This window comes from Hydractinia symbiolongicarpus, chromosome 9 (genome assembly GCF_029227915.1).
Source record: "Hydractinia symbiolongicarpus strain clone_291-10 chromosome 9, HSymV2.1, whole genome shotgun sequence".
NCBI lineage: Eukaryota > Metazoa > Cnidaria > Hydrozoa > Anthoathecata > Hydractiniidae > Hydractinia > Hydractinia symbiolongicarpus.
The window spans coordinates 26,366,729-26,438,253 of record NC_079883.1 but is presented as its reverse complement, the minus strand read 5'-3'; the positions used below and the strand labels follow the sequence as shown (position 1 = coordinate 26,438,253).

At 33.8% G+C, this 71,525-nt stretch overlaps 8 protein-coding genes across 16 annotated transcripts in view; 5 read left to right on the top strand and 3 right to left on the bottom strand.

Annotated features, from left to right (window-relative positions):
* Positions 1 to 1,402, bottom strand: part of LOC130657474 (amiloride-sensitive amine oxidase [copper-containing]-like) — a 4,110-nt gene extending 2,708 nt beyond the window's left edge. Inside the window, exons 1-2 of the mRNA XM_057460460.1 lie at positions 1,122 to 1,402; positions 188 to 1,047 (exon numbers count right to left, since the gene is read on the bottom strand). Coding sequence (XP_057316443.1) covers positions 188 to 1,047; positions 1,122 to 1,143 — 882 coding nt within the window. The 5' untranslated portion in view covers positions 1,144 to 1,402. The remainder of the gene's footprint in view (positions 1 to 187; positions 1,048 to 1,121) is intronic.
* Positions 1,403 to 20,423: 19,021 nt separating this feature from the next.
* LOC130657886 (52 kDa repressor of the inhibitor of the protein kinase-like) lies at positions 20,424 to 23,959 on the bottom strand. The gene is made up of 5 exons (XM_057460876.1): positions 23,927 to 23,959; positions 21,741 to 23,611; positions 21,070 to 21,302; positions 20,680 to 20,787; positions 20,424 to 20,551 (listed from the first exon to the last, which is right to left on the bottom strand). The coding sequence occupies exons 1-5, from the start codon at positions 23,957 to 23,959 to the stop codon at positions 20,424 to 20,426; spliced, it is 2,373 nt and encodes a 790-aa protein (XP_057316859.1).
* On the bottom strand, positions 23,043 to 28,007 carry LOC130657994 (uncharacterized). Its single transcript, XM_057461016.1, has 2 exons — positions 27,820 to 28,007; positions 23,043 to 24,774 (listed from the first exon to the last, which is right to left on the bottom strand). The coding sequence occupies exon 2, from the start codon at positions 24,738 to 24,740 to the stop codon at positions 24,063 to 24,065; it is 678 nt and encodes a 225-aa protein (XP_057316999.1). The 5' UTR covers positions 24,741 to 24,774; positions 27,820 to 28,007; the 3' UTR covers positions 23,043 to 24,062.
* On the top strand, positions 27,474 to 54,512 carry LOC130657992 (uncharacterized). Of its 9 annotated transcripts, none has more exons than XM_057461011.1 (9): positions 27,474 to 27,909; positions 31,528 to 31,869; positions 31,983 to 32,524; positions 46,640 to 46,676; positions 47,176 to 47,376; positions 48,440 to 48,804; positions 52,109 to 52,378; positions 53,077 to 53,202; positions 53,402 to 54,512. In XM_057461011.1, the coding sequence occupies exons 5-9, from the start codon at positions 47,237 to 47,239 to the stop codon at positions 53,542 to 53,544; spliced, it is 1,044 nt and encodes a 347-aa protein (XP_057316994.1). In that variant the 5' UTR covers positions 27,474 to 27,909; positions 31,528 to 31,869; positions 31,983 to 32,524; positions 46,640 to 46,676; positions 47,176 to 47,236; the 3' UTR covers positions 53,545 to 54,512. The 9 variants fall into 9 exon arrangements, with proteins under 9 accessions (XP_057316994.1, XP_057316995.1, XP_057316993.1 ...); XM_057461012.1 differs by having other exon boundaries at positions 31,528 to 32,111; positions 32,245 to 32,524; XM_057461010.1 differs by having other exon boundaries at positions 31,528 to 32,524.
* On the top strand, positions 28,057 to 31,706 carry LOC130657885 (52 kDa repressor of the inhibitor of the protein kinase-like). Its single transcript, XM_057460875.1, has 5 exons — positions 28,057 to 28,123; positions 28,238 to 30,086; positions 30,526 to 30,758; positions 31,041 to 31,114; positions 31,536 to 31,706. The coding sequence occupies exons 1-5, from the start codon at positions 28,057 to 28,059 to the stop codon at positions 31,704 to 31,706; spliced, it is 2,394 nt and encodes a 797-aa protein (XP_057316858.1).
* Positions 54,513 to 55,918: 1,406 nt separating the features above from the next.
* On the top strand, positions 55,919 to 56,530 carry LOC130657884 (receptor-transporting protein 4-like). Its single transcript, XM_057460874.1, has one exon. It carries the CDS (start codon positions 55,919 to 55,921, stop codon positions 56,528 to 56,530), a length of 612 nt encoding a protein of 203 aa, XP_057316857.1.
* A 3,170-nt stretch (positions 56,531 to 59,700) lies between these two features.
* LOC130657883 (uncharacterized) lies at positions 59,701 to 66,210 on the top strand. The gene is made up of 3 exons (XM_057460873.1): positions 59,701 to 59,860; positions 61,404 to 61,461; positions 65,859 to 66,210. Exons 1-3 carry the CDS (start codon positions 59,701 to 59,703, stop codon positions 66,064 to 66,066), a joined length of 426 nt encoding a protein of 141 aa, XP_057316856.1. The 3' UTR covers positions 66,067 to 66,210.
* Positions 66,211 to 66,423: 213 nt separating this feature from the next.
* LOC130656955 (plasminogen-like) lies at positions 66,424 to 71,246 on the top strand. The gene is made up of 4 exons (XM_057459898.1): positions 66,424 to 66,753; positions 67,466 to 67,726; positions 68,549 to 68,676; positions 69,137 to 71,246. Exons 1-3 carry the CDS (start codon positions 66,468 to 66,470, stop codon positions 68,638 to 68,640), a joined length of 639 nt encoding a protein of 212 aa, XP_057315881.1. The 5' UTR covers positions 66,424 to 66,467; the 3' UTR covers positions 68,641 to 68,676; positions 69,137 to 71,246.
* The last annotated feature ends 279 nt before the right edge of the window (positions 71,247 to 71,525 follow it).

Sequence of the window (71,525 nt, the reverse complement as noted above, 5' to 3'; positions counted from 1 at the left end):
TGGTTAAACAGTATACTTTAAAATTTCCTCAAGGTTAGAATAAATTTTATCATTATCTTAAGTGACATGATAAAGACGCCTTCTTAAAGCTAACCTGTGCCACAACTATGATTAATCAGTTAAAAATAAAATGGCCCGTAAGAGTGGACTGAAACTGGAAGATCAAGGATATTGTAAAAACACAAACCTGGATTACACGCCATTTGTTTTCATCCTTACTTGTCAGGTTTAATCGAAATGTTATGACATCAAGAAATTGTAAATGAGGAGGGAACTGTAGGTTGAACTGAAATAACAGATCGCCGAAGAATTCGTTTTTTCTTTGCTCGGTAGCTCCAGAAAGAGCTATTGACAATCCGTTTTCAAAACCAATTTCTGCTGTCGCGTATCCTTTAAGGGTTTCAAAGGTGGCTTTAAACAGTGGCCACATTATGCTGGCATGATCAAAACCGAGTTTTTTTATGGTTGGATTGTTATTTAATATAGCTTCATCCGGTTTCGTTTCTGATGGGTTCTGTCTATCGGCAAACTTAGCAAGATAATGATGATTTGGTGTCGGCAGCGAACCAACCACATAGTATGACACATTATACGATGTTTGGAGAGATACAATTGCTTCTCTTCGCGGTTTTGGTCCATTATTGTCCAAATATTCCAATGCTTCCTTTTTGTTGGGTAGATAGAGCTCTACAGTGTTAATAAATTGAACCATTTGAATACTATGTCCATCTTGCATTCGTCGTATCACAAAGTTGCGCTCTATGTAACCAACAACCGTGTTGATTTCTTTCAAATTTAATTCACGAAAGATGTCATTTTCATCATTGGCATGTGGTTCAATTTTTATTGTTTTATCTTTACATGTGAACTCATTTTTTGAAGCTCGCTTTTTGTCTCTTTCCATACATTCACATTTTTTATCCTTTGTAATTGCATAAGCAACAAAAGCAATTAAAACGATAACAATGATGACAATTAAGACAACGTTAATTGTTTTGTGTATGTTTGATCGATTTTTTGACGCAACCTTCTCTTCTACTTGAAAATCTAAAAAAAAAACACAAGAAAACGACGCTTAAAAAAAGAAAATAAACCACCAGAGAGAGAATAATTAAACTTACTTTCTGTCTCAGCGCCGTTCATGACAATATCTTTTGTAATACCTACAGAACGATAATAATATTTGATTTCTTGAGAAGTAACAAAAAATAATTAAAACCAATATATGTGATAGTCGTACGATAGTATAGTTAGTAGTAGTGTTAAGTAGCATTAAGGATATATGAATAAGCTTCTGTTAGAACTGTTACTTTTTCATTTTCATCTTCTTTCCACCTTTCTCTTGTCAAACAATGCATTTACCTCTCGATAACATAAAATCCGTAGGAATAATAGCAGTTTAAAATCTTTTTTTTTCAATTATTTACTTATTATATATTATATTATATTATATTATATTATATTATATTATATTATATTATATTATATACTTATTATATATTATATTATATACCTGAAAATTGATTGGTGATTGAGGTCAAGCGCATGCGCAACTCCACTACTCTTTACAGAATATTGAATACACATAAGCAAGGTTAGTATTATTAAGGGCTAGGAATATGCAAAAAAACATAAAAAAACGAAAAAAGCTTAACAGAGTAGCCAAAGTGTTTAAAATAAGTTAAAGTGCTAGAAAAATGTCTACAAAATTTATAACGAACAAAAATCATGAAAGTTTTAAAACCATAAACTTTATTCATGTTTAATTAGCGACTTTATTCGCATCCACATATCTTTGAACGTGCCATTAGATTTAAATCTGTATGTTTAATAAGCGTTATAAAGCTTAATATGATTATGTGGCAATTTTAACTGTCAAGTAGACAAAAGAATGCTTTAAACCAATGTTATGAACTTTTAACATCACTTATTAAAAATGTCTTCAAAGATATGTGGTTGCTATCTTCTCTGATATAAATACATAAATAATAAATACAACAAGACCAATACCTTTCGTCAACAGTTAGACTTTGAATATGTTTAGTGGAAGTACTCTCGCTGTTATAATAAAAATGTTTAAAGGGGCTGCAAACCGGTTAAAGTGCTCACATTCCGCAAATCCCGTGCACATATTAAAAATCTGGCAAATGCGTTTTGCGCAATGAACAGACCAGCGCACTTTGCCCGCTATAGTATATTACGGAAGTATATTACAAAGAAATATTTCAGCAAGACTCATTCAGGATGAAAACATAACCAAGGCTGGAGAAGATAAAAATTCTAGATATATCTATATGTTCGAGTCTGTAAATTACATACATACCGGAAAAATAGCCATTTTTGTTTTTGGCCGCCTTCAGCTCGACTTTCGTGTAAGTCACTAAAGTCGAAAACCAACAGCCGTTCCGTAGCCCCTTTAAGAATTTCAAACGGACAGTCTTTTAAAAGATGATCGCAAACGATGGAGATGAATGATAAATGATTTTTAAAAATTGAATCATATAGTATGCGCAAATTCAAATAATAACTTAGCAAACATAAAAAAAATAATAGTAAAAAATCAAAAATAGATAGACAGAACACATCCTTAGGATTTCTATCATCATAAAATTGTAAAATATCAAATCATAGTGCATTCTCAGGCAATACGTTTGACATCAACAAATATTTTGGGGTATTTCTCTCTCATAAACACTTAGTATACCCTTAATAAAAAAGCATGTAAAACAAAAAATTCAATGAATGGATTGGATCCACTTCAATGAACGGAACAAATAAAGTCGCGAATAATCTAGTTTGGTCCAATTTTGTTTGATATTATTCTTTTTTTAAATTTTTCTAATATGTTCGATCTAAAAAACGTGTAAAGCCACTAATTGTTAACCTGTGTAAATTACGTTCATGCATCACATTTCGGTTGTCTTTAGCAAACCGTGTTGTTTATTTGTTTTGATTTTGAATCAATTTTGAAAAGTACTTAATAATAAAAAATATAGAAAAAGAATCGTAACCAGTGCTGTATATACTTCAGACATCAGATTTGCGCTGACCTTCGTTCTTTTGTAAATTCTTAGCACAAAATTTTAATTCAGCAGTTATTTTGTAAAACTTTACACAAATTCATCCGTCATATTGAAGGCAAATTTTTGTGCATTATTAGCTGGATGAAAGGTATATGCAGGTGTTTTAAGTAAAACGCGGCTATTGTTAAAAGAGACTAATTGTTCCCATATGAAATATCTATTTTACATATTACCCGCATAAATGTGTAAAGAAATTAAATTACTATGTGATGAACCCGACAAAAAACGTGGTTGTGCCATAATTTTGAGCAGAATAGGGCTATTACTACAAAGACTAGTCTATAGCTAGTTAAAGAATACACGGATCTGCTGGTCTCAGATTTTTTCCTCGTCTGTATTTCGTTGACATTTGTCTGCCTAGTACCACGAAGCCATAAAATTACCCTGCTGTGCCGCAATCAACACACATTTGCCGAATTTAAATTATCGATTTCATCATCGGCATGAAAACTAGGCATTTCGTAGTAAACTTTGTAAACATGTAAATTTGCTTAGGAACTGGAGGGAGAGAGATTGATAAAGTTGACCCTGCCACCCCCGCAGACAAACCCGGAGTAGCAAAAGTTAAAGCATTAGTAGTGGGGCCAGCAACTGAACGACCTGCGACTGATACGCCATCTTTAAGATTGGCATGTTCCACAAAACCGGCTGTCGGAAATCGCTGGGGGGAAACACGAAAAGATGGCTGACTTGACTATGGACGGTAAGTCCGAGCTTCCTGCTGTGACAGTATTTTTTGTTTTTTAAATTCGTTTTGAATCTTATTCCTCAAAAAAGATTTAACTTCGTGTGCCAAAGTCTTTTTCTTCTTAAATTTAGTTTTTAAGGATTTTTTCTTTGTTCCTGAAGAGGAGCCATGTGATATGAAACTTATGTCTTCTTCAGCGCCTTCAGCTGCAGAATTCGCCTCGTACTCGTCGCAATTCTGTTCAAGGTTTTCCATATTGTATTCTGGTAGGCTTTCTGCCTCCTGAAATTTTTTTGAAACAAGGAATGCGATATTTTCTAATCTAGTCTAATCTTGCTGGTGCACGAGATTTATTCTGGAATTTTGTTGGCTAAACCATTTAATGAATAGTCTGCTAGCTCAAGTAATAATGTCATTTTGTGATTGCAATATGAGCTTTGTCCTGCTGGACAAGTACACACAGCTGATACTACTGTACCATTCACTTTGACAAGACATACTTCAATTTCTCGAAATTTTTTTTTCATGTAGCTGTTGCTGTGAGAATACTATCAACAGATATGTATAGTTCATCATTAAACTTTCTGCCACGCTCCAACGTCTTAATAATTGCCACACCGTGCTGTTTACCACTATTTTGTCGATACATTTCAATTTCTTTTATCGTAAACGGTGGCATTCCCTCTATATTCTCCCCCACGCTTTTACTTAAGTTTTATCGAAGATTAAATCTATATTTTCCTCAATCTTATTAAGCAAAATATCTCTCAAAGCATTGTCTTCCTCCATGTTTATATGAACGCGAATAATGTTTACCAAGATTTGCCTGGTCTTCATGCACGCGATATTTTACAAAATATAAATTCGGGAAAGGTGTATTGAAACAGAATACGCCTATTACAAGCCATCAGCCTGATTTATTAGCTCCCCCCTTCCCCCTCTGAATATTAACAAATTAAGGAAAGATTACAGGCATATGAACTATCATTTTGAACAGATAAACAAAATACGTCCACGGCTTAGCCCGTATGTTGTATATTGGGTGTTTTTTTCTGACACAACTTTTTTTCTTGTACAAACAAACTCATGGAAATACTTGTAGCATAACTTATTTTGCATGCAAATTTGCTTTCCATGTTGTGTGAGACTATATTCATTTTTTTAATTAAAAGTAATAAAAACTGATTACAAAATTCTGCATTCAAAAATGCAAGCTAACGCAAAAAAACAACAAAAAAACAACGAGTTCGCTAAATTATTGAAGGACACAAATCCCTTAGCTGGGTTAGTATGGACGATAAAAGTGTTTTTACGAGGTTTGTTTGTTGCTAATTGAATGATTTTTGTTCGGAGACAACATTATGTATTCTTTGTTCTATAAATATCGTAAAAAAAAACGATAAATAAAAACTGATTGCTCTCATCTCTTTTCCTTGTCTCCTAGTCAGAGTGAAATTTGGAAATTACAGACATTAAAATCCAACGTATTGTGTCCAGCTATCTTCTATTTTCTGTCAGGCGGGATCACAGTCAGGAATTCAAATATTTAATGCCGTGTTTGTGGATTTCATACTAACACCTCGGGTAGTGATATGGCGCGAGTCAACCTCAGGACTTTTCACTTTTTCTCACAATCTCGCCGGAGAAAAAAAAGGCCTGCGAAAGAAGTTGGGCGTGACTTTATTTTTTTTTCGCGGTAATCTGCACAACTACGGTTTTTTTTAATTAATAACCTTCGTGATCTGATGATGAACACGAAGTTGCGTGTTTAACTTCAGGTAAACAATGCCCCACATTTATGTAGAGTGCTTAGTACCGGTATACAACAAGTCGTAAATCAGCCAGTCAAGCTCTCACAGCGATACACAACTTTTGGTGTAATGTATTCTTTTAGAGAATAACTCCCGCAACAAGCCTAAGTAAAAGAACACTGGCTAAAACCTACCCCGTCTTAGCTTAAACAATCGGGTGACATTAAATTAAAGCAGAAAACAACCTATTGTAATCCGATCATCTGCACAACAGAACACCCAACATTTTATATTTTCCGGAATTGCTCTTTATCATGGTAACTTTCCTGCTACTTCAGTTTAACAAAGAAACTCAGACAGCACAAAAACATGTCAAAAGTATAAAGTAGCAGGCATTCTGTTTGAGGTTTCCGATTGCCAAAAATAGGTATTTAACACATTTTTTATTTTTTACATGATTTATATGAACTGGTGCTAATTATTGCCCAAAAATTTGAAAAATATAAGAAACTAAATTATCATGTGACGAAACTTTACAGAATGATTTCCCGTCATGAAATAAAGTTGTGTTGTTATGTTATGTTACGAGGAAAGTCTCAACGAAAACATATTCTCCCAAGTATCAGAATTCTATATAAATTTAAGGTGTAGTTTTGAGTGATAGCTACATCTTAAAAACTCTGTGAGGGATGGAATCAAAAAAATTGACATACAGATTTCTAATAGATAATCTCGGAAACTCAGTAAGAGTTCTTTATAAGACACAGCAGGGGGGTTGGCTTTTCAGAACGGATAAGGTTAATATAAACACAAGTGGGTAGCCTGTGAATAAACGCATAGGTTCACCCGTCTCTTGTATATTGCATTTGCTATTTGCTATTTCGTTAGCCGTAACACGACAACTGAATTAAATGAATGGTTTAAAACATTAAAAATTAAGGTTTGGTCTGGTAGTATTTTTAAACTCGTTTCAAACATGCAATATTAAATTCTGTTATTCCACTTATCAAATAATTGCAGCCGTATTTTTTCCTGTTCATGCGTCAAAACTAAGTGTTTCTGCAGAATACATGAAGCAATCACTAATTTTGAGGGATTCACTACTTTGTACGACAAATGCATGAAATTGAAAAGCTCGATATATATTCCTCGGTGCAGCGATTTTTTTAAAAAAATTTACTTTTATGTGCAGGAAGCACAATGTTTCAACGCTTTTAGAAGTAGCAGAACATAGAAACGAACCGTAAAAAAAAAATAAATAAATAAAAAAAAAGATGCAACGTTCTCAAAAACCATCAAGAAATACTCTCTTTTAAATATTTTTTGCCTGTACACCAGTATTCTGAACGTCAGGTCAATAGCGCTCTCAAACATGTGGAATGAAAAAGTTATTGTTTTGTTGTGGTAAAAATACAAGCTTGTTTTGAAAAGTTACATATGTATTAAGCAGTAAACGAATATTGGAGGAAGAAAATAGTATAGCTATATTTATACATGCTAGAAAATACATTTTCATAACGATTTATTTTTTTGCCTAATTGGCGTACTTTCTCTTGAATTGCTTCAGTGTCATTCAGTTTGATTGTGTAGATTTGCCACATAGTCTTGAGTTTATCTTGTCGCCAGCGTTGCTTATATAAAATATATATCCATGGTGTGAGTAACAGAATTTTAAACTAGGAATGATGCATTGAAGAAGTAATAAATATGATAGCAAAATTGCATTCTGTTAATACCTTTTGTCAATACATCTAAACTTTTTTGTTTTTGAGTAAAGTTGCGTCATCATTGTCGCTCGGTCCCAGACCCTCGATGCAAACAATATGGCAACTCTCACAAGAAAAATTAATTCAAAATTATCCGAAAAATTCCCTTTGATCACACATACTGGATGAAATTTTTAAAAAAATTCAACAGAGATTTGCATATCCGAATTCGTAATTCTGAACCAGGCTATACTTTTTTAATCAATTTTTTTCCACATTTTGCATTTTTTCCGACGGTGAAGACCTACAAGATGATGCTTATTATATGTTGGCTGTTGGTTTTCGACTTGAGTATTGCTGAAATATTTCTTTGTGATATACTTATCCAAAAAAAAATATTGAACCAGCGAGCAAAATGCGCTGGTCTGTTCATTGCGCCAAACGCGTTTGCCGGATTTTTAATATGTGCGCGGGATATACGGAATGTGATCATTTTAACCCGTTCGTAGCCCCTTTAACGCTGCTGCCATATTGAAAAATGATTTGCGTTAGTTGACATACGTTACCTGGGTAACATATGTAAACAAAACCCTATCTGCATGTAAACAATCACTTTTATAGAAGAAAATCTTGTAACGAAACTGGTTACCATTATCGTGCTACTTTAAGCAAAAAAACAACAACACATAAATGAATGAAATTTACGTCCGAACAAGTAATAACAAACGTGAATAGTTAATTGCGGACAGACAAAACTTTTAATTTTTGATTACCCTTTTTTGAAAATAGTCTCTGTTTTGAAAAAAGTCTTCATTGTGAAAAGATCTTTTTCATATTAAGTGCGAACCTACCGAGTGCAATGTCATCAAATATGGAGCTCTTATTTTTAACACTGTTGATATGTATCGTATACATTAGTAAAGGAGAAATACTACGATTGTCTGAATGCAACAAGTTTTATGCTGTCTTTGATGTTGTATTCAACAATTTTCTTTTGATAAATACAACATATTCTTTGGTTAGAAACATCGAGCTGAATAGGTGTTTGATTATATGCATGCAATATCTAAAGTGCAAATCATTCAGCTACATGTTTCATCACTCACAATGCCGAATACATCATTCCACTGTAACTGACACTGGAAGTAACTTACAAAAAGAAAGTGGATGAACACACTATGAAACCAATGAGAATGCAATGAACGTGAGTAGTTTAGACTGCTTTTTAAGAAAATTGTTTTAATTTTATATCTGATCGACAAAACTGATTTACGAAATTTGCATATCCATATTTAAATCTTATTAAAAAAACATGTTGCAACAATACAACCTCGTTTCCAGGGCCTGCTGTTTCTTATTTGTGTCTAAATAGCGAGACGGACATTTTCGTCACACCGACCGGACATAAAAATGCGACAACAGGCACTGGGAACTAGGTTGGAAACAATACTTACCAATCCGCTTGCTATAAGAGGCGAGGATTTTTTTATATTTACTTGTTTTTTTTAAAGCGAAAATGATTTTTAAAACTTCTAGTATTTGCCAGTTATCACCCACATCCCATACCTTAACTCTATGTGGTGCAATACCAAATAAATATAGCAAGTAAAGTACACGAAATTATACGCTTTATGATATTTTCCGCTGTTCTCACTTTTTATTGGGTCTCTTCCTATTGAGAGCTTCTTTTTCTCGTCGATTTTAAAGATATTAAATTGTATGCATATGTCACTTGCTCAGAATGCAACTGATTCTAGTTTGTTCCTATATCTTTAACGTTTAGTCTCCAGTACATTTTAATATGCAATCTGGAATCGAGGTTTATTCACGTTTCACAAAATTGCAACACACAAAAAGTTCTGCCTTGAAAAACATTTTTCCAATGTTTGTTGTGTCTTTCAACAAATCATCAAAACTTTAAATTTGACATAGTTTTATTGTGGCAGTTCTCTGCCTCATTGTTCTTATAAAACAGGTTAAGCGACGTGTAAAATTCCATAGAAACATCAAAGAGGATATTTCCATTCATTTAAAGAGAGATAGAAATAAAATCTTCTATCTTTTTCTTGACCACTGATGAATCGCTATGGCAACAGGTGTGATGCCATAACAAAGATGTTTACCGAACCTAAAAGTACGCACAGCATTTCTGTATAAACACTTACGAGATATTTTTCACGTCAGACATTTCAAAACTGATTGATTAAACTTTAATGATAATAAGAATAGAGAGCACGTAACTATTCACTGGTTAACGTTTTATACCTGTAAGCAGTTCAATTGAATTTTTAATGCATGCATCAAAAACAAACCTCGTTCCCAGAGCAATTTGCTTTAACGATGAGTTAATAGGGGTGAAAGGGTCTTGGCATACGTTGGTCATATGGCTGCTTATAATTTGTAATTATTACATTCTTAATTATTACAAATACATTTATGCACGTTAATTGCTATACTTAAAAATCTGTCATGCACAGGACATTTTTTGTAAACAACAAGAACAAAGATGGTGGATGACTGACCTTAATGATTAGGCAACATAAGATTGTGCATCAGCGTTGGAAAAGCTTATTCGAAAATTTTTAGTTGTATATGGTATAAGCAAGACCTATATTTTATAGGGAAATCCAAAAATGAAATGATCACATACGGAACCAAACAAATATTCTAACAAATGTGGGAAAGAAAAAAAGTTGTAACCTCCAAAAAATCTTTTGTTGGTGAAGGAACTAGAATAAACCTTCTTAAACATTTCCAATGTGTCTGGCTCGTCGGCCTTCCTTGAGGTTTAGTTCATATAATTTTGTTTTTAACCAACTTGTTTGCCCATGACTTCTTTTGGAATTGATTAGCTTGCTTCTTTCAAACTTCTGATGGATCGTCTGGATCCGGCCAAGCAAATACAAAAGTGAAGGTTATAGCTATCGATAAAACAATAGTTGCCAACGCACGATTCTTGTGCAACTCAAATTTGGAAACCGATGCTCCATCGCCGATTGACTCAGCGGGTGTCAAACTCTTTAACAATATTCCACAACCCCTCATGGATCGAAGTCATTTTACATTGTACCATCCTGGTGGCGTAATTTGTGCATTCAGCAGCTTCATCATCAAAACTTTCGTTGCTTCCATAGCCATTTTCAATACTGGATACCCATTGTTTTGATTCAAACCAAACCGTGAATTACAAAATCGCGTCTCTTGTAGATTGTTAACTTGTAAACTTTATCTTTGCTAATAGTTGCCTGGACCAATAATTTGTTGAATATAATTTGTTTTAAGTCTTTCCAGCCAACTAACTAAATAAGTATTACAATGCGTTTTTGTACACTTTTACAAAGGACTCTCTAGAAATTTGTGGAATGATGCAGAATGTTCATGAAGTTCTGACAAGAGTGCATTAAATTTAAACCCACCTTAAAACAAGGTTTCTATAAGACGTATTTACGTATTTAAGATGGTATTCACCTCTTTTAGACGCTTTATGGAGTGTTTAAAATAAAAAAATAAAAACATATCTTTAATAAAAAGACATCTTATTTGCGTACAGGTGCATTAAAATAGACAATTTAGCAGTTAAAAAGACGTCCTTTCGATATCTTTAAAGGTTTCTATTAGATGTCTTCAAAAATATTTTTTAAATGTCTTTAAAGATTGTGTGTGATAAAAAAAACTATACAAATGTGGAAAATGTGTGGACACATGTGATGATACAAGCTTCAAAAGTGAGTTAAAGCCAAATACCCATCTAATAAAAATTAAAACTTTTTGACAGCAGGATTTTGACAACTAAATGCTTTATGAACAATGTGCCCCCATCGGATTTACAGGGCTGTTCATTTTTTAACTTATCCTCAAGTTATGCACATTTCTTGTATAGTTTATTTTCACCAGTCTTATCAATTGGCAACATAGTCGTGTTTCTCACACGCCATTGCTGTTCTCCAGTTTAATTTGGTGCTTTAGTTCTAATTTTCTCTTACATGACAATTAAAAATCATGCTTCCAAGTGATAACTGATCGCAATAATATGCACATATTTTTGTCGATATTTGCTGCTTGGAAACAACTATTACTCGAGCTTAAAACTCTGTCTGTATTTCCTAAAACCGAAATAAAAGATTATAAAAGATGGTTATGGTTTGAAAATTAGATAAATCTTCTATGGAATAGTGATATTTTTCCGTAACATAATCAATTGGGAAGACGTAAAAAATTATCGAACACCCTTTTCTAGTTGCCGTTCGAAAGTTCGCAAAATTTCATATATTTCGCAAGGATTTATTTTTAAACGTTTTTTTGCAATAATGAGATGTGAAAATTCTGCTCGAAACAATATCTGACAAATTATTCCTAGTATAGAGAAAAAAAATATCTACAAATTACCTCTCGAACATTTTATTCAGTCCATACCGATAACTATTTCCTCGTTGGTTCAGACCATGCGTACTGGATTTAAACTTCATTCTCAAGCAATACTTTCTGAAGAAATCGAAAACTATATAGTCGAACTGTTCAAACGCATTACAAAGAGGTCTAAGTTATACGAAGTACAATGCGTTTTCTTACTTTCTCAATTCCGACTGCTAATAACCTTGGTATGTTTTTTTTGAAACTTTAAAGGTTCATACGCTTGAAATATATGAAAAGGCATAGTGGTATAATAATATATAGCAGTATTTAGAGAATCTAATTTGTAGCTTTAACATTATTTTTTTAGATTCTCATACGCATTTTCTTATTCTCTAAAGAATGGGGAAGGATAAAATATACATTAAGGAAAAAGAACAAAAGAACGAGACAATTAATGTCAAATAAAATGACATTTCAGGATCAACATGTTATAATCATTTAAAAAAATAAAAAATAAGGATGAATTATTAGTAGTGTGAAAATATTTCTTAGGTGATTGGATTTTATTGAAACGGAACGTCTGCTTTGGAGCACGTGCAAACGAGTTTGGAACATTTAAAATACAACATGACGCAGTATTGACTGACAAAAAGTTGGTACATGTTGGTGGACCTGGTCTAATCTGCGAAGTAAACACGCCACCAACAAAGTGGGGATGTGACCATGGGACCCCTTATGATGTGGGTAGTGTTGCAGATGTCATTACAGATGATCAAAACAACTGACTTTACCCCATCTTTGGAGTATTATGTTAGTCACGGATTCTTTACTGTACCAGGATACAACGCCAACTCTCCCTACCTCATCTTCAATGCATCAAATCACACTGTTCACAAAGGACAGGAGCTGAGATTGCATTATGGTGAAGCTTGGAATGAAGAATACCTCTCTAATAACAGTGGTGAATCATGTGCAGATATTTATGCGAAATTGTGTGACGAATAATTTTATGCTAATGATGCAATTCTCTTAAGTTTGAACTAAATAGAGATATAACGTTCTTTTTTGTTTGAAACAATTGGTTAAATGCGATGAATTTTCTTTTTAAACTTTTAATGAAGGAAATTACTTTTAAAGAACTTTAACCACGCTCAGACGAGTCTCAATGTCTTATGTTAACTTCGATGTCCCAATTAACCGCGCAGTCGAAGAAGGGGGAAAGTTTTCTTCTGTCCCAGCAGTAGTTATTTTGTTGTTTTATACTTAACTTAACTTTTAAATCCCTTTGTGGAGTATTTAAAACAAAAGCATTATACTTTTAACTTATTAGTTTGTGCTAATAAACGTTCTTCACAGAAAAATAATAAAATTATAGCAGTTATTGTTCTTATTATGTTCTTATTGTTTAGCCATTTCCAGCCCCAATAAAATAAATCTTTTTGAATGATTTATTCTAAATGGGCTCCTAACGAATAGTAAAAACGCAACTTCAGAATTAAATTTCATTTTGTTCGTATTTATGGAAATTTCTATAAGTCCCAAGAATTTTTATTTTTTCTTATATATATTTTATATCTTACATTTATATGCGCTTTTGTAATCAAACGCGCTAAATATTTTAAAGTTATTGTCCATAGGTCAAAAAAAAAACGAACACAACACACCGGACATAATTTTGTGGAAAAAGACAGCGAAATTTTCAAATATCTGAATATAGATTTTGGCACACCTTTTTAACGAAGTTGGTAAAAAACGCTGTAATGGCCTGAGATAAAGTAGCAGAACTTTTGGAAATGCGCAGGGACATCGAAAATGTTTAAATCTGTGGTATTGCTACACTAAATAGCATAAAATTACTTGATGACATTAACTAACACATTGGCGTCAACAAATCTGATAATGAATATACAAATAATAGAATTGGTAATTTGACTGGTGGATGAGATTGTAGCTGTCGTATGGAAGCAGAAAACATAAAAAAAAAACAGTAAACTTACTTTATAGGTATTTTTATTGTTATTATTCATCTTGATAACCGAGTTGAAAAATATTTTATTAATGTCTGTAGGATATGATATATTGTTGTTTAAATAATAATAAAACAAACCAAGTTGAACATGTTAAACCTAAGCATTTTAAATATTGCTTATAAAACTTGGGATTTTGAACTTGGTCCTGATAATTCGACCATCCGGGGAGCCGAAAGGATAATACGGTTGTCAGATGTTTGAAGTGTCTTTACTTTTGTCATAAAAGTTCGTTTTAACCGGACCATATTGTTAAAGGGCTGGTAAAATTGTTCAACTTGATAAAGGATAGTGTTGTTGAAATATTTGTAACGCAAATATATTTTTAGGTATTGGAAGCTCCGAGTTATCGGAATTATTTCAAGTTTAAAAAAGGATAATGAATTCAAAAAAGTAGAAGTCACATTAAAAATTTTTAAGCTTTTTAAAAAATTTCCGAAATTTTTTCAACAAGTTCCACTTTTGTTGGGAACGGTTTCCTGTTCACGTAATGTAAGCAATATAATATGCAGCTCAGAAGCATTTTTGTTCTATTCGTTCTGTTCCGCTGAAAAATTTTCTTTGAGTGGAAAAAAGCCTCTAGGATGTTAGATTGCCGCCATATTTGTTTTTGTTTGCTAGACTTTCGGTGCCGTTTAACTAGAACGGCATTAGGACTAAAGATGGTAGAGTTAGAAGTGTAAAAGAAGAAACACGTGTCTGTTGATTTTATATAGAAGAAAAACCATTCTCGTATTTGTTTATTTTATTACCCCCAAGTCATGGCTGAAATGTTCACATAGGAAACGCCGGGTCAACCCACACGTCAAAAGCCCAGTGGAACGCGTAATAAGAGGCACAAACTGTTTCACACATACGGGTGGAGCACTTTTGTACATGTATGCAGTATGTCTTAACCCTATTCGGTCCGGGGGGGGGGGCGGATTCCGCCCCCCCTGACGGTTTTTTTTTAATAACTCCTGATTGCTTTGTTATATGGCTATGATACTTACTGAGTTTCCACATTTATCTATTAGACACCTGCATGCTAATTTTTTAGGTCCCATACCTTTCAGAGGCTTTTATATTGGCCATTACTCGAAACTACCCCAAAAAATCTCTATGAAATCCTTATAATGGGAAAAATATAATAACTCCTGTTAGGATTATCCTTAGAACTTGAAACTTGCAACACAACTTTGTTTCATCAAGAAGAATCATTTTGAATAATTTGAACACGTGACTAATCCGATTTCCCGATTTTGTCAGATTTTACCCGAAAATCGAAAAAAAACGGATTTTCGGGCAATTTTTGGCAATTTTTTATCCGATCCATGTAAAAACCGGAAGATATGTTAAATAACTTTTACTTAGCTTTCAGAAACTTTAAACAGAATGTAAAAATTCGCTGTAGAACAAAAGTAATTATATTTTAAGCAGATAGTGGCATTTTAAACAATTTTCAAGCTTTTGATGACGTCACAGAAAATGTGCTGACGCAAGCAAATTTTTTTTGGCGCCATTTTGTTCCTTTTATGACGTACTATAAGTGTGCCAAGTTTGATTCAATTTAAACAACCCTATGAAAAGTTATTGAGGGGGGGGCGGAATCCGCCCCCCCCCGGTCATAGTATGTTCGAAAAACCCCGGACCGAATAGGGTTAAATCCTATGAAGACCCCACAAGAATATAGTTTCTCGGGTGTCATGTTTTTCAAAAAATTACTTTACTGCAACTTAAAAATTATACCTGACAGCAGGTTGAGCACTCAGTACAGTTATAGGCGTAATACCCTTTTCAAAAAACTTTATCTCATCTGGAAATGAAAAGAAAATGCAGGAAAGATCCAGTCGTTAAGACCAGACTGAGCAGGGGCGGATCTAGCAAATTTTCTTTGTAGGTCATGATGCGTAGCATCATGACCTACTAAGAAAATTTGAATATACAGCTGAGGGTCTTGGGCGGAGCCGCAGAAGCTTTCGCTAAAACGGGCTTTGCGAACCCTGAAATAGGCTTAAACGGGGACAAAAAACAACCTCGTATGCAGACGTTTTAGACCTTGATAACAGAAACGAAACATTCTCATAAACGCCGCAGCTCCGCATAAACACTTCAAATAGAAAAAGAATGACAACTTAAATGTATTTCGTTAGCATAAATCATTTTTAGACTGTTTCGCCCAATGTCAGGGCTCGTCAGCATGCCTAGGACAAACGAAAAATAGATTGAAAATATAGTTCGTTAAGCCCGACATGGACAGTCATAATGCCGCTCCGGAAACCAGGTACTTTCGGCTGGAGTCAGGCCGAGCCCGGAATAAGGAAAATTTATTTATAGAAAGAAGTTATTGTTAAAGTGGAAGTAAAGAAATGGCTCTGTCAACTGCACGCACAGGAATTAATTATCATTGCAGCTAGCTGTTTTGTCACATCATCGTATGATGATTGTAAAATTTTCAGAGGGTTGAGTGTTATCATTACAGGTTGCTGTTTTGTTACATCATTGTATGATGATTGTAAAATTTGCAGAGGGTTAAGTATTATCATTGCAGCTTGCTGTTTTGTCACATCATCGCAAAAACAAATGTACTGTATATAACTACTGTAAGAAGGTAAATGAAAAAAACTAAAAAGAAGGTAATTGGATTCATAACGTTATCATCACCTTCATCACCACCACGTAAAATTTAAGCATTCGAGAAAGCTTAGAAGGAAAAAGAAGACTTAGTTACTCCTTGACCCAGGTACTGTCAGCGGAGCCTACTGAGCCCGGGGACAATTTTGAATCAATCAGGTTTGTCATCACCAAAAATAGGGAGGGGGGGGGGGAGAGGAGAGGGAGAAATATATTGAGTATGAAACTTATTACAGAAAGTAGTTTCTTAGGTATGTGTTAAAAACAGAGGACACGTGTGTTCAACATAATCTATTCTCAAAAATAATCATATTTACAGTTCTTCTTTCGTACTTGTTTTCGACATGTTCTCCATCGTATAGCGTGTACTCCATTAAAGTGTGTATTCGCTATAACATCTTCCCCTGAAACAGCAAAACAAAAGAGAAGCAACTTGTCCTATACATAACATAAATTTCTAACATAACTACGTGTCTGTCTAAACGTCTGTCGAATTGCTATCTACAGTTTTTATATCATTAATGTCTAAAGCGTTTGGTGTTGCGTACGACGTGAGAAAATTAACGTGTTTTTCGATGTATTTTGTAGTCACATATGTTATCTGCAGAACTGACGTAATCTGTTTTAAAGTTGTACCTCTGTAGTCGCAACATCATTCGTTCAATTCGCGGGGGCGGTGTTGATTTGGGATTGTTCAGTATATTTACTAATGCTTTGTTGTCGCTAGAAAGTGTGAAGTGCTTTCCGTAGAGGTACAAATTGTTTTTTTCACGTGCATAAGTCGCTGCTAAACATTCCCGTTCTATCTGGGAGTAATTCATTTCCGGTTGCGTAAGTGATCTTGAAGAGTAAGATATCACATCTATGTCATTTTTCTTACAATTTTTTTGAAGTAGGATCGCTGAAATTCCCACTGGGCTTGCATCGCAGAACAAGAGTGTTTCTTTGTTTTCCTTAAAGTATGACAGACACGACTTTTCGGATAATGTTGTTTTCAAAGTTACAAACGCTTCTTGGCATTCTGTATTCCACTCAAATTTTACATCTTTTCGCGTTTAAAGTCGGAGAGGATAAGTAATGGTACTGTAGTTCGGAATAAATCTTTTCAAATAATTAATCATCCCCAAAAAGCTTTTTAATGATTTGACGTCTGTAGGTCGGTTGACGTTTAAAAGACCGTTAATTTTTGTCGGACTTGGTCTCATCCCCTCTGCTGAAAACACATAGCCGAAATACTCAAGGTTATGTTGGTCAAACAGGCATTTGTGTAGGTTTAATGTTATTCCCTTATCCGATAGTGTCTTAAACACTTGTGTCAAGATTCTGTCATGTTCTTCTGTCGTTTTTGCGTAAACTAGTATGTCATCGGCAATATTGTCTGCACCGTTTATGTCTGAAAGTATTGATTGGATCGTATGTTGTAGTTCCTCTGAAGCACTATTTGCACCAAATATTAATCGTTTGTACTGCATAATTTTGTCTTGTGTGCGGAACGCTGTTATATATCTGCAAGACTCGTCTAGTTCTAACTGGTGGAATGCTGCGTTAAGGTCTAGTTTAGTAAAGTGTTTGCTGTCCTTAAGTTTTACAAGTAGGTCGTCAACAGTAGGCGTGGGATAACGTGTTCTTACTATCGCTCTGTTTGCGCATCTCATGTCGAGACATATGCGAATACCGTTATTGCCCTTGGGTACGACAACAATTGGGTTGACCCACGGCGTCGGTTGTCCCTTAACTGCCTCTATAATATCTTGTTGCTGTAATTTTTCTATCTCTGCTTTCACTTTCTGTCTTAGTGCAAATGGGATACGTCGTTCCGCCTGTGTGACCGGTGTCACTTTCTCGTCGACATGTAGTTTGACCTTATAATCCGTAAATTTGCCGATCTTATTGCTAAAAAGCTTCTCTTTGTAAACTTCAATCAACGCACGTAATCTAGTAGGTGGTTGAACTTTTTGGGCATGTTTTGTTTTGCTCTCCCTCGTGCTGTTTTTTGTTTCAACGTTAATCTTATATGCTGCATTGTTTGTGTTTCTAGATTTATCTGGTTTCTTTTGAGGAATCACGTCATCCTTCGGCATAATTATTAATTTTAATTCGAGGGCAGTTTTGCCGTTTAACCCTATTCGGTCCGGGGGGGGGGGGGGCGGATTCCGCCTTCTTATAATGGGGAAAATATAATAACTCCTGTTAGGACTATCCTTAGAACTTAAAACTTGCAACACAACTTTATTTCATCAAGAAGAATCATTTTGAATAATTTGAACACGTGACTAATCCGATTTCCCGATTTTGTCGAATTTTACCCGAAAATCGGAAAAAAAACGGATTTTCGGGCAATTTTTGGCAATTTTTTATCCGATCCATGTAAAAACCGGAAGATATGTTAAATAACTTTTATTTAGCTTTCAGAAACTTCAAACAGAATGTAAAAATTCGCTCTAGAACGAAAGTAATTATATTTTAAGCAGATAGTGGCATTTTTGACAATTTTCAAGCTTCTGATGACGTCACAGAAAATGTGCTGACGCAAGCAAAAGTTTATTGGCGCTATTTTGTTCCTTTTATGACGTACTATAAATGTGCCAAGTTTGATTCAATTTGAACAATCCTATGAAAAGTTATTGAGGGGGGGCGGAATCCGCCCCCCCCCCCCCCCCCCCCCGGTCATAGTATGTTCGAAAAACCCCGGACCGAATAGGGTTAAAAGATTTTTGTGGTCAGTGTTAATTACATAAAAGTCTTTTGTTGTAAGGCGGTGCTTATTTTCGATAACGAGGTTAATTTTTCCGAGGACTTTTAATTTGGGTTCGTTCGAGCCGTATGTGATCACCTTGGTGGCTGTCTTTTGTAAGCGAATTTTCCCGCCACAATTTTCGTTCACTTTGTGAAATGTTTTTGTGTTCAAAATATTCAAAGCAGAACCGGTATCTATTAAGAATCGTGTGGGTGTGACCCCTTCTACCTTCACTTTTGTATAAAATCTTTCTATAGAATTTACTGACGCATAATCTTTGATCTCACTATTCTCAACGCAAACCGAAACTTTTGACTCATAGTGTGTATTTGATTTAGAACGGACACTAGCAATACAGTTATTGTTGTTGTTGTTAGCATTCCCCGCGGTAGATAACATAAATAGATGTAAACTGTTCACATTCTCGGCACCAGAGTCAGAGGAATCAGAAGTAGCCGTATTATTGTTCACTAAGCGCCTTCCTCGAGATATCGGACCCCTAGCACTACTTTTGCAGGAACGGGCAAAATGACCGATCTTGTGGCATTTATTACATTCTTTCCCTTCGGCCGGACATGCCTGAGAATGTGGGTAGTCGTTCCCACATCTATAACATGTTTTGTAGTTATCTTTTCGGCTACTGCTATTCCCTCTGCTCGACAAGTTCTTACCTCTGAGTGTTTCCAGTTTCTTTGTAAGTCGGTTAATTTCATCCTGTGGATTCATCGAACATCATCGGCTTGTTGATCTGCATCCTCCAAATGTTTTCCATAAATCAATAAGTCTGCTAAACTAATTGCTGTATTCTTAAATGCGTGTTTACGAATTTTGCTGTTATGAGTAGATAACACAATTTGTTGTTTAAGCTCTTTGTCCAAATTTGTTCCAAAGTCACATTTATTCGCCTGCTGTTTCAACCGTATGTAAAACTGATGAATGTTTTCGTCGGGTTGTTGTTTTAGTCTTCTAAATGCATACACTTCATAATCGATGTTTTTCTTAGGTGAAAAATATCCATCAAATATTGTAATGGCGTTTGCAAACGTTTCATCTGTACCTGGTACTAAAAGATTGTCGTATATGTCATACGCCTCTTCACCAATGTAATTAAGCAATAAGGCTAATTTCTGCTTGTCTTCTTCAACGTTCAGAGCGACGCACAAGTTTAAAAAACGTTTCTTATATTTTTCCCATCGAGTTGAGATTGTAGTAAAATCATCCGTATCAAACTTTGGAAAAGTTGGAAGGTTTAAAGTTGAAATAGCCATAGTTTGTAATACACACGAATTACACCAAGATTAATTTCTTCTGATAATGAAGTAAATTTCTGCTGTTGTTTAGGATCTTTCGTTAAAAATATAATTTCTCGTCGCCTACTAAGAAAATTTGAATATACAGCTGGGGGTCTTGGGGGGCGCTGTATGCCCCCGAAGCGGGGTCTGGGGCGGAGCCCTAGAAGCTTTCGCTAAAACGGGCTTTGCGAACCCTGAAATAGGCTTAAACGGGGACAAAAAACAACCTCGTATGCAGACGTTTTAGACCTTGATAACAGAAACGAAACATTCTCATAAACGCCGCAGCTCCGCATAAACACTTCATATAGAAAAAGAATGACAACTTATTTGAATATACAGCTGGGGGTCTTGGGAGGCGCTGTAAGCCCCCCAAGCGGGGTCTGGGGCGGAGCCCTAGAAGCTTTCGCTAAAACGGGCTTTGCGAACCCTGAAATAGGCTTAAACGGGGACAAAAAACAACCTCGTATGCAGACGTTTTAGACCTTGATAACAGAAACGAAACATTCTCATAAACGCCGCAGCTCCGCATAAACACTTCAAATAGAAAAAGAATGACAACTTAAATGTATTTCGTTAGCATAAATCATTTTTAGACTGTTTCGCCCAATGTCAGGGCTCGTCAGCATGCCTAGGACAAACGAAAAATAGATTGAAAATATAGTTCGTTAAGCCCGACATGGACAGTCATAATGCCGCTCCGGAAACTAGGTACTGTCGGCTGGAGTCAGGCCGAGCCCGGAATAAGGAAAATTTATTTATAGAAAGAAGTTATTGTTAAAGTGGAAGTAAAGAAATGGCTCTGTCAACTGCACGCACAGGAATTAATTATCATTGCAGCTAGCTGTTTTGTCACATCATCGTATGATGATTGTAAAATTTTCAGAGGGTTGAGTATTATCATTACAGCTTGCTGTTTTGTTACATCATCGTATGATGATTGTAAAATTTGCAGAGGGTTAAGTATTATCATTGCAGCTTGCTGTTTTGTCACATCATCGCAAAAACAAATGTACTGTATATAACTACTGTAAGAAGGTAAATGAAAAAAACTAAAAAGAAGGTAATTGGATTCATAACGTTATCAACACCTTCATCACCACCACGTAAAATTTAAGCATTCGAGAAAGCTTAGAAGGAAAAAGAAGACTTAGTTACTCCTTGACCCAGGTACTGTCAGCGGAGCCTACTGAGCCCGTGGACAATTTTGAATCAATCAGGTTTGTCATCACCAAAAATAGGGAGGGGGGGGGGAGAGGAGAGAGAGAAATATATTGAGTATGAAACTTATTACAGAAAGTAGTTTCTTAGGTATGGATTTGTACAAAAAATTATACTTTATTTTAAAATTTATTTATATTTATATATTTATTCAGAAAAGGAAGAAACAATATTATTTATTTTATTACTTGTTAATTTTAACTTTAGATATAAACAATATGAGTATATATTGAGGCTACATAGAAAAATAATTGATTTAAACATTTTACTTAAAATCCAATCTCCTGTTTTTAACAGCAAACTTATTGATGACTGATGAGGTGGATGGTACAAATTCTTTGTGTATATGTAACAAAGCTAAGCCATTCAACCTATCTGCCACCATTGTACTGCGATTGTAGTTCTTAAGCCTTCTCATTGCAAAGAAAGAGCGTTCAAATTCGCAGGATGTCACTGGTAATGTGGCAAGAATTCTTAAGGCTACAGTCAAATTGTCAATATGTAATGATGGAATTGCTTTAAGAGTGGCTGAAATATTATCAGGATAACTATCCTGCATCTCCCAGTACTTATGCCAGAGATCTAGCTCAGCATCAAGAGCTAAAAAGTTTGGCATGTCATCAGAATAAAAGCTACAAAAAGCTGTAAACTTGTCTTTCCATCCCAATAGACCATGTTTACTAACTAAAAACATCATCTTAGATGGAATAATTGACAAGCCCTGATAAGAAGTCACAGTAGATATGTCAAAACGTAACTTCAATTCAGAATTTAAATGGTCCAACATTGGAATAGTTGTTGTCCTTTTAAAATAATCCGAAATGTTTTCAGCAGGAATGTTAGATCTGTTTTTTTGACGTCCACAAGTTCTAGGTTTTGTAGGAGTAACACATACTTTTTGAGCTAGAGATACAGCTTTCTCATACCACATTTCACGGTAGGCATCAACTGCATTTCGTGTAGCCATGGCTGCACTTTTAAGAGCATCAATCATATGAAGTCCCTCAAAAATATCGTTGGATTTGCTCTGAAGCATTTGTGTTACTGGCAGTGTTATATCAAATACAGACCGAGTAATTACCATTGTAATAATAAAATCAAAACTTGTAATTAATTTATATAAGGACAAGGCTTTTGATGATGTGTCAATATTGCATTGCCTTTGAACAAACATCTCCTCAAGAGTGAAAACAAGAGGGACATAAAGTTCTTGGAATGTATCCATACCTTCAACACGTTCAATCCACCTTGTGCGACAAACATCCTTAAGCTTATTTTTTAAGGAATCAGGAGCATACAATTCAATATTTTTCACAAACATGTCTTCCCTTACTTGGGAAAAATTAAAAAAATAGGAAATCTCTTTTATGTTATCAAGCACATTCCTAATTGTTTGGACTGAACAAGAGGCACATATACAGAGGTTGAGGCGATGACTATGACAATGAGTATAAATAGCCTTCCTGTTGATTCTCAAAATATGAGCAGAAAGACCATTAATTCTACCAGCCACAGCACCAGCCCCATCATAACCCTGGCCTCTACAGTCTTGAACATTTAGAACTGGGTCATCACTTAGAGCTTTGAGCATAATGGAAGCAAGAGCACTTCCAGATAAACCTTCCTTACAGTGAAGAAATCGAATGAAATCTTCTTTAATGTCAAAATTGCTATCTACATAGCGTAAAACTAATGATAACTGCTCTTTATTGGATGTATCTGATGCTTCATCAGCTATAATCGTAAAAAACTTGTTTTTCTTAACTTCAGAAACAATATTTTCTGTGATTATATCTGCACAACAATTAATTATTTCATTCTGTGAAGTTTTAGAAATATAAGAAGAATTCTTATTACATTTTAGAAGATGATTTTCAAGGGTTGTGTCTCCACCACGTACTCTGTAATTTAAAAGATCAATAAAATTGCCAGTTGAACCAGTTGAAAAATTTCCAACTTCAGGATGATATTTACTATCATCCCTGTGGCCACGAAGAGGAATACAAACACGACCACATAAAATTATGGTGTCAACAATTGGTGTTAAGAACTTTCGATTATCAGCAACCTGTTTTTGTAGTTGGAATCTATGATTACACTGATTGGTTGAGTTTGTCCTAAAAAATTCTTTACAAATGCACTAAAAGTTAGGCTTAAATGTGTAAACCATTTTTTGATGTTTCATGTTGTTTAAAAAAGTTTTTGGCAGCTGGCCAATGTCGAAAAGGTTGAGAAAGCAATTTCTGTAACTTAGAAGTTTTGTTAGCAACCTTGTGACCAAAAAGGATACATGGCAAACAAAATGCTCCATCCAAAGTTGGTGAATATTTAAGCCATGAAAAGGTCTTTAGCCATTCATGCCGAAAGAAACGCCCACTTTTTTTAGGAAAAATAAAAGATTTATCGGGCACAAAAACATTGGTGATTAGGTTGTGTACACCTTTATCATCTAGACCTGAAACTTTAGAAAGGAAAGAGGCAACGTCATATTGATGTTCAAAATTTAAAACAGTAGCAAAGGAAATATCATTTAAAGCTTTGTCATTGTTATTAAAATCTTCAGCAGATGTGCTATTATTGTTACTATCTTTCTAATCTTCAGTTAGTTTATTGTTAAAGGAAGCTTTATTAGGAAAGAAATTAAACTGTTTATCTTTAATCACAGGTTTTACAAGAGATAATTTCCCTGTTGCCTGTGCATCCGGAAAAAACCTTGTTTGCCTTTTCACAGGAGGAGATAAAACTTTTGTGTCCGCAGCTGAACCTGACTTGCGTTTACGTATCTGCTTAAAAATAATTGGAACGAAATGATTAGGTGCAAAATTTTCTCTGGATGGAAGTAAGCCCTCATAGCAAAACAAAATGTGAATAGCAAAAGCAGAGCTTGGTTGTCTAGGCTCTATTAATTGGTTAAACAACATTTGAGCTTTTTTGCATCCATAATCTGGGTAATAAGAAAATATATTCCTGTTTGTGACAGATGACAGAGCAAGCATAGCAAGAAAGGAACAATATTTTCGATCTACTAAATTTAAAATGGCTACCTCCTTAACTAAGTCTTCTTGTTTTTTGTCTGTGTTAAATGCAGAATTGCAGACAGACATATTGAGAATATCTTCCATAGATTTAAAGAGACTTTCTGGAAGAGCAAGGATAGAAGAAAATAAAGGATGCTTACAGTAAAAGCTAGCATTCATCATTAGCTCCACTGACACACGAATTCGTAAGTCGTCAACCATCACATTTTTCCCAAACAAACACAACGCCATAGAACTGTACAGGCAATTTCCATTGACCTGAGACCTGTAATAAAAATAGGTATTGCTAGCTATTCTAAAACTTTAACTACACATTTTGCCAAACTGCTGCCTAATAAAGGTTTGTTTATGAAATTCAACTTGCTCAATATATAAATAAACTAAGAATGCATCAACAAAAGAAACTGAACAAGCAAGACATATTTGAGATGACCTTTGCACATTTTAAAACAACAAAGATTATTCATAATCTTTTTTAAGACAATATTCAGCTGCATAGTTAGTGGTCATAGTAACAAAAACGCATAGCTATTATAGAAACTAGTATAGAAAGTGTTGCGGAGAGGTTGCCAAGGCAAAGGCATTAAGCACGGCAAAGGCACGGCAAAGGCAGCCAAGGAAAGAGGAAGAGGAATCAGCAAGGCAGGGGTAGGCAAGGCATGGGGAGGCATAGGCAAGGGCATAGTAGGCAGGCACCAGAAAAGGCATGGGAAGGGTAGGCAAAGGCATTAAGCATGGCAAGAAAAGGGCACGGCAATGCACGGCAAAGCAGGCAAGGAAACAGGAAGAGGAATCAGCAAGGCAGGGGTAGGCAAGGCATGGGACGCACAGGCAAGGCCATAGAAGGCAGGCAACAGAAAAGGCATAGGAAGGGTAGGCAATGGCAAGGGGACGGCAAGGCACGGGCAGGCACGTTAATAGAAACTCTCTCCCCCTACAACTCAAAGATATACTCAATGTAAAGTATTACATTTATATAAGGTCAATATACAGTGAATCATCTTAGCAGAATTATGTGCCAATATAATACAACCTGGTTGTTGTAGGTGCAAGATAATTGTTTTTCATGCCCTGTCCAGGATTCGAACCTGGATCTCTCGTTTGCAAGAGTGTCATAGCCATTAGACCAACAGGGCGTAATAATGTTTATATCTTTTTACCTTGTATAACACGTATTGGTGAAAATATAGCAGCCATTGAATCCTGTGAAGAGGAGTTGCTGCCAAGCCAAGCAGTGTTTGACCAACTTGCAGATCTTAAGTGTGAAATAGGATGAATTTGTGAACTTGCTGAAATCCATACAGATCCAAATTCTAAAACTATCATTTTTTCATAAATCTGAGATTAAAAGTTAACTTGGTTCCAATGACAACAACATTAAAAAGTCAAGATATAGAAATAATCAGAGAAGTCCATGAAAAAGGCAATACTTTACCTGATTGTTGTAGGTGCAAGATAATTATGTTTTTCCTAGCCCTGTCCAGGATTTGAACCTGGATCTCTCATTTGCATGAGTGTCATAGCCATTAGACCAACAGGGCATGAATATATATATATATATATATATATATATATATATATATATATATATATATATATATATATATATATATATATATATATATATATATATATATATATATATATATATATATATATATATATATATATATATATATATATATATATATATATATATATATATATATATATATATATATTAGTACATGCAGTATATATGATAAATTATGTGAAGCACACATAACAGTAAGATGTCTCAGGTGTAATATATTTTTTAAATAATAACTTTTTTGCAAAAATACAGTTTATATGTTGTGCCCATCCTAGCGAATTTTTTCAAAATGTTTCTGGCAAAACTTAAAAAGTGAATTTCAATCCAGGGTGAGTGCTTAGTACAGGTAATTTGCACATCCATATAGGTTTAATACCATTTCAAACAAAAGATTAGCTTAAGATAGATAGATAGATGTGCATATTTTACATGGCTAGCCTCACAAATATCGAGGGATATACCCTGTCTATTATTTCCAGGAGGGGCCATGGCTTAGATGGAGAGTCCTAGAGTATTTAATGCTCATTTTGAGCGACGCAGACCCAATTAGGGCCCGTGCTCTACTAGACAACTCCCGGCAACATCCAACGGCCCACACAGTGTGCCATCTTCCCAATTTCCCTCACATGGCTTGGGTTAACCCGGGGCTATGGTAACATTCACTCGCCCATGTTGAATCGCCGTCAAGAGGAATCGAACCCCGGTCTCCCGCACAGAGTACGAGAGCTATAACCACTAATCTACGGCGCCATTAAACTTCTGTTAAATAGAAACACAGGTAACAGCTTGTTGTTAACACAGTGCTGAGTGATTTGTACAGGTATACTGTTTCGCACATACGTTTCGGCAAAATACCCATTTCTAAAAAACTATCCTAACTTCATTTCTTATCCTACGCAGCTAAAACAATTTTACATACTTTGTGGAAAATTGTAACATTTAAAAATAAAAATACAGTTTATAACCTGATTTTAACATCTCTAAGCAAAAAAACCCTGCAATATTTAATGGAAAAAGTTTCTGATAAAGATTAAAAATTAAACACGGCACTATGATTGAGTGTATTATCTCACTCACTGTGTAGTATATGTAGAGCTATAGCTAGCTATAGCCAGAAAATCTATTTCTTTGTAGCTAGCTAGTTTTATATACTAGCCATTATGATATTGTTTGATCTTTTTTATGCTATTAGCTAGCTAGCTCTTCAATTCAAGTAGCTCTAGCTAGCTATTTAAGTTCTATAATTATTCCAGCTCAGTCAGTAGTTTTATGCTAGCTAGCCTTAGGTGTGAGTGAGAATAAGAAAAGGTTCATTACATACCCTATATTCTCTATATTCTATATATATATACTCGTAAGTCGTCAACCATCACATTTTTCCCAAACAAACACAACGCCATAGAACTGTACAGGCAATTTCCATTGACCTGAGACCTGTAATAAAAATAGGTATTGCTAGCTATTCTAAAACTTTAACTACACATTTTGCCAAACTGCTGCCTAATAAAGGTTTGTTTATGAAATTCAACTTGCTCAATATATAAATAAACTAAGAATGCATCAACAAAAGAAACTGAACAAGCAAGACATATTTGAGATGACCTTTGCACATTTTAAAACAACAAAGATTATTCATAATCTTTTTTAAGACAATATTCAGCTGCATAGTTAGTGGTCATAGTAACAAAAACGCATAGCTATTATAGAAACAACAAAAGATAAACATAAACAACTCACTTCAACGTAATTGCGCAACCATCCTTCTTTGCTTTCACATAGGCAGGAAGGTAGTATTCTGCATGGCAATTTCTTTGGATAAAACCAAAAGTAAGTTGTTTTTGTAACACGTCAGTAGATGGCAAAACAGAATTACATTTAAACTTTTTATTTAATTCGGCGTAAATTTGAGGTAGCTCATCAAAATTTTAGTTTTCAAAAACTAACTCCACACGCTCTCTCAAGCTCTTGCAAGCCATGTTGAGAACGGAAAGAATCTTCCGCATGCCTTACTTATATTTATACCAACATGCTAGCAAATTTAGTAGATCGGAAATATTGGCCAGCTGCCAAAAACTTTTTTAAACAACATGAAACATCAAAAAATGGTTTACACATTCAAGCCTAACTTTTAGTGCATTTGTAAAGAATTTTTTAGGACAAACTCAACCAATCAGTGTAATCATAGATTCCAACTACAAAAAACAGGTTGCTGATAATCGAAAGTTCTTAACACCAATTGTTGACACCATAATTTTATGTGGTCGTGTTTGTATTCCTCTTCGTGGCCACAGGGATGATAGTAAATATCATCCTGAAGTTGGAAATTTTTCAACTGGTTCAACTGGCAATTTTATTGATCTTTTAAATTACAGAGTACGTGGTGGAGACACAACCCTTGAAAATCATCTTCTAAAATGTAATAAGAATTCTTCTTATATTTCTAAAACTTCACAGAATGAAATAATTAATTGTTGTGCAGATATAATCACAGAAAATATTGTTTCTGAAGTTAAGAAAAACAAGTTTTTTACGATTATAGCTGATGAAGCATCAGATACATCCAATAAAGAGCAGTTATCATTAGTTTTACGCTATGTAGATAGCAATTTTGACATTAAAGAAGATTTCATTCGATTTCTTCACTGTAAGGAAGGTTTATCTGGAAGTGCTCTTGCTTCCATTATGCTCAAAGCTCTAAGTGATGACCCAGTTCTAAATGTTCAAGACTGTAGAGGCCAGGGTTATGATGGGGCTGGTGCTGTGGCTGGTAGAATTAATGGTCTTTCTGCTCATATTTTGAGAATCAACAGGAAGGCTATTTATACTCATTGTCATAGTCATCGCCTCAACCTCTGTATATGTGCCTCTTGTTCAGTCCAAACAATTAGGAATGTGCTTGATAACATAAAAGAGATTTCCTATTTTTTTAATTTTTCCCAAGTAAGGGAAGACATGTTTGTGAAAAATATTGAATTGTATGCTCCTGATTCCTTAAAAAATAAGCTTAAGGATGTTTGTCGCACAAGGTGGATTGAACGTGTTGAAGGTATGGATACATTCCAAGAACTTTATGTCCCTCTTGTTTTCACTCTTGAGGAGATGTTTGTTCAAAGGCAATGCAATATTGACACATCATCAAAAGCCTTGTCCTTATATAAATTAATTACAAGTTTTGATTTTATTATTACAATGGTAATTACTCGGTCTGTATTTGATATAACACTGCCAGTAACACAAATGCTTCAGAGCAAATCCAACGATATTTTTGAGGGACTTCATATGATTGATGCTCTTAAAAGTGCAGCCATGGCTACACGAAATGCAGTTGATGCCTACCGTGAAATGTGGTATGAGAAAGCTGTATCTCTAGCTCAAAAAGTATGTGTTACTCCTACAAAACCTAGAACTTGTGGACGTCAAAAAAACAGATCTAACATTCCTGCTGAAAACATTTCGGATTATTTTAAAAGGACAACAACTATTCCAATGTTGGACCATTTAAATTCTGAATTGAAGTTACGTTTTGACATATCTACTGTGACTTCTTATCAGGGCTTGTCAATTATTCCATCTAAGATGATGTTTTTAGTTAGTAAACATGGTCTATTGGGATGGAAAGACAAGTTTACAGCTTTTTGTAGCTTTTATTCTGATGACATGCCAAACTTTTTAGCTCTTGATGCTGAGCTAGATCTCTGGCATAAGTACTGGGAGATGCAGGATAGTTATCCTGATAATATTTCAGCCACTCTTAAAGCAATTCCATCATTACATATTGACAATTTGACTGTAGCCTTAAGAATTCTTGCCACATTACCAGTGACATCCTGCGAATTTGAACGCTCTTTCTTTGCAATGAGAAGGCTTAAGAACTACAATCGCAGTACAATGGTGGCAGATAGGTTGAATGGCTTAGCTTTGTTACATATACACAAAGAATTTGTACCATCCACCTCATCAGTCATCAATAAGTTTGCTGTTAAAAACAGGAGATTGGATTTTAAGTAAAATGTTTAAATCAATTATTTTTCTATGTAGCCTCAATATATACTCATATTGTTTATATCTAAAGTTAAAATTAACAAGTAATAAAATAAATAATATTGTTTCTTCCTTTTCTGAATAAATATATAAATATAAATAAATTTTAAAATAAAGTATAATTTTTTGTACAAATCCATACCTAAGAAACTACTTTCTGTAATAAGTTTCATACTCAATATATTTCTCCCTCTCCTCTCCCCCCCCCCCTCCCTATTTTTGGTGATGACAAAGCTGATTGATTCAAAATTGTCCCCGGGCTCAGTAGGCTCCGCTGACAGTACCTGGGTCAAGGAGTTACTAAGTCTTCTTTTTCCTTCTAAGCTTTCTCGAATGCTTAAATTTTACGTGGTGGTGATGAAGGTGATGATAACGTTATGAATCCAATTACCTTCTTTTTAGTTTTTTTCATTTACCTTCTTACAGTAGTTATATACAGTACATTTGTTTTTGCGATGATGTGACAAAACAGCAAGCTGCAATGATAATACTTAACCCTCTGCAAATTTTACAATCATCATACGATGATGTAACAAAACAGCAAGCTGTAATGATAATACTCAACCCTCTGAAAATTTTACAATCATCATACGATGATGTGACAAAACAGCTAGCTGCAATGATAATTAATTCCTGTGCGTGCAGTTGACAGAGCCATTTCTTTACTTCCACTTTAACAATAACTTCTTTCTATAAATAAATTTTCCTTATTCCGGGCTCGGCCTGACTCCAGCCGACAGTACCTAGTTTCCGGAGCGGCATTATGACTGTCCATGTCGGGCTTAACGAACTATATTTTCAATCTATTTTTCGTTTGTCCTAGGCATGCTGACGAGCCCTGACATTGGGCGAAACAGTCTAAAAATGATTTATGCTAACGAAATACATTTAAGTTGTCATTCTTTTTCTATTTGAAGTGTTTATGCGGAGCTGCGGCGTTTATGAGAATGTTTCGTTTCTGTTATCAAGGTCTAAAACGTCTGCATACGAGGTTGTTTTTTGTCCCCGTTTAAGCCTATTTCAGGGTTCGCAAAGCCCGTTTTAGCGAAAGCTTCTAGGGCTCCGCCCCAGACCCCGCTTGGGGGGCTTACAGCGCCTCCCAAGACCCCCAGCTGTATATTCAAATAAGTTGTCATTATATATATATATATATATATATATATATATATATATATATATATATATATATATATATATATATATATATATATATATATATATATATATATATATATATATATATATATATATATATATATATATATATATATATATATATATATATATATATATATATATATATATATATATATATATATATATATATATATATATATATATATATATATATATATATATATATATATATATATGTATATATAAATATATTCTCTATATTTTTAGTTTTGTAGCATCCTACTGAAATTACCTATCAAAGCTTTGGAGATAAACGAATGGAAAATTTATTCAACACAATTGTTGAGCCCAGGAGAGGTGTTGCTGGTGTACCTGTGAAGGTATTATGGTTTAAAAAAGGAGGGCGCAATGTATTGATGGGAACCAAGTCAAAGGTTTTTGATTGACCAAATCATTTTTGTCCAGTGATGGAGATAGGAACCTGTAAAATTCCAAGAAGTAATGTGATAACAATACTAAAAAAAGGCAATACAATTTCAACACCACGTGTACTGAACAAACTTCCTGGTTCGAAAATCAATGCATACTTCAAGCAAGTTAGAGACATGGGTAAGCATAATCTTTTATCCACATTATTTTCAGACTTTTTTTTTATTATCTGAGTTTGTGTAAAAAGTCATTTTTAATGTATCAATCGTTTTGTATTGTCAAAATCTTCATAGAGATCTGTGATACCCTCAATTCTTCTGATGACATATCAATGCAATCTCCACCAAGTCAATTATTATCTTCAAACTCTGCAATTTCATCTAAATCCACAGAGACAGATCTTAAGGAAAGTAAAGACATGGGTTGGTCTGGTTACGTTCAACATATTTTTTAAATACAGACCTGATTTTTTTTTATTGCTCATGATTGTTTTTACTAGGTTCCTACTGGGTTTTCTATAAATATGTATTTCTATACCACATCTTTTTTTTATAGTGACCTTTAATGCTATAACTTCTTCTGTATCGATGCAGTCATCACCATGTCGATCAATATCTTCAGAAATGGCTATTACATATACACCAACAGCCTTAGAAATGGATACAGAAGTACCTGTGGTACTCATAGATAGAGATATAACACAAAATAACTTCGAGAAAGACATCAAAACAAACAGAAAGTTTAAGTATGCTTGGTTTGAAAGCTTTCCTTGGCTAGTTTATTCTGACCTTCTTAAAGGGCATTTTGTAATTGAACAAATGATCGAAGAGATAAGGTTCGTTTAAACATGGTTTATATGTTTTTATATATTTTAGCTGTATACTTTTTATATATTTTGTTTTGCTGGAAAAGGCCTGAACAGAGCTCAACCCGGTGAGAAATTTAGTTACTATTACTACATACGCCCGTTAGGCGTACTTTAACGCCCATTCTGAGCGGTAATCTCGAAAAAAATTTTTTGCTTAGTTTTATAAAAATCCTGGATCCGACCCTGATAGTTTCTGTAATGTTTAATTAGGAGAACTGTATGTGATTTTTATTAATTGTCACAAATGTTTGCAGAAAGACAATTGAACTTAGAGTATTGACCAAATGTATTACAAACTGGTTTTTGACATTTTTACTTGTGTTGTTAACCGTTTATGTTATACATTTTGGGTAAACATTTGTGAGAGTAGATGGTATCCAATACATTTAGTTGATTTTACTTTTACAGGTTGTATGTTTCAAAATTTTCAGGTAAAAATATTTACTGAAAGAATTGATTTCTGCTTTACTAAAATTTCTGACTGAAACCTGTTTTTCCAATTTTATGTTAAAATTTTGTTAACCTTATACAACATACCGAAAGAAATAACTGTTGTAAAATAGACCTTTTTACTGATAGTACTACCATTTTTAAATTTTATTACTTCGCAATGCAGGATGGGAAAATAAGGCTTTCTAAATCAAAACTAACTTTGAGCAAAGGTAGCCACTTTTAATGTTTTCTGTTCCAATCATTTTGAATATGAAAACTCAACAGATGCAAGCCCTTTACTCACATTGTGTTTTAAAGGTTACAATGATAACTCAGAAAATAGAAAATGACTTTTGTGCCACATTTGATCTAATTTCTCCTAAGAATACCTCTTTGTTCATGTGATATAGAGAATAAAAGAATTTCCGTAAACATCGCTTTAAATGACACACGGAAAGAACATATTTGACAGAGAGACAACGTGCATCAACTACTTCAAGGCGTAATCTTCAAAAATTATAAGCCATTGCGTCACCAATACGTTGTTTTTCAATAAGGCAAAATACTCTGGTAAGGAGGTTGGTTGACAAACGGGAAAGGGCAATAATACCCTACAGCTCTCATGTTGCCTTACCATAGAACATACTTGGCCAACACACGTCACAAGATAATAAAAAATGACAACTTTATGTGCATATTTGGTCAGGTGGTTAGTTGTTAACGTAAATAAAAAATACGATATATTTATTGCTGCAACGCGCATTTTTATGTTAACACACACTCTTTTCCCCTCATTTACAACTGAACAGTGTTAATAAACTTTGAGCAGATCTAAATGAGGTTTTGGTCATGAACGAAGCTAGAGTGTAGTTTGTACATACCTTTGTAATGCTTTCTTACTCTTTACAAACTATTTTCTTGTTAGTAATATAACGTTTCCTTCTTTCACTTAATGAAAATTAAATTAAATGCATTCCATTATTTTATTAATTAAGTCTTTAAATTCATATATTGTTGTGCATTTGCATATAATATCAAGGTGGAAACCCCCTGACAAAAATTTAACTATTGAAAAAGTTTTGTAAGTTTTATTACAAGCATCAAATACGAGGTGATAACAAATAGTTCTTTTACTAATATCCATGGATATTTATTAAGTTGCTTGCTGTTAGTCTGTGCGTCAAAGATGGTAACTACGAGTGACGACGGGTAAATTCCCGTGAATTTTTCGGGCAGGTAAATTCCCATTTAGGATAATTACTTTCACTGACCTCATCAGCACGAAGCAACTAAAATACTCAACATAAGCTGAAAAGAAAAGAAAAAAAGATGAACGGCGCCAATGTTTGGACTGTATTACTCATCTTTTGTATAACATTTATTGGTAAGTAAAAAATTTATGTACAAACTTCCAGGGAAAAGATTGAAAGTGACAGTTAGGTAATAATTTCTGACTTTATTTGTAATTCTTCGCAATAGCAAGCAAATGGCTTGTTAAAAAACAACGCCACAAAAAATTTCCTAAAGAAGAACTAAGATTGATACAAAGTTGTTTCTAAACTGTTATCATAGTGTGATTAATAACTGCTTATATTTTTTTTATTATCATTTGTTTTTGAGTTTTTGAGTTCAGTGTTCAAGGTTTCAAAGATTGAAGGGTTGCCGCCGTTACAATGTACATGAGGATATTCTGTAAACTACAAAAACACATATTGAGAACAAAGTAGAAACAAAACATAAAAAAGGTTTGCGCATGCATAATTTTCACAGCTACGATTTTACGCATGGTGAAAGTAACCCTTTTTTTTAGCTGTCCAAATAGTTGAATTATGTACTCAGTGTTTTATTTATACCATTTTTTACAATTTCCTGAAAATATAGGCCTTAATACAGAATAAAATGATTTTAACTTAACACTAAAATTGCTGAGTCAAGAGAAATTTCTATTTAAAAATGCATCATTAACAAGAAAAAATTGGCTTCTACGAGCTCCAACCTTTTACAATCCCGTTATTTTTCATCAGCTTCTGTTTTTAAATGAACCTTGGGTTAAACCTGTTAAAACGGTGTGCGGATTTTTTTTGTTCATTTTTTTTTAACAATAGCCTTTTGATTTCTTCAAAAGATTCTTCGTTAGCATCCCCTGCTGCATCAAACGCTGTTAAAAAAGAATATTTCGAATAAAAAGATTTCCGCACACCGTATCATGGCTGCATGACTCACCAAGCATGTCTGAAAATTTTAAAGTAAAACGAAAATGTTATCGAAAGTTAAAGCTCGTGCAGTGTAGCATAATGAAGATCGTCTTAAATTTCTGCATAATGCGCCATTTTTGTTCTTAGTAACGTTTTTCTTCAATAGTTACGTCATTTCTTTCTGTAAAATTTCGAAAGCACGTAGACTTAAGCCACTAGGCCGTGGGCTATGTTCAATAAAAAGCTCTCTAAAATAATTTTCGTTGCCCATATTTGGTGACCAATATTTTTTTGGTTAAATTTGCGTTTTGGGTTGTACTGATTTATATTATCGATGTTACCAATCTCGATACCCCGCAGTTTTCGTGTAATTAAGGGTTTAAAAATGTGTTATCGTGTGATATAGTGCATTATCGATTTTACGCGTTTCTAACTAATTATAACATTACAACAAAGCCAAAACTTTTCTTTTTTAAAAAGTACATACAACTAACTTACTTAATGCAAAAATATTTTCAAAAACTGCATTTAACATGCGATTATTCCTTTATCGTGTGATATCGTTATGTATCGATACTCGATAACATGAAAAAGCAACATTTTGGCTGTAAATGGACAAAGTTTTGTCGCCATTAGTTATTATATTCTTGCCTAAGCCTTATATGATTGTTAGAAATTATAATATTAAGAATGTTAAGTCTCAGAAGATCATAGCGAAGATCTTAATGCTACCCGATAAAATAAAATAAAATGAAAACGCTGCTTTCCACGAGTGAAAAGGTACAATCTTGTACTATTGATTGTTGAAGATACTTTCTGAAAACCGTATAAACTGCAAACAAAGACAGCAGCTTTATTATAGATCTCTTCCGTAGCAACTGCTCCATCTCCGAGGGTTGAAAAAAAATCTATGTAAAGTGGCTTGGTTTTCATTGCGTCAAAGCATTTCTTTTTTCCTTTTCTATGAAAGGAGCTAACTGAATCGCAACCTGTGAAGGCGTGAAGTCCGACGAGAGCATCAGTAACTTCACCAAGGGAGTTCGCGATGTTTGCACATGGAGAATTCGATTTTGTTCGCTAACGCCAGTTTCCACATAAAAACGATGATTAAAATCTTTAGCTGATGCAACAGCCACAATAACGACATCTGTATCAGGAGTGCGTATTAGTACATTTGACTGCAATGCAAAGATAGCATGTAATATCAACCTAGTATCCGCTTCTTCATGATTACACTCAAGCTGAGGAACCAATGAAGTAGAACAATTTCATCCGCACTAGGAGATAGGATATAACATTTATCATCTGATGTGACGTATATGGTCTTACATTGAAATTCCTCTGAAGTATAAAGCTGCCATGCTGATGCCAAGAAATTTAAGAGAGACTTTTTGTTTTTTCCAACGGATAAAAACTTCTTCCATTGAATTGGGGTCTTTTGAGCTCTCCCAATGATGGCCACAACCTGTTGTCTTCCGTCAGCTCCTCGTGATCTTTCAGCATTTGTGATACTTATGTCAGGGTACCTATTTCCAATAAAGTGAACATACTTGGCGCTGTATTTCCTACCACTGGCGATTAAAATCCTGAAAATTTGAGACGCGAGTAATCTGAATGTCGACTCTTTGCTGCTTTAAGAGCTTGTATGATCGCCATAGAATCTAAAATTATAGTATCAGCATGAAAGTTTATCATTTCTTGAACATGATAGTTTAGTAGCCGACGTTCCGGGAGATCCTTCTCCCATCATCGGGCAAAGTAAAATGATGTTGAGCATGTACTTATATAATTGCAGAGGATCGAAATTCATAAAAATTAACCAATCAGAAACGAGCTGATAATTACAGTTAATTACGGTAATTAACATTTTCGGACCTAGATGTAGGTAAATACTTCTTCTGTAGGACTGGTAACCAAATCTCAGGAAGTTGATACGAGATGCTGTTATGTGTTTGTTACGTGCTACACTGTTGATGGTTTCTTTAATCTTCCTGGGCGTTGTTCAGGATTCTCTGTCAGTGATTTTCTTCTCATCCCAATTAAACTGATGACTTCTGCTCCAGCTGTGGTCCTCAATTTCGTTTTACTTCACATCTCCGCTTCTCACTGCGCGCATATGTTCTTGCACTCGTTGCTTAAACTTTTTTTTTGTTTCGTCTATGTACACTGCGTCACAATCTTTACACGCGATTTCGTAAACAACATTGCATTGTTCTTCCAGGTTTATTTTGTCTTTTGGTTTAGACAAAGTGCTTTTTAGGGTGTCTTTAGAGTTAAGAATGCATTTGATCTTGTGTTGCCTTAAAATTCGACGAAGGATCTCGCTAGTACTTGATACAAAGGGTAGGAATGTTGATGCGATGAAATCCTCTGATGTTTCCTTGTTGTCTCCGTTGCATCTTCTCTTCATTTTATTTCTTACTTGCGTGATGACTTTATGACTGTGTCTATTTGCGATTAATGCATTTCTTACACGTCGAATTTCTTCTTTCCTCTCCTGTTTGTCACTGACTACGCTGTTGGCACGATTCAGTAATGAAGATATGACACTTTCTTTGCAAGATTTCTGATGGTTTGATTCGAAGTTAAGGTACTGGTCAGTGTGTGTTGGTTTGCGATACACTGAAACTGAAATGGAACCATTCTTGCGTTTGACCAAAGTGTCCAGGAAAACGATACTTCCATCGTGTTCAAGCTCAACAGTGAACTTGATTTGTCGATGTAGGCCGTTGACGTGTTCATGGAACTCTTCTAGATGAGATCTTTTGATTATGGCGAATACGTCGTCAACAAATCTTTATCAAACCTTTGGACGTCTGTCTGATGTGACTAATGCTGTTGTCTCGTGTGCTTGCATGTATATTTCTGCGACTACTGATGATGCAGGGCATGGCAACTCCGTCTGTTTGAGTGTAGTAGTTCTTGTTAAACAGATACCATGTTTTGGTTAGAACAAGTTCGACTAAACGCAGAAAATCTGGTACTGAAATCTTAGTCTTTTCACCGAATGCAGCATCGTTTTCGGTAAGGTCTTTAATGATGTTTAGGGTGTCTTTTATGGGAACATTTTTGTAGAGTGATGTGACATCAAATGATACCATGCATTCGTCGTCTGCTATCTTTATTCCTCTGATGTCTTCCGAAAATTCTTTTGGGTTTTTGCTGTGGTCACTTGCTGTAAATTTGCTGAGGATAGAAAATGTTTTTAGCTTACTTTGCTTGATGGTGGAAAATAAAATAATAGAAAATAAATCTGGCTGTTCTGATATAACATTCTCTTTGACGAAAGTTTGAAATTTCAACTCCCCTACTTTTTTGGCTGTTAAAAGGTCATTAGCAACTGCTTCACTAGCAACAGCTCCACTGTTAATTAAACCAGCACTAAACCACTCGAATGGATCTCGCATCATTTCAATAGTAGTTTCGATACTCTCCAGTACTTGATAATGCCTTTTAATGCTGGACGCATCGAGGTTTTTTCGGCTCCTATAAGGTATGATTATTACTATAATCCTAACTCAAGTAACTAACGGAAACTTATATGAAGATGTTAATACATTTCCGGGCTCATTGTTCCGGCCATTTCTTCATATTTCCGGGAAATTGAAGATCGTTCTGGTTGAGACAGCAACCATCTGTGAACATAATCTTTTTGCAAAGTAAATCCAATAATGCCACCTTTAACTTTACAATCACGATTGGCCATCTGTTCGATCGTTATATCACATGGGACACTTGAAGAACCATGTCTGCTTTGCCTTTGAACGGTCCAATTTTAAATGATATCACTGGTAGATCCTGATAAAGAGAATGGAAAACCTTATTATTTATGAAGCAAGATAGCGAAGTACCTACCTGGATGCGATTCTTCTAATGTATTCATTTCGTACCAATACGCTGTCAAATATCTGGAGTAATTTACACGGTCGTAGGCGAAGAACCATGGTAGCATTGATCTTATTGAAGCAAGATGCAAATTCCAGTCACTTGCACGTGTTGCTCTAGTGAAAGCAAGTAGTATCTGCACCATGTCGATGTAACTGCTCCAATAGTCAAATGTGGAATTGGTTTCTCTACACTGTTGAATGACAGTTCTGTATTTTTCCTCGATCACCTTGAAAGTGAATGGATGTGCCATATTGAAAAAATCCGCTGTTTGGATAGAGTACTCCATATTTCGAAATATTGAATTAATGGCCTCTTTCTCATCCTCGCCAAGTGAAAGAAGGAAGGCGTTATAACATCGCTTTTCGAGAACCTCCTATAAAAGTTTATGAATCATAACACATCGATTATAATGTTTTCCTGATAGCATTCCATTTATCGATCCAGGTCCAATGACATCGGATTCAATCAGTCTTTTGTTTTTTAGACTGCATAATTCTATGGAGAAATCGATTTACAGAAAAATACATATAAAGTATAGCTATACACAATTAAACTAACTCTGCAGCTGAAATCTTTAACATCACATACCTTAGAAATTTTAAAAATTTTGTTGCAATCGCATGCAAGGATGTTTCCGTGTCGCATGAGTTCCAGCACATGAAACAAAATTTATGAAAATGAAACCAAAACATGTGTGACAGTGATTAAAGATGGCCGTTGCAATTGATCGAAGTATAATAATCGCTTCTATTGCACTTCTTCTTGATGAAGAAGAAACAAAGAAAAAACAATCCAAACGATCTATTTGGACAAGGCCATGGTTACAACGATTTGTTTTTCGTATAAAATTTAATAATTTCATTTTTTCTTCTTCCGAAAGTTTTTACTTTACTTGATCTTCCGCCATTTTAAACGAATTTGATTGGTTAAAACAAAAAATGTTGCAAAAATTCCCCTCCAAGTGCGGGGACAAATTTCTCAATCCTCATTTGCAGCATGAAATTTTGTTGCAGCAACAATAAAAAATTCAAATTGATTTGAATTTTTTATTGTTGCAGCAACAAAAAATTTGAGCGAAAAATGTTGCAGAATGAGTATATTGGGGACACAGTGAAACATTTTTATGCGATTGCAACAAAATTATATTCGGCAGAACTAATTAATTATTCATGAATTTTATTTTAACCCTATTATACCTGAGCTTTTTTCCCCTTGTAACACTGGAGGGGGGGGGGGGGGGGCACAAAGTGCCTGCGGGCCATAAACTTGGTTCAATTGGAGAATGTCTCAGTACAAACTCAATCCAGGTAAAAAAAGTAATTTGATGACGTCATAAGGATTACAAATGACGTCACACATGTGAAATATGGTCATTTTTCCAATTTTTCAGTACGTTTTAATTTTTCGCGTGTTACTAATGATATGGCCTTAATTCTTCGTAGATTTGTGGAATGAATACCAAAATATGTGTTTCACATGAAAAAAGTAATTTTAATGACGTCATTGGGATAAAAATGACGTCATTTCGGCAAAAAAATCTTATTTTAACGATAAAGATAAAAAGATCCCTTCTACCAGAAATATTGATGCTCCTCATGTCATTATACTTGGCATATATGTAAAACAGGACATTTAAAGATAATGGAGAAAAGGAAAACAATATAATGACGTCATTGGGATCCCAAATGACGTCAATTTGCTGGATCTATATTCCTTCAAATCTGGTCTGCTTTTTGTCCCTAGTAACCATATTTTACCTTAGCAACACCTTGGTTATCACTTAGTAACCAATATACAAGTAATAAATAATTATTTACCCAATACAACATCTTATAACATTCTTACATGAATGTCAACGGTTTTCAAAATTCCAAAAAATTTACCATCGCCCAAAAAAAGCAATACCCCCGGCAAAGTACAAAATTTTTCCCAAAATTTTTTTTTTCATCAGAAGCAAAAATAAAAGAAAGGAAAAGGTCACAAAATTTTAGCATTTATTCACATGTGTATCTAAAGTTATGCCTAGTGAAAAAGGCGACGGGCAGTTTGTGCCCTCTCCAGGCATAATAGGGCTAAAGATGAATTGTTGAGGCTGAATATTTTTGGTTAATGATAATAGTATTATAGCTATAAAATTGTGACAAGTGTGTTATAACAGAAAAAATATGCATATATAGTGTAAAAATACCCTTTCGTAGCTAATTATGTAACGAAAAAATTTCCGATTTTTAAAAGGGTTACTGCCACCTTAACTTGTAAACAATTGTTTGCATAGTGGCACAAGATAATGTATTGTGGCGTACAAAACGTTGTGACTTCGATTGTATTTTATAAAATCATATTCTTATAATAATTCTTTATATTACTTTCAAAGGTCCACAATTTAAGAGATTTTTCAGCAATGGGCACGGAAATTTGTTGCGTTGTTGCCCTAGGACGTCATATATAAACAAAATATGTACGAACCGAGTTGGCTTTTGTGCGATAATGGCTTTAGTGAAAATTAAGTAAAATTAGTGAAAATAATGCTTTGTGGGACAAAATTTAGATATAAGAAACTCAATAATATACAAATTTTTATCTCACTGTTGCTTTTGTGATATGTAAGATTAAATTTAAAGTCATTCCACTTGTTTATCAAGCGCACATCATGTTGAATTCGAACAAATTTGAATAAATTCGAATAAATTCGAAAACGCTGCATTGTTATCTTCTTTGATTTTATGTGTGATTTTCTTAACTATAAGTTTGAGTCTGTCCTTTTAATATTATGGATTGAAATATTTCGGTAGATATACAACATACTAAATGATTCAAGTTTTTATATTTCTCTTTACGTGTTTTTTCAATTATTAATTTCTTTTATTTTGAGTATAATTTTGGAAGGTTTGCCGTTTGCAATAGACTAAACAGCTGATTTTGTATGACTTTAAAAAATGTTGGATTTTTTTTAATGTTTGGTATCCTTTTTTCCCCTGGTGTATTTCTGGAATGGCAAAGCAAGTATATAGTTTTTGCGTACTTCGCTTTTTACGACAAAGAGCCCGGGGTCGAGGTTGAAATGTGAGTTTTGAAAATTCAAATTACTGAGTTCTATGTTTTTATTTGGTACCCCTCAAAAGGACTCAATAAGAGATTCAGTGGATTCTTCCACGGGAATTCGGCTAGTCTATATAATAATACGCTTATATGAGTAACCATGTGAGACCACGACACGCAAAGTACGGGTCACTTTTTTATGACGTGGTGTTACGCTAAGATTTACCAAGTTAAAAAAAACGCAAAACAGGGGGTTTTATGTAAACATTTAATTCTCTTTTCTTATTACTCTTTTTATTAATTTATTAAAACTAATTTTTATTTTATTTTAAATGTTTTTACTTGTGTGTTTCTAGTTTTAAAAGCCCCGTTGGTCGTTATAGATAGAATAATTTATTTTACTCCCGGCTTACCATATGCGCGCCGTATCTAACGAAAACAAGTTGTTTATCAACTGAAAAAAGAGAACCGAAGCGAAGAAATAGTCTCTTTTCAAATTAATCCTGGATAAAGTTATTTCAAACATTGTTTACTCATCACAAGGTTAGGTTAAAGCTTATTTGTTTCTTCTATTTTTTTTTCAATTTTGTGTTCTGGGACCGAGGTTGCTTTATTTTTTAAAAAAACTATCGAATTCAAATGATAATTTAAATCTAAAATGTAAAAAACAAAACTGTTGTTGTAGAACGACTGTTCTTGTCGAGCGAGGATAAAATAAGTGTGTGTTGCTGTCAGAAATATTTATTATAAAAAAGAAAAATTTACGATGATATAACGTTAAAAAGAGAACTGACTGGAAATATATCAGACAATTGTAACTAGCTATACGGTATCAATCTGTTTTCTTTGTGATGAAGCGAAGTTTAGTAATCGAAGTAAAAAACTTTTATCCTGGAGAACGCTAGCTAGCAGCCTACTGAGAAAGATATTTACATTTAAAGAATTTTAGATTTAATTATGCTGCATGAATTATGATGTCATATTTCAGTAATAGCAAATTTGGACATTTTCTTTCATCAGTAATTTTGGACCTGTTAAGGGGTGTGCATTCAAACTTTATCAATGCATATGGATATTATAAAGGTTAGTTGATTAACATAATTTTTGCCAAAATGACACTCGCTTGCTCGTCCCAGGCCTCTTATTTGTTGCTGATGACTCAATATATAACTCGATTGTTTGTTCTAAATATAAAAAGAATTTAAAATAGCCATAGCAACATATAGCGAGCTTTATTTTATTAAGGCATTATATATTTTTAGGCCACGAGGGTGGTATTTGTCAAGAAAGTTAAGAACTTTTTTTGTTAGAATATACTCTAAGCAATGTGTCAGAATATCCCAAGAATAGAATTAATTAGAAATTTTAACTTTTTATTGCGGATATAATCTCACAAACTGAACCTTTTTCTGTCCAAAGCAATAAGCCGTTGCATGTAGCAGTATTTGCCATTAGATATAACAACTTATACCAAGCTTTATTTTATTAATATAGCCCTGCTAAAAATATATTAGAAACAATAAGAATAGTATTTGTCAAGAAAGTTAAGAACATTAAGACTGAAACGGAATAACACAATTCTTATAAAATACACGGTGTGTATCCTAGATAAGAATTTTATAAACTATAAAAAGTAATTGACGTGGGTTATGTCGTTATAATAAACCTTCATGTAAACAAAGTTAAATCATTGTTTACATCTGTTACGTTACCGTTTAAAATATTATTTGATTTTTAAATTCGAAAACATTGCATTGTTATCATGCACGGCACGTTGGGAGGGTTGCTGTATGCAATAGACTAAATAGCCAATTTGGTATGATGCATTAGAAACTGTACATTGTGGAAATTTTGCAATAAAATTTTTTGTGTGACTTAACGATTTTTTATAACCTCTGGTATACCATTTTCCCTGGTGTAGTTCTGGCATGGCAAAGCAAGTACATAATTTTAGCAGATTTAGATTTTTACATAACTGTTGTTAGCCACCTTTGATTTTGTTAGACCTTTTCCATTTTTATTTGTTGTTGGACCTGCTTATATTTTAAAGCGTTCTGTTTCAGCGAGTATAAATATAACGGAGATTGTGAGCAACCTCAATCCCAGGGCTTTTTTTCTTGTTTATTATTATTTCTTGCTGCATATGTTTATTTTTTTAGAAGTTTTGTTTCAGCGGTTATAGATATAGAATAATGCAAATTGTGACTTTTAAATTCAAATTACTGGTTTCTATGTTTTTATTTTGCACCCATCATATGGACTCCATGAGAATTCATTTTTAATTTTTAAACCTTTATATCTCATCAAGTATTCATCAAAAGCACATGATCATACACATTTTCTTGATCAGCAGTTTAAGCCCTGCACAATAGAGGCAACGCGAAAACAAGGTTTTAATTTTTTGTTGTTGTTGGATGAGTTGCTGACGTCATCATAATTAAAATGATGCTTTTTTTTTCATTTTTATTCTTCTAAAAAAAATTGTGTCCATTTTGCTAGCGACTTTTCATTGTTTACATCACATGATGTAAATGACTCAATTTGATTTGCTGAAATAAATTTAACGGCTAACTTTAGAAAAATGGTGTCCTCTAGCCACCAAAAAAACCACAAAAAGAACGATCTTGAAAAAAGTAAAATAAGTAGTTCAAAAAAGCATATTTAAAAAGAAAAAAGTCCAAGTGAAGAAGTAGAAAAGTGAAATTGGAACTATGTGGAGCTAGAAGTAAAGTAAACTTAGAAGTAGAAAATAAAGGCCACCAAAAAAAGTGCAGAAGAACGATCCCTTTACCTTGAAAAAAAGGGGAAAAGTGGTTTAAAAAAGCATAGCTATATATTTAAAAAGAAAAGAGACCAAGTGAAGAAGTAGAAAAGTGAAGTGAAAAGTGGAACTAGATGTAAAGTAAAGTTAGAAGTAGAAAACAAAGGCGAGAGTTTGAAGTGGATTTGAAATCACAAATAGTAAGAACTTTGATATTTTTAGACGTTCGGTGGAGCAAGCAGACTCGCATTTCCGAGGAAAAGCTTTATAAGTTTTATATTTTACCATGCACGTAGCCATATTTGTTTACGTTTTGTTGCAAAATTCATGTGCCCTGTTCCAAGTTTAAGTATATTTAACTGGGTGTCTTAGCTACTGTTAGCTAGCTATGTTAGCCTCCAAGTCCAGCTCTCCATCCCATGGCTAGCTCTAACCTATGACTTCCGAATTCTGTTGTTAATCCTCTTTTTTAATTATCTATAGCTAACTACGGCTAAACTATAGAATACCCTCCGTAAAAAAATAAGACTATAAAACCCTGCAACTTTTTTGTATATGCTTTGCTTACGTCAGCAAAACATCTAAAGAAACTTATTTTTTTAATGGTCTTTTGCCTAAGTGGATTTTTCCAAGAGATTTATTGACTAGTTTCATATATTTCCGAACCCAAGTGCATGTTAAAATGGTGGAAAGTAACCTTTTTTTTCAACCACCTGTAAACGATGAGTCACCATGACAACAGATGAGACGTCACAACAATTTTTTTTAAATACCCTGAAGATATCTAAAAATGATGAAAAGTCCCCAAAGGTCAACGGTATGCTTATTACAATAAATTTGTGAGGGGGAAGCCCCCGCCCGGATAGGGGTAAATATGATATATATTTATGGTTGTAAAAAAAAAATTCAATAGTTACATTTACGCAGCATATATATTGTAATGGTGTTGAACAAATAACCTCCATTGTATGCTGCTTAACTCTTTGCAATATCAATAATCTGCGATGTAGTAATTTAAGATGCCATGCCCTTTGTGCCTTATATCCATAGTGATAAAATACCTTCACTTAACAAAGCGCTTAGGGAAAGGAGAGAAAGAGAATGTTAAATATTGTAATTTGTTTTATGAAATTAAAATTTTTCTTTATGTTACTTTCACCCCCGTAGTAATATTTGTTAATCAACCCTTTAAGTCGTTTCAAAACAAAGTATTTTATCGCTGAGTTTTAGTACTTTTGTATGCCATTTCAGTACCGCCTTGGAATATAATAATTAATAGCTATGCCTATCGCGAAAATTAACTCTCGCAAAAATCATTAAAATAAAAATTCGTGAAAGCTTTTTCAACCGGAAAATTTTACAAAGGGTCGGTCGCGAAAGTTATTTGCTTTGATTTCGCGAAAGTATCTGCCTTCAAAGTAACTCATACTAAAATATCTATTAGGTTTCAAAAAACAAATCCAATTAACACACCTGCTTAACGCAACTTAAATCCACAGTGACACCAAGCTTAAAAGACATGTTGGTGTGACTAAATGCGTAAAAGATAATATTATACACGTTTCCGATAGGTCACAGCATATCATTATGTAGCAAAGTTACTTCAATGATGTCAGTCGTTGCTAAAGTCTAGCTAAGAGTAGTTTTACCCCTACATCATAAATTATGAAAACCTGCATTCTTAAAAATGTCATTCACGTGTAAATGTTTTGTACGGACTTAAAACATCAACATTAGAGTAATTTAATTCATTTACTTTATCTAAAGCTACAAGCAAGACCAATGAAGACATCCATAAAGTAAGGTAAGTATAACAAATCTCTCCCTTGTTTGAGGTGTTCTATAGTAGACTAGTTGTTAGCTGTTGAAAAACCCACACATTTTTTCGTCTCTGAATTTCACAGGAATACGCCCGTTAGAACAAAGCGAATAAAATATATCACATTTGCTATTTCGAGTTTCCGTAGTTCAAGACCTTTTTCTCATGCACAGACAGACAATTTACAGGTATTGATATAAGAGATAAGTGAAGAAATTTCTACCTAGAAAGCTTTTGTTTCTTTGCAGAAAATTTCTATTGCTACAAATTGATGAGAACGCAAATAATTTTTTTCATCGTTAGCTCGACCTTATTCTAGCTATTTAGCTGTTCTTTAGATCAAACTCGATATGTTACTTTGAGCATTACATTATTTATTTTTTTAATAAAATAAGGAAATGTTTTTCATTGGCTAAGAAATTAAGGGTTTCTAAAGAATCAAATCGTCAAATTTCTCAATATAGGTAAACATGTATTGTTTTAGATGCAGAAGTTATAGTGATGTACTTCCAAACGGAGCTTGCTTGCAACATTTGAAAAATTATATGATAAATCAATCAATTCACAAAGCGAAAGATGCAAGTAAGGATATGGAATGGGGCATTTTACTTTTAAATTTACTTAAAAGAAAAAAACGCAAAGTTTTCCTGACAAGAGCATTCAATTTTTATTTCAACAAACAAAGGTAGGCACTAGTTAGCGTCAAGATTGTAACGTATTTGTAATACCATAATACAAATGTTTTCGATGTGCTTCTAAGAAGATCTTAATTGGGCAAGTTATAATTTGCATTACCTTTTGAATAAACCATTTCAAATTAAGCTAGTCAACTCACGAATCTCGAAGCAGGTAGGTTGGTCTAACCTTGGAAAAAATGATACAGTTTTGATCACAGGTGGATCTCACCATGCGAGAGTTGACGTCAATTATTTCGAACATTTCCGTCTCATTTAATGGGCCTCAGAAACCTAAAATGTAATACTGTGGTTTTAGTAAACACTCGTTCCTATTTGATTACACTTCTCGCTATAGTGCAAAAAGCTCACCTTGACGAAATTACAAAATTCAAGATGCAGTCAAATTGGAACGCGCCTTAACGCCAGTCATCAAAAACTAAACAAATAAAACATACTATGACAACATACGTAGGGTATTACCCCGTAAATTAATTTTAAGGAATCACGTTCCCTGTGTTTTAAAAACCCGTTACGGCAGAGCTCTTTTGTTATGTAACAGAGAATTTGAACCATGAACTATGTATTACGGATATTTTTAGTTATTTTTGTGTATGATTTACATCTGGAATTCGTTTCTTGCCTCTGGACTTACTTGAAAATACCAAAAATGTCATCTTGTGTTCTAAATAAATGGCCCTGTTTTATCTTTTCCCATTATTACATGAAGGTACTAGATTTGTACTAGATGCGTTACAACGGGATTTTGAGTGTTACTGAATTATTGAATGTTCCCTTATACTTTAAACAAAGGGTTTATAAAATACAGAAATTATTTTAGGAGATGTCTTATAGGCGGTTTAGAAACAATTGTACAAAGTATAATAGTCTTTGCCTGTCACACACACGAACACACAGAAAAAGTACTAGTACATAAGACATAAATACATAGTCTGATAAGCAAAGAGACCTATAAAATAGATTTTTAACCATACGTATAACATTTTTGCAATCACCTTCCATGGATTTGACAATCAGTCTTGATTTTTTATGTCTTTTTTATTTCTTTATTAGATTCCATAGCTGCAGAAAAGAGTCTGGTTTTAATTCTGTAGTGAATTTGCTTAGACTGTACTTAGACAGAAACTTCGAAAAAATATGCGAATGTGCGGATATGTTCACACAGTTAGCGTGTTTTTTAAGACATCCCACATGCTTTGTATCAACAATTAAAAATGAGACTATTAATTCGCCACCATGTCGAAAGATATGGCTGAGCAACCGTTGCAATGGACTTATCGATTTCATGAAACTTTATGAATCATTGTGCAAACTATGTCCGGATGAATTCGAAAATCCAATCGAACTTTCCAATCCATATCTTTATGTTAACTTTCCGAAACAAGACATGAACAACATTGTAGGCTGCCAACTAATTCGTAAGTTGTTTTTTTTACGCATTTCTTAGTTTTTTCCCTTTTGCCTAATCAAGGGATCGAAACCACGCCTATAGAATATTCCTTCTTCTAACTCCTCCCTTAAAAACAGAACTGTGTTTTGTAGAAATATTGACTTCGTATTCACATCAAATGTATATGATGCCTTAAATATGCCTTAGATACTATGTAGTATATTGGTGTCGTGTAAAATCCTTACAAAAATCTTTTTGTAGCTCGCTTGCAAGAAATCCCACATATACTAAAAGTGATAGGTCTCATTGAAGGGAATAGCTTACCAGTAATTAATGCCCGGGAATTTTGCTAAATCTCATTTAGCCTAAGAACAGGCAACAACGGAAATGCCTTTTATTGGGCTATAAATAATACAACGTATGAATAATTTTGTTTCAAAATAAACAAATATTGTGTCTTAAAGCTATCCTGGAACTCAAATTAAAATATATCTGGAATATATCGTAAGATGCTGCAGCAAATTAATAATTTAAGACAGATATTTCAGCACTTGTTTTACTACATATCTCACCTTCGTGCTTCTTGGCCACTTTTCTGTTTTGACGGGGAAAAGGGACTGGGCAATTTGCAAAAATTACGGAAAAATTGCAACCTGGCCAGTTGACCTTAAAAACCAAGAAATGTGTTTTGATAACGTCTGATCCGAAAAAGAAGAAATATTTAAGAAATAAGTAACAAAAATACAATTTTAGAACAAACTGATTAACTGCAGGAAAACAAATTATCAATGGTGAAACAATTTTCAGGTTATGTACATGATAAAGACATGCCAAACAATTAAGTTTCCGAAAGTAAAAGAAAATATGTTTTTTGTTAATGGCGCACAGGATTGTCTTACGAAGACTTTCCGAGTTCTCATGTAGCCAGGGTTCAAAGATTTTAAGTTCAGAGAAAAAAAGAAAGAAAATATTTTAAACAAGAAATAAATAAAAAACTTTAGGAAAAAAACAACTTTGCGAACAAGTATTATCCAATAATCTTTAATAAATCATACAGAAGACATAAAAGAGAGTGATCCTAATTCAGAGTGTAAAGGATAGCACACTTAAACAAAAATGAAAATGCTCAGGATTTATTTTAAATTTTTAAGACAAATTTAAATTCTTCTGGGTTTTATGTTTAACCTGGTAGATAAAGCCCGCGGAGAAATCCACTCAGGCAAAAGGACAATAAAAAGGGTGTTTTAGTTTTAGTTTTTTTTGACGTCAGCAGTGCAGTAAAAAAAATTCGCGAAATTTGTTTATTCATTGTCTGTAATGTGTAGAGGTTGAAACGCTGGTGAAAATGATGTACAGGATCATATGTTCTCGACGAACGCCTAAGGAGATATCAGGGATTAAAAATTTTGCTGACGTCAACAAGGACCCGTCAAAACCTTTAAAATTTTCTTTAGAAATTTGTATACCTGTTCCCTTTATCGTATAGATCTTGAAACGCTGATCAAGAAAATGTATAGGATCATGTACTTTTAATAAACGGTTGCAGAGATATTAGGGTTTGAAGGTTTTCTGATGACGTCATCAACCCGTCAATTCGGTATCGGGTTCGGGGACCCAGGTTTAGGAAAATTACCTAAATTGGTCCTAGGTTGGTCCCTAGTTACCCACGCGGTGAAAAAACATTGACGTCACCACCTCGTTTCCAAGTTATTTCGCCTCAAAATTTTGAGTGCACTGTAATGGCTTCAGTAATTTAATACAGCATTTTGACGTTACAGTAGTATTATGGACGTCGCGTCGTAACGTCATAAAATTTAACATTTGAGACACACTGTTTTCGGCGACTTGAAAGGAAATTTCGGCGACATCAAAGGAAAATCACGATATCCACTATGACCGTCACATACACGTCGTATTATTATATAAGACTAGTCGATAAAGCCCGTGGAAAAATCCACTTAGGCAGGAGGACAATGTAAAAATTGATTATTTTAGACTTTTTGCTGACATCAGCATTGCAGATACAAAAAAGAATTAGCGAAGTTTGGTTTATTGGTTGCCTGTAATGTGTAGAGGCTAAAACCCTCATGAGAAAAATGTATAGGATAATGGGTTTTCAACGAACGTATAAGGAAATATAAGGGTTTGAAAATTTGGCTGATGTCAGCAGAGACCTGCAATCACACATAAAATTTTTTTTCCAGAATTTTATATATCCAATGTCTTCATTGTATAGATCTTGAAAAGCTGATCAAGAAAATGTATAGGAACATGAACTTTTGACAAACGGTTGCAGAGATATTGGAGTTTGTAGGTTTTGTGATGACGCCATCAACCCGTCCATTCCGAAACGGATTCAAGGACCCAGGTTTGGGAAACTTACCCAAATTGGTCCCAGGTGGTCCCTAGTTACCCACGCGGTGAAAAATCATTGACGTCACCACCTCGTTTCCAAGTTATTTGGCCTCAAAGTTTTAAGTGCACTGTAACGGCTTCAATAATTTAATATAGGATATTGACGTTAAAGTAATATTATTGACGTCGCGCCGTAACGTCAGAAAATTTAACATATTGGATATGCATTTTTCGGCAACATTAAAGGAAAATGACGATATCCACTTTGCCTGTCACAGACAGACGGACACACTTAGCGTATTATTATAAGAGATCTTAGTTAAACTAAAGTGGGAACCAAGCTTTTGTATATATTTCTCACAATGAGCATGATATATTTCTCAAATTGCATAATCTTTTAGACTATAGGATAATCTTTATATAATTTATTATATGAAAATATATAAACATTTAGAAAGAACTCAACATTTGATAAAAATTTTCCCATAAACTAAAAAAAAATTTGCCTTCAAGTTCAAGTTACATTTACAAAAGGATCGAATCTTAACTCAATTTTTTGATTATCCAAATGTTTTTTAATTTTTCGATTTTAAGTAGTTTTGTTTGAATGTGCACTTATAAGCATTCTTCTTACTTTTCTCAAAATCTTTTTTGTAACTTTTCGTCCTATTTTTTGGGAAAAATATGCTCACTTTTATTACCCATTCCATTAATTGAACGCTAATTCTGTGATTTATAGATAAACAAAAGTCTAACAGATTTCATAAATCTAATTTATTTTTTACTTTTTAGAGGCCATGCAAGCTCTACTATTGTAATAGTCTTTGAGGAGGAAAATAAAAATAACTAAGAACATTATATACCAAACTAGCATGTTTTTTTAAAACAAGCTCTTTATTTTTATCTGTGGTTGGGTTGAATTTTTCCCATTCATATTAATAGGGGGTTTCAGGAAAAGCGTTGAATTATTTTTATAGCTTTTAAAGAAGGAGACGTACAGTATACCGAGCATTGTTATGAAGGAAATGTAGTCTCATACAACGGTACTGTAAACAAGACCAGGAGTGGGAAGAAATGTCTGCCTTGGAGTATTAATTCGTTTTTATCCTCACCAGTATATCGTGATTTAGAAAGCAACTTCTGTAGAAATCCTCAAGGATATGCAAGAGCACCTTGGTGTTATGTAAATGAAACTTCTGAACGTTGGGAATATTGTGATGTTCCTGAATGTGTTAATGGTACGAAAAGTAATGCCTGCTTCTAATTTACATTTTTTTATCTCCTTCTGTTATATTCAATATTAGATCGAACAAACACTTTACTAAGACGTAGCTTGGTAAACGTTTGGAACAGATGAAATTCTTGCATGTGAAATGCACGATGCCTTTAAAAATATCAATTTTAAGTACCTCGTCAGTTAGGTTGTTAAGAGGACGAAACATTAGTTTCTTTACACTTTTCTTTGTAAAACATTCAATTTTTAAAAAGTTTCAAGATGTGAAGCCACACCTAACGCAAGACAGTTTTTTAGGCGACAGAACCCAATTTGCTTTTAGACAGGTTATCGTGTCGCAACAGGCACCATTTCTCTTACAACGACAAAAATATCCATCACAGTTGTTGTATTGTGATTGACTGGATAAAAATGTTTCGCCTTTCACGTTGATTTTTTGTTCTTCATTTGTTTTATTTCACTTGATTTACTTTAATATTTTATGAAAGCGTCATTTTTTTTTTGGGGGGGGGGGGCACATACTTAGCAACAACAGCCTACACAACCTCCACTCTAGCAAGACAAGCACACAAAACAAATGCATTTGAGCATCGAGCAAAACTCGATGCTCAAATGCATGGGAAGCAGATTAGCTGATAGGCAATTGCTTGATATGGATCGCGAGTTCTACTGTAAAATAATTCTAAACGTTTTAATCTAATTTCTTCACAGGGACAATTGTTCATAAAATGTATCCCAGAAAAATTAAGCTAGTGTTTGCGGTGTTAGTTCCAACCCTTCTCTTTATGTTGCTGCTCCTACTGTGGTGGAAATGTTGGTCTCAAAGAAGTACTGATGGTGGGTTTCTTTATACTTACATCATCTGCTTCATGCTTCAATATCTTTTGAGCATTTAGGTTAAACATTTCTGTACATGTTTACATTTTTCAGCAGTTCCAGTGTTATGTGTTACAGTCGATTTAAGTTTTTGATTATTTGAAAGTAATTTCTGACAGGTTATTTAAATGCATTATTCTAATTAAGATATTTGTTTTAGATAACTCGAATATTGCTCCATATGACTTTTGTTCCGTATCTGACATCCAAAAAGTGTCAAGTTTACTCAAGCTTCACGATAAAACAATACGCCTTATGAATCAGGAGAACCACCTGTGGAACATTCGGGAGACCAATGTCTAAATTAGTAATTTTAAGCTGTAATTGTTGAATTTTTTTCCAATTCTATTTAGTAAATTATGGTCAGACCTTGATTACACACCCTCTCTTATAAACACGGTCGTAGAATAGCGCATTTCATTTTTTGTTCACAGTCTATCTCTATAAGTAACGCCGCTTCAAATGAAAACGTGATTAACCCTACCAACACTAGCCTTTAATTTTATCCAGGAATATGATACATGCATGTGAGGACTTTTTAAATTCACAAAATTACCTCATGAAATTACCTTATTATTCCTGCTAAAAGATGTGTTGGATGTAACACGAAATATACATATGTTAAAATAACTTCATTCGTCTTATATTATCTGATTAAGATACTTTGACTTTATTAATCCAATTTTCGGACTAGCATTAATTCTTTACTAAATAAAGCCCGATAAAGCCCGTCATTTGAATTTTAATGACGCCAGCAACCCATTTACAAGAAAAATAAAATAAAAATAAAACCTTGTTTTCACGTTGCCCCTATTGTGAAGAGCTAAACTATCAAAGGAAAATGAAGATATCCACTTCGGCGGTCGCAGACGGACACAACTTCCATATTAATATATAGATTACATCATTTTCGCAAAGTGTTAATTATTTTCATTGCATTACATTAAAATTAAAATTTGATAGGGCTTAATCTATAGCCGTCAACTGAGTTAAAGCACTATTTTGTAGTGTGTAGAATTTGAGACTAACTATACCCAGTGCATTATTAAGTATCTCAGCTTTCGTTCCCAGTTCCCTCATATACAATTCGTTGTTCTGATGTTCGTGAAACTGTGACAATAAAGAGCTTTTAGAGAGTATTTAACTTTTTTAATAACTAGCTATTTATATATTTTTTGTATTCTTATATTTGATGTACTGGTTTTTGTATGAAGAACTTAGTTTATATAGAAAAGTTAAATTTTTGAAAGAATCAACCTACACAAACTTGATCTCTTATGCAACAGTCACGGTAGTTTAACTTCAATTGTCTGTTGTTGTTTTTAACTTTCACTCGATTGTTGTCAATTTCGTAAAAGGAAGCACTATTTCTACTTTTTAGCGCATGCACCATTACCCGGTTTAAAAAGTAGATTTTTGTCAAAAATTGACTTCGTGGTCTTTTAATACACAGCAACAAGCAGCTAATTTAACCGACTGATGGCGTCTTCGTAATATATTCATTTTTTTCTATTCTTTGTGCATAAATTCGTGAATAATGTTGGTCGGACAGACTGTACTAACAAACACCAATAGATTGATCGACTTGGGAATTGTAAAGGCTTAAAAATGACGCATATCACATTTTGCTATACTTTCCTAAATTTTTCTATTTTATAAAAGAAACCTAAAAAACTACAGGAGTATTCAGGTTTCTGTTCGATAAAGATACCATGAGATTTTTAGATTTTTAAGAAAAATGGGTTCCTGTTCGTTGTGACAACATATTTAACTAAAACGCAATGCCATGTATACCTAACTAACTTGACTATTCACTGGGAAGATAGTTTCTAGAAAATACGCAGAGGTCTAAATAGGTAGCTACATTTATTAAGATTACAGAATACTTCTAAAAATCCGTTATGTAGCTAGGCACGTAAACATAATGCATGTAGCTAATTGTACTTTATTGGTTACTCAATTATTTAATAACAAATGATTCTCTAATTCCAACCGCGAAGTTTAGTTGTGTCGCTTTCACAAGTTTCAGCGCCAGCCAATACGATGGACAACGTCAAGAAACCTTGGGTAATTTTGAAAAAATGTCCCTCGCATACATAGGTAAAAAATGTCTTTAAACTCTTGTGTTCTAATATACTTGTCCCCAAAAATGTATAATGAAAATAGTGTGTATGTTAAAAAAATGTGTATCAAATTTGAGAAACGTTAAAACTCGTCTTACCCGATTGTAACGCGATGGGTGTACTTCTTTGTCTGCAAGCGTAATACATCATCACATTAAAACACACCTTCTTAAGTATTCACTTTTGGTTTTGGTCCCCAGTACACTAAGATATTATTATATGCTCTGTTATTTCCAAAATATTACATTGTTCTTACAAAGAATTTCTTGTATAATCATAACCTGGCTATGTAAACGTATGTTCAAAACGCCCCAGTATTTATAAATACATAATACCAACTCGCATTGGAATGTAAAAAATGTACAAATATAGACATTCACGTGCATTAGAAATTATAAACAACATTCATTCATTACGTCATTTGAAGCCAATAGAAACAAAGCTTATTAGTTTTTTCTGAGAAATTCGTACAAACAAGCTAAGTAAATTGTTAAGCAACGAACCATTTAAGATGGTAGCATTTTTAGTGAGGAAAATTTTATAATTTTTTAACAATGTTGTTTAAACCTGAACTTGAGTATAAATTACGTTCTTTTGAGGGATTGACTGCAAAACAAACTCGTAAAGCAAGTCAAGAAGAAAAAGATTGGAATGAAAACTTCATCAATATCGTAAAAAGTTATTTTGAAGAAAAAAATCTATCTCTTAAGGAGAATAGGGTGAAGTGTTATATTACTTCGAGGGGTTATTTCACTCACAACCAAGATAATTTAGGTGAACAAGGAGGTTGTGGAAGATATTGGAATTCTGCAAAAGCAATGGTAATCTTTGTTTTTTCCGTAGATAATCAGAAACTTATTATGGAACGGCAATACCTAGGACAATCTTGCGTTCACTGTGTTGACTCACCATATCAACTTCCTTTGTTTCATGAAAGGACCATCAAACGAATCCTTAGGAGCTTGCTTGTCATGGTGCTAAAAAAGATGTTTGATATTGTTGATGAATCGTTAGACGAGGATAAGGAAGATACTGTGTACAGACATGGAGGAGCTCACAACAGACAAATCTGTGAAGCTTGCAAGAAAGGAATTTGTGGTCAGAAAAAGGTTGTCGTCAAGGACCTTAGTGCAAAGTTGAATAAACTTTCTATAAACAAAAAGTAAAGCATGATCGCATTGTCTCGCACTTTGGAGATAAAATTGCTTAAATGTTCATCATTGTTGATTTCCGGACTAAAAGGCGGTTTCTAAATAATTAGTTTATAGTGGTGATGTTTTTATTTTTATTTCTTGTTTTTTTTTATTATTATTGATAAGAACTAATAAAATCTAGAACTAAGACTGGCTATTATTATTTTTTAGGCTTTTTCAACCTGTTTTTATGTTGTTCTTAGTAACAACAACAAATGTACTTCCACAATTTAACCTCATTCTGGTTCTTATTTATGATTTTTTTCTTAATGTTTGGAATTTATGATTTATGTAACATGACCCTTTAGCTTTATTACAACTCATCCTCTGCTTAACTCTTTTATGATTATTGTCTATTCTTTATCTTGTTACACGACTTCAGTGAGTTTTTTTACACTAAATCTTTAATTAGTTTCTTCTTAATAATTTATTTCAATCTTAAATATAATCGTGCAAATATGCCATAGGCCATAGATGCTATTACTTTACTGTAATTTGGAATATGTTAATATATTATCAGTTGATTATGGATTTTTTTTCTCTCTATAACAATAGGCCAGTTTTGTGTGTCTGTAACAGGCAAAGTGGATTATATTGTTTGCGTGTTAATATATATTTTTTAAAGCGTCTAATACATCCCCTATAAAAGTGTTTTATAAGCGTTTTGTTTACGATTCTAATTGGCCGAAGAAAATCCTTATTTAGGAATTTTGGGAAAGTTGTAAGTAGTTGGGAAACGTGACGAGTACTTTGTTATAAATTATTGTACAAGTAAAGTCACAGGCAATTGCCGTTGTTATATTGTTGTTTATTTCGTTCAACAGTTTTAATTAATTGTTTATAACTTTTTAATGAAATTGACAACATTTCATTTTGTGATTAGAAGCGCAGGATTAAGTTTAAAATCTTATTTCAGCCTTACTAAATTACTAACAAACCTTTTTGTAATAAAAAGCACATTCAATTTAAGTGGATTCTTCCACAGTTTTAACATATAATAATATTGTAAAATGTTGTAAATCGTGTTAACAAAAAGGGAGTATCAAAGACGTAGCATGGTTAAGGAGGAAAAACAAGTGGGGTAAATCCGTGCGCATTTTTTAGAAATACTTAAAATCTTTCGCCGGTGTACACTGTCTATGTGTTTCATGAATTATAATACAAAGTTTTATTGCAGTAACAGGAAGTAGTTTTAAGAAGCACGTGTTACATGTAAGCCCACTGATAACCAACAGCCTTATTTTATAATCGATGAGGAGATGCAGTGATGAGAAAGCTAATAAAAGCTGATGTCATCGGCTAAGGCAGTAAAAAAGATTAATGAACATCACTAAGTGTTGTAAGTTTTAAGTTTAAGGTCAGTGCAAATTTGGTATAACCTTTTTATTATCGAGCTAGTTATTTATCAGAAATGTTTTCACCTATCGGTATTTATAACTTATCACTGTCTATGTGTACACTATTCGATTGTGTACCAAAGAAAGCCTCGTTAGTTGCTATTGGTGCTGATATCAACAAAGGTCCTGCAAAGTTGATTGTATTGATATTTGCACAGTAAATGACATAGATAACATGTTGTCAGTACTCAAACGTATTACTAGCAAGAATGAAAAGGCAAAAAATCGTCATATGGATAACACTATACCAACTGGATTTTCACACAAAGACAACAAAAATGCAATCGTTAGAAAGAAAACAGGAAAATATTTACACAATCGTGTAAAACAAATGCATGGGCAGTGTTAATCATTCGCGAATTTTAACACACATTCGTATAACACATACTTGTCAATACGTACATCATGCACGTTTGGTATCACTTTGTGCACATCCTTTTTTATATGAGAACACAAACCCAAATTAAAACAAATTTGGACACTCCAGGTTCACATGCCTTTCTATCTAAGAACATTAACTCTAAAATGTAACACAAATTCCTGCCCTCTTAAAGATTTTTGATTTTTTAATAGCCAACCACCTTCTCGGGAATACTTCACTGTCATTAACGCTCCGCCTTTCGCTATTTCTATCCTGACAAGGGTCAAACTAGTTCAAGAGCATTTCGCTTTTAACTTTTGTCTAAAATCAAAATTTTTATCGTTAGAAAATTTGGTTAACATAGAGTGAATCTACTATTTTTTGAACTCAAAGAGGTAATACACAGCCTTTTTAAGTAGTTACTTTGCTATAGACAGTTTTAGGAAGTAAACAAACAGTGTAAGAGCGTAACAACACAAGTCAAAAATAGTCACCCAAATAAGCTTTAGAACACAAGCTAAACTAAAACATGAACCAAGAAATGAACCAAGAACGAAAAAAACGAGTTTTACAGTAAGTAGGGTACTGAAACTAAAGGGAGCCGACAAAAAATTATAACAACTGAAGTTGAAAAGGAATTTGAATTCAATAAAAAAAGTTGGGCGCAGAATAGGTGAAAATTATGGACACCATCCGCTGAAAACCATAGACGTTTTTAACAGACCATTCTCAATAAACGTCCAGTTAGAAGAGAACGAGAAGAAGCAAAGATGAAAAGACATAATATTCAGTAGCAAAGTAAAAACGAAATAAAAAGATATCGTTTGTGTTTGTCGTTCTCTCTGCTGCAATATATTACATACCTGTACACAACATTAGCGCACCTGTACAATATGTTGTACTTTACAAAAAAACACTTCTATGGTTTCCTTTTATCACATTTGGAGGACAGCTATTTAAGATATATTTCAGGTTGGCATTTGTTTCACAATAGCGGTAAACGGTACACTGTTTTTGGAGACAAAACTGGGACACGACAATGCAGAGGTGCAATAAATGTAAAAAATTTCATCTTATGCTCTTGATAATATTCGTTAGCACGCCTCTTCTTTAAGGAATATGATCAGTTACATCAAAATCAGAAAATATTTTTTTTGTAGCTGAATGAAGCATAGGGCAGTACCTTATTTGTAAAAACTTTGTAGTAAATTTTATTTAGCGTTGGGGCGAATTGACTTATATCGTGAATTAATTTGGGGATGGAAAAAAATTGAAGTGCAATTAATTTGGCCGTCGATTTCTGATTGTCTTGATTTAATTCCTGGCCGTTCCTTGTCGGTCTATCATTATAATTTAGGAGTTTTACTATGGCAGCACAAAACAGCATGTTGTTGGCAGCATTTGTAAGCTTTCAAAGTGTTTTAGACTTTAAGATAAATGTTATTGTTATTTTTAACATGTGGTTGTTGTTTGTACTGAAAGAAGTAACAATAAACAGATATAATGTTTGGTTAATGTTATTGAACGCATGTATTACATTTATTGGTAAGTAAACATTTATCTCAACATAAACTAATGCGCTGTTATTCTAATTTTGAGTTATCTTTTAATGTTTGTGTTATCATTTTTTTTTTCTTTTCTTGAAACGTTACACTAGCTAAACAAGACATAACATTCGTTAGGAATTTGTAATTAATTACAAATATACAAATCAAAATAAAAAAATATGAAAAATCAAATATAGATAATGATAGATATCATTTAGATATCACTTGTGAAAGGCGGAAAGGTATAATTATATCTGTGGTCATGAAATATGGTTGTGACAATATTGTGTTTCTTTAACAATATTTCTCTATTTTTTTTAATTCAAAAATTAGTTACATTGGTTACAGTAGGCTCAAATCATGAGTATGCTTGATGAGGGTTATACTTCCAGGTTTTTCAGATAGTATTTCCAGATAGTATTCATACGCAGCACTATTCTGTTATTGTATCCCCTATCACATTGCACTTCTTTCTCTCACATACTACTAACAGCAACTACGTTGCCTGTTACAGACACACACAAATTATGTATTATTATAAAAGACAAGTCGATAAAAGGCACAGCTTGTTTCTGTTGACGTCAGCAGTGCATGTACAAAAAATGTTTTAAAGAAATTTTTTTACCCGCTGTGAATATTGTACGTATAAAAGTAATTGCTTTAAACAACTTTAAAAAACGTCGAATTGACGATGAACCAAAGCCGAAACAAAACTATCAAATAAAAAGATCATTCGCGGTATATTGCAATTACTCGCTAATTTACTTTATAATGTGATTATTGTTCTTCTGAGTATTGTCAATACTTTCACGTCGTTTTCACTTTCATTATCAAAATCTTTTATAGCAAAATTGTACCTAGGAATCTCAGGTACAATTTTCGTTTCGACTAAAATACAACAATCGTTGTTTAATACGTGCAGCATTTTCTTCTTTAATATTAAGGGATTTTTTTTGTAACGAGCTCGTGAGCAAAGAACCGGTACAAACATTTATAAGCTGGTAATCGTAACAACCAGTCATGGAATAATATAGAAATAACAAAAAAATTATTGATTTTACTTTTTTGTTATTAACCATTAGTAAATAAATTTCCCTGAATGGTTATTGTTGCGGTTTAGTTTCGCAGTTGTATCGACATTATGGCGCACAGTCAATGTTTTTAAGAATGTGCACTTTGTTCTTACAGATTGCTGCAATAGATTTTAATCTGCGAGGTAAAACTATCCAATTATGCGACAGTACACAAGGGCAGGTTCTTGTGTGACACAAGGCTGTGGAACTATTTTAATTGGGTCCATTTTAACCTCGTCCCCAGTGCTCTCTGATTTTTGTGACAATCTCGCCGTCTGAGAGCCCCGGGTAGGAGGTTGGGTGAAATATTTGTCTCGGCACTGTGCAATAACTGTTAATTAAAAACATTGCATTGCGTAACCCCGCCTAGCAGTACTAAGATCACCTCAGGACTTCTCTTGTAACTTGAACATCAATATTAACACCAAACTTTTAGCTACCCCATTAATTATGTAATTTCTTTCACAGGCTTTCCAGCGCCAGCTTTAACTGTAACCAAATCGATTAAAGACTTCTTTAAAATAAAGTAAGTATATCTTCCCATTGTTTTGTACATTAAGGCTCCTCTCCATTTAGTTGGATCGGACCGGATTGGACTGGATCGGACCGAAATTGCGCATATTTTGAGTCCAGAACGATCCAAAATGGATCTGAAAAAACCTGAAAAACATTCAACTTTTCCCGGATCAATGTTTAAGCCAATGAAGAGTATTTTTCTGGTCATGTGACTTAGAATTAATAAATGCAGCCATTATAGCGCTTATTCGAAAAACGTCTATGTTGAGAGAAGGAAATTTATTTGGTAGGTAATGGATAACCACTGTTTCTGTGTTGCTGCACGTTTTAAATAGCCTGCTTCCAAAAGTTTTTCCCAAATTGCTTCACATGCCTCGCTGACTATTTTACCAACTGTAAAAAGGCCAACACGATAACTACTGGCAATGGCAGTTTTAGCATCACCAGTCACTAGATACCTTAGTGTAATACATAAGCGTTGATCTGCTGATAACTCTCTCTTCGTAATGATGATTTTGTTATGAGTGGAGCACCGTATTATAAAAGTTTCTCGTACTTTTGTGGCAACATTCGAAATTTTTGAAAAAAGTACTCGTGATCAAACAATCACATGTCTTGAACAAGCAAATGGTATTCTCCTTTTTGTTTACGCTCTTTAGAAAGTTGACGTACCAAAAGAAATTATATTTTAGTTTTCTTCGTCTTCTCTGTATGTATTTTTTAATCAGTATGGTAAAACACAAAGTACGAATCTCCAAGGCAGCCATGTATGCGCGCCAAGATTCTGTTTCGTGAGTGGAAATTCAGAAACTAAACGGACCGCAATCCAGTCTGATCCGATCCGGTCCGATCCAACTAAGTGGAAAGCAGCCTTTATACAGAAGCCAATCCGTTTTTGATCCATACACATGCAAAGATGCAGAATAACATGAAAACGAGATTAGTTATGAGCAAAGTTAGGACGCTAGTTCTTTACTTGCAAATGTGAAGAATGTATCAACAAAATGTTGACTTTTAATATCGTAGTTAACCCTATTTGGTATGGGGAGGGAGGGGGGGGCATAAAGTGTCCGCGGCATTTTAAAAGTCCCATTACTTTTTATTTACTGGATGAAATTCCTTGAAATTTTAGGACTTTTCCTAACTTTTATAGGTCTTTCGGACAATCCAATTTTTTTTTACAAAAATTGTCCTGTCAATGTCACTTTGTCCTTTATTGACAGGTGGTCATATCAACTTTTGCTGTAGTGCTAAAAACAAATGTTTTATAAACTAACCAGTACTGACATAAAGTCATCATACAATATTGACATACACACTGTGTAATTTGCAGACCGGAATATTGGTAATTTACAGACCGGAATATTTCTATTCTCCTATTTTTTATATTTATCGTCAAATGATGACATCATAGATCATTTTGTCACATGTCAATCCAATCTGCCTTGTTTGAGTACTTACTGACCGGAATGCGCATTGATATACCAAGTTTTATTCCATGACAGCTACTAACACCAAGGTTCTCAAATATCGATTTTTTTAAACAAATTTGAATTCTAATTGATTTCCATTTTCTCTCTACAGAAATTCTTTTGTAACACCTGTAAATGTTTCTAATAATGACTTACATTCTTATATTAGGTTTTTTAATGACTAGTACTGCAAATATTTTTAAAAAAGATAAAAAAAACGATAATTTCCAAAAAAGATATATTTTCGCCAACCATTGTCTCATTATGACGTCATCATTTCCTGTGATGACATGTCAACCAAAATACTTTGTCATCAATTAAGTCACAACATATTGATGCTTCTTTGTGCCAAGTTTCGTCACTTAAAACGAAACAGAACAAAAGTTACAGCCCGCGGGCTCTTTATGCCCCCCATACTTGCAAGGCTCAAAAAAGCCCATACCAAATAGGGTTAACACAAGATGGTATTGGCAATTGTGGTGTGAAAAAGAAAATTAAGACATCTCTAGATGTCTTAATTTTGCGTCTCTTTTCAGATATAATAGCTAAACCATCTGCCTAGCCACGTTTTTAGAATGATGGGAATAAAATTTTATCTTAATATTTGCTAGTGCATTCAGAAATTCGCGAAAGTTAATCAACAGAATGTATTAAGCATTGGTGTGGTTAGCCTTATTCTGTGTGGTATCCTGTATGATTTCATTATAATTATAAGATCTTCAAAAAGTTGCATATTTAAAAAAACCCTTCGTAAGTAGCAATTTGCTTCTTGAGGTCTCCATTTAACACACGTCTTTTTTTATTAAACAGTCTTATTACAGCTGTGAGGTGCTTATTAATATTTAAACACATCCCATCCTCACTGTTTCTATAAGCTAGCTTCTTGTATGTATTTTCTCCCTTTTTAGATATGTAAAATCTTCATGGAATTCTTTCATAGGGACGATTTGCAAAAAATAAAATCAAAAAGTTTTTGACTTCACAAAGTTTTTACACTGTTTTCACCGCCTAAGTTCTTTCCTTCTATGAAGTACGTCAGAACTTTCGAGTTGCCATTATTTTTTTGAATAACAATTGATAAATTGATTGGGAGAAAACAAACTTGCTTTGCTAAGAGAGTTTTTTTTAAAAAAAATTGTTTTAAGTGATTACAAGAACAGGGCGAAATTTAAAAAATAAAATCTTTCAATACAAAAAATCAGAATATTGTAATGATCGTTCAGGCGGAAATATAGACTTTGTATTTACTGTTATCAACCTCATGTCTTCTCTTTAATAATAGCCGTCGTCTGTCTGTGTGTCCGCGTAAGCGGCGTCCCGTAACGGAAACACGACATTTTTAAAGTGTGCACGAATAAGAAATGTGATATAATTTTATCCACTTTGTTGCGACGGGTAAATTTAAAGGACGAGCGAACACGACGGGCGACTCCGTGGATTTTTCCACGGGTTAACGACTAGTGTTATAATATTTAGTTTTACAAAACTAATTAATGGCTTAAAATATAACAAAAAGAAGCAAAAAAGTTGTGAATTCCTTACATTTTGGCATCTTAACACGGGGAACAGGTGGTTTAAAGTCCAACTTGCCCAACAAACATAAGAAAGTCATATTACTATCTAAATCCTCAAATTACAAACTGGTGAAAAATGGGTTGTAAGTACTGCTAACTGCTCTTGTTGTTCCATTTAACAGAAATGGACAGGAGAATCCATCCCTTACAATATAAGTCACCTACTAATTTAGAAATGCCGTCAGTCAGCCTAGTTAATATTAGTTTTACAAATGTTGTTTGAAAAATATGGCACATTAATGACACAATTAATAAACAGCTTAAAATGAAGATGTGACAGCCTAAGATTTATCATTTTTTATTCCTTCTCGTGTCAATGGCCGTGAGTGGAAACAATCTACTAACTATAACACTACTAGCGACTTTAAACATTCATTATAAGTATTAATATTTTATTTAACGTTTGTTTGGAATAATAAACTGTTTATGAGGGCAATACCGGAGAATATTGACCGACGTCAAAGTATCGCCCGAGCTTGCGAGGGTAATACGTGACAGAGGTCAATATTCAATTATTATATGGATAATTATCCGGGTACTGCATTTTACAAAATATAAAATTATAAGCAAGATGTAGAAACCATGTCTTTATAGAAACTATTCCCATATGGAGCGTAGATTTGAATTAAAAATATAATTTTTTGAAATCAAATATCGTGTAACCATTACAGGTTTTTATTGTAGCTACAACGTAGAAATCTTTTAAAAATTAAAAGTAAGTTTCACTTCTGTTTCGCGTTTTGTTTACTTTTTTCCGTCATTTATTTACATTTAATGTTACTATATTAAAACTTTAAACACAGTTGCTATGGTAGCGGGCAATACCGCGGAATATTGCCCGCTATGACGAAGGTTCTCGCCAATCACATTTCCCGACTTTCGAAAATATCGATGCCGAACTTTTACCCTGGTAATAAGTTAGCGTAAGCCACCTATCATATCATATCCGAAGCTGGTTTACCTAACTCCCTTAGCTCGTAAAACAATAAACTAGTCGTTATAATGGCTCCCAGCGTCTGGCAAATATAGCTGATATGCCATTACTACCAAAGGTTGATAGTTAGATTGTATGAATATTACATTGTATGATATTGCAAATATTGCGAAGTAAACAAACCATATTATGCACTTCGTCGCTGCAAAGTAAACATTTGCTCATAACAAATCTTGTTTTCAAGGTATTCGGTATTTTGGAAAGTATACTTCGCGAAACAGAAAGAGATTCGGAAAAAGGCTTATTGCGTTTACTATTTTTCATTTTTGTCACTTGAAAGAAACTAATTGTATTTCATAGATTAGATCGTTACACAAATATTTGGTTAATCATGTAGCAGAATTTGTTAAAAGATTTATTGTTTTAGATGCCAAAATTACAGCGTTGTACTGCCAAACGGAGTTTGTATGCAACAGTTGCGAAATTACAAGACAAATCAATCAATATACCAAGGAAGATATTCCAATCAAGACATGCAATGGTCTACCTTACTTTTGCATTATTTTAAAAGAAAAAAGGGCAGAGTTTACGCACACAGAATGCTTGACTTAATATTTGAGCACGACAGGTACTAATTTTGGCGCCTAATTTTGGAATCCTTGTAAACCTGGTTTTCGCTGATGTAAGTATAATGTAAAGTGTAATGCTTATTTAAAGCAGCTGCAACTTCTACTGTTATGTTTGAAATTTTTATACTTTCGATCAGGCACCGGATCATTCAGTCACTTATCGCTGAAGTCGACATTTTGCCGACTCACCGGGTTCCCAGACTGGTCTATAATACTTGTATATAATATATGTATACCCATCTTTAATACATTTTGCCCGTCCGTCTCCTTTCAATAACGTTATTTAATTTTAATGCCTTATTATTTATTATTTGGTATTTTTTAGGTTTTATAGCTGTACTGAGAATTTAGCTTTCAATCCATTGCTAAGCTCATTTAAGCTCTTCATAGACAATAACATCAAAACAATGTATGCTTGTGCAAATATGGTGATACAGTTATCATGTTTTGTAAGACATCAAACATGTTTGGTATCAAAAAGTGATAATAAAACTGTTATATCGCCACCGTGTCGAAGAATTTGCGAAAGAAAAGATTGCTATAATTTGATCAAGGACGGTATAGGGCTTTACGAACGTCTCTATAGACTATGCCCAGACAAACTTCCTCATCCAGGATTAATTGCCAATGCAAGTGACTGTAGCAACTTTCCGAAGAAAGAAATCAACAACGTTGAGCGTTGTCAACTACTTCGTAAGTTCATTTTTGTATGCAGATTTATGTATTTGTGTAAATAATAACTGCCTGAAAAATTTTAATAACCAAAAAATTGCGCAAAACTCTGTAGGGTTATCTCGTCCTTAGGTTAACATTGATTTTCTGTAAAGCCATTGATAAGGAAACTTAGAGACGTAGTAGCTACTATCATCATTTGCAGTCCAATTGGCTCTATTGAACAAGCGTTATTAAATGCGATCGTTCCTAACGACATTATTTTCAACAGGTAAATGAAGGACATGAGCACACGTTACTTAGTTACCATTTCTCGAATAAAAATAATAATCACCGAAGTTAGTGTGCAATCACTTCAAGAAAGTAATTTCGCATGATTACAAACCCCCAATAAGATTCTTATATTTAGCAAGCAGCATTAGCCTTTAACTACAGTGTAGTCTGCACACCACGAAGGTGTATGATATTTAGATGCGTAAGCTAGATATACAACGTTAAAAAAATGAATGGTACAATTTCTAACCACATAATTGCTCAAGAACTTCTGCTAGAGGAGGTTAATCCACTAAAGGGCAACAATCTGAAACACAAGTATGGTATCCAAACACGGTTGGGTTTGAACGTTGAAATTAGACAACTGGTGTCAATGTATTACTTAAGTTGTTTAGCTCTTAATTTTACCCTTTTTTCTTTAACTCATTTAATAAGGTAAAATATTTAATCATTTTTTTAGCTTTCACATATGCAGAAATGAATTATACCGAACACTGTTATGAAGGAAATGGAGAGTCGTACAACGGTACTGTCAACATTACTATGGCTGGGAAGACATGTCTACCTTGGAGTATTAATCCATTTTTATCTGCACCACTTTATAGCAACTTACAGAACAACTTTTGCAGAAATCCTCAAGGATATGCAAAAGCACCCTGGTGTTATGTAAATGAATTTTCGCGCCTGTGGGAATACTGTAACGTTCCTACATGTTTTTCGGGTAAGAGTAGTAAATCCTCATCTGGTATGGTATTACAAAATTCACACAACAGCTTCCAATACAAGAAAAAAAATGTGTCAAAACTATGGTAATCGAAATATAGGTGTCAAAAAGAAGGTCTGGATTGGTTCAATTTAATAAATAAGTCAATAAACACTGGTTAAGCCGTGTTTAGATACAGCAAGTGTTTCAAAAATGTGGTTTTGCTAAGGTCCCATGTCCGCGTTAAACATTTGGATGTGCAGTTTGACATTCTCAGAGTTAGTGTCTCTATACATAAACAGTGTATATTATTACTTGTGTGAATAATGTACAAAATTTTCTTTAACAAGATGTGAATGTATTTTGCAGAAATTTACGCGATGTGCCGTCAGAATCCGGAAATACGTTGAGAAAACGCTAAAAACTACCTGCTTAGACAATTCTTATTCTATGAAGTTGTGAAAATTGATAAAAAACACAAATTCAAATCTCTGGCCCCAGTATGCTGCAAAAAGCGCTACTTGGGCACATGTGTAGGCCAGATTGTGTGAAAATTCACACCATGGCCCGGGAGTGTTTATAAAATGAGAAGATTTAGCGTGTACGTCATGTGTGTTATTCCGAAATAGATGCAAAAAGGTGTCAGTTATTTTTTACTGTAATCAAATATTGAATACTGTTATTGTTTTGAATAAACCTCGAGATTAGATACAGAACTCATAAAATGATGGCTAAAAGGGATGCGTGTGTGAATATGTGTAGATTAAGTAAATGTTTAAGAACAAGCTAAAATAACTTCATCAAACGATCCTTATTAATTTATTTTACCTTTTTTTATAGTTGCTGCTGACCACAACAAAATGTCACTAAAAATTACTCTTGTCATTGTAGCAGGTGTTTTAGTACTACTTTTGCGTCGGTACTTGTCTTGAGGCGGAAAATGTGGTCGCAAAGAATAAAAAGGCCTGGTTAGTAGATTAAATGAGTCACTTGTTTACCTTTAATTAATAAATTTTTATTAGAGCATACAATGTTTTGTTTATACATAAATTTCCGTTTTGCGTGTTGAGTCTTAGAAAAACCTTTTATTAGGGCTACGATTATTAGGGTTATTAAAGCTAGTGGTAAAAAGCACCGATAAAATTGCAACCGTTTTAGTTGCGATACTAGACAAGCCAAATTGATGCCGGCAAGATTGAATGTGCCTGAATTGGCAACTATGCATTCACAGCTAAATTGATTGGCATACTACTAAGTGAAGTCAGGATTGCATTGTCACACCACTACTGTGTCATTGGCTTTTTTATAGAGACAGAGAATAACAAGGCAGAAATCAAATAATAACTTGGTATATTCACAGGAGCTGCTAAAACATTTGAAGCTTTTATACGAAATAAATGAAGGGTAATAATTTTATTTTTGTTTTAGAAGTAATTAAACCATATTGTAGTTATGATGCATCGACGAACGAAATAATATCAGGAATCACGGCAAAGACATTTAGATGCGACAAAAACGTAAATGAAAATGGATATTGAGCGGACAGAATTACTATACAGTTATGTTGCCGTTTTACATCTGCACGTTTTAATTGGTACATTTATATAAAACTGGTCGTTAGCCGGTAGAAAAATCCACGGGTTCGCCCGTCCTTTTTATACCGCATTGCGTGCATCTCGCTACGTGCGCAGCTAAGCTAACATTTTGCGTGACAGACAGACAGACAGACGTATGCGGGTATTTTAAAATAGATGTAAAATTAATTTTCGATTTTTTGCAAAGAACATTCTGCATGAGAATAATTATGTGAAACACTTTCCGCGCAACATATTGTGTTGATTATGCATTAAGAGTAATGGAAATGCAAACTAATTCCTGCAGGTAAAAAATGCACACAACCGACCACAGAATTAAAATAAATCCATTTAAAAACAAAATTCCCTTAAAAATAATGAAATATTTTTTAGTGGTCTGGTGCTTCCAAAAACCTAATTAATTTCAATAACAATTATTTGACTCGATATTTTCCAGTATTCATACCCACAGGAATGTGTGTGCAAATCCTAAAACTTTTGTAACCTTTGGCGAGTACTCTTTCTTGAGCATGAATTATAGGAGATGTAACGAGCCACAAAATCTTCCAAAGACTCACTGAACTGTTTAGGATAATGTAACGACTTTTTTATTCCCACAGAGTATTTTTGCTGGAAGAAAATTCCATAGTTTCGCGGGTTTTTTTTGAAAATTTCACAATATTTTAATTTGAAATGCTAAAGGAGAACAATTTGAATTGAATAATATTAAAATCAACAAAAATCAATTCTTTCGACATGATTTTCGACGCAAATTAACAATACTGACGAATACAAATACCTGGAAAATATTGTTGATCCAGCGTTAACACTGTTAACTGACTTTGAAGCAAAATGCAAACAAGCTTCGAATCAAATCAAGCTGATGGCTAAAGTTAGACCATACCTTACAAAAGCTGATGTTGTCAACATCTACAACATGCTCATTATGCCTGTCATAGCATATTATAGTCAAATTCACACAAGCAAAACGAAAACTAAAAATTGATAAACTCAAATCACTCCACAACTGAGCCTTTTATGATCATTAGTAGAGTTAACCTCCCGCTAAAAAGTCACGAATGTTGTATGAAAATGAACAACTGCTCTTTTGTGAAGAAATGTATCGACAGAAAGCTGTGTGAAAAATTTCGATGGATATTTTAAATTGATGAGTCATAGAAAAAACAATAGAGGCAAAAATTCGTTAATTAGACTGCCTGGTGTAAAGTTTGAATATAAGAATGAATATGATTCATTTCTGCGGTGCAAAAACATTCAATGAACTGCCAAATGATTTAAGAAAGATTGAGGACTTTTCAAAATGTAAGAATGCGCTGAAAGTCCATCTGTTTTTAGTTCCACTTTTTCTTTTTCTTTCTTTTTCGCATCTGTATAAATAAAATAAAAATTAGAGTATTTTATTTTCCGTTAGATACTTTTTATTTCTTTAATTTAATATAATTTTTGTTATTGTAAATAAAACAGGGCACACATTTATAGCAGTACTTAGCCTACTGAAATGTAACTTTTTTTAATCCAGTGTAAAAATTCAATAATAAATAAATACTTTTTTTAACATTTCATGTTCAACTTTTGTAGGGGGTTCTCACTTATGCAAATATATATATTAAAAGTAATAAATTTTATCCATTTTATAACACCCATATACGTCTGTCCGTCTGTCACGATAAATGATATCTCAAGGAGTGAAACGCACCCAGTGCGGTATAAAAAAAGACGGGGAAACCCACTGACTATTTGAATAACATTTTACACCGTGCAAGTTGTATTTTTCATATTTTGTATAAACTCCAATGGTTGAGTACTGTATGCAATATACTAAAATCACTGATTTGGGGGCAAAGACAATATACCACCTGTCGAATAAACTAATTTTTGTTGATTTAAATTTGCTACACAGAAACCATTCTGTTTTACATTTTGTGTAAACTTTCGTGAAGAAGGACTGCATACAATGTTTCCAAAATAATGATCTTTGTTGATTTAAAATTTACTCCCTTTACTCGCCACTTTTTTGACATTTCGGTTTAAGATGTTTGGAAAAGGGCAGTACGGATCATACCGAAAAAAAAATTATTTTGTGTTGTTAAGCGGTTGATTTTCACATTTTGTGTAAATTTTTGTGGGAGACGATGCTATGCAACCGAAAAAAACTTGATGTTTTCTAAACTGTGACTTTTTAATATTTTTTATAAGTTTTTAGGGAAAACATGATATTTAAA

Coding starts and splice junctions, on each gene's coding strand:
- LOC130656955 (XM_057459898.1), top strand. CDS start 66,468: ATGTATGCTTGTGCAAATATGGTGATACAGTTATCATGTTTTGTAAGA. Junction 66,754..67,465: donor TGAGCGTTGTCAACTACTTC/GTAAGTTCATTT, acceptor TCATTTTTTTAG/CTTTCACATATGCAGAAATG. Junction 67,727..68,548: donor CGTTCCTACATGTTTTTCGG/GTAAGAGTAGTA, acceptor CTTTTTTTATAG/TTGCTGCTGACCACAACAAA.
- LOC130657886 (XM_057460876.1), bottom strand. CDS start 23,959: ATGACGTTGCCTCTTTCCTTTCTAAAGTTTCAG. Junction 21,303..21,740: donor AACAGGAGATTGGATTTTAA/GTAAAATGTTTA, acceptor CCTTCTTTTTAG/TTTTTTTCATTTACCTTCTT. Junction 20,788..21,069: donor TGCAATGATAATTAATTCCT/GTGCGTGCAGTT, acceptor TTCTATTTGAAG/TGTTTATGCGGAGCTGCGGC.
- LOC130657883 (XM_057460873.1), top strand. CDS start 59,701: ATGTTGTTGGCAGCATTTGTAAGCTTTCAAAGTGTTTTAGACTTTAAG. Junction 59,861..61,403: donor CGCATGTATTACATTTATTG/GTAAGTAAACAT, acceptor TTTCTTTCACAG/GCTTTCCAGCGCCAGCTTTA. Junction 61,462..65,858: donor AAAGACTTCTTTAAAATAAA/GTAAGTATATCT, acceptor TTATTGTTTTAG/ATGCCAAAATTACAGCGTTG.
- LOC130657992 (XM_057461007.1), top strand. CDS start 43,083: ATGATGTCATATTTCAGTAATAGCAAATTTGGACATTTTCTTTCATCA. Junction 48,805..52,108: donor TGTAGGCTGCCAACTAATTC/GTAAGTTGTTTT, acceptor TTATTTTTATAG/CTTTTAAAGAAGGAGACGTA. Junction 53,203..53,401: donor GTCTCAAAGAAGTACTGATG/GTGGGTTTCTTT, acceptor TATTTGTTTTAG/ATAACTCGAATATTGCTCCA.
- LOC130657885 (XM_057460875.1), top strand. CDS start 28,057: ATGTTGAGAACGGAAAGAATCTTCCGCATGCCTTACTTATATTTATAC. Junction 28,124..28,237: donor CCAACATGCTAGCAAATTTA/GTAGATCGGAAA, acceptor AGAATTTTTTAG/GACAAACTCAACCAATCAGT. Junction 30,087..30,525: donor AACAGGAGATTGGATTTTAA/GTAAAATGTTTA, acceptor CCTTCTTTTTAG/TTTTTTTCATTTACCTTCTT.
- LOC130657884 (XM_057460874.1), top strand. CDS start 55,919: ATGTTGTTTAAACCTGAACTTGAGTATAAATTACGTTCTTTTGAGGGA.
- LOC130657994 (XM_057461016.1), bottom strand. CDS start 24,740: ATGGCGTTGTGTTTGTTTGGGAAAAATGTGATGGTTGACGACTTACGA.